This window comes from Mercenaria mercenaria, chromosome 2 (assembly GCF_021730395.1).
Source record: "Mercenaria mercenaria strain notata chromosome 2, MADL_Memer_1, whole genome shotgun sequence".
Lineage (NCBI taxonomy): Eukaryota > Metazoa > Mollusca > Bivalvia > Venerida > Veneridae > Mercenaria > Mercenaria mercenaria.
Genome location: NC_069362.1, coordinates 44981882 through 45043267, shown reverse-complemented (window position 1 = coordinate 45043267; position 61386 = coordinate 44981882). Strand labels below are relative to the sequence as shown.

The 61386-nt window shown below is 36.2% G+C and overlaps 2 protein-coding genes across 3 annotated transcripts; one reads left to right on the top strand and one right to left on the bottom strand.

Moving 5' to 3' along the window:
- The first annotated feature begins 12071 nt into the window (after positions 1-12071).
- On the top strand, positions 12072-34090 carry LOC128555081 (solute carrier family 22 member 21-like). 2 transcript variants are annotated; one of them, XM_053536475.1, is made up of 8 exons: positions 12072-12486; positions 27204-27625; positions 29087-29317; positions 30127-30261; positions 30889-30974; positions 32362-32479; positions 33246-33318; positions 33827-34090. In XM_053536475.1, exons 1-8 carry the CDS (start codon positions 12205-12207, stop codon positions 34031-34033), a joined length of 1554 nt encoding a protein of 517 aa, XP_053392450.1. In that variant the 5' UTR covers positions 12072-12204; the 3' UTR covers positions 34034-34090. The 2 variants fall into 2 exon arrangements, with proteins under 2 accessions (XP_053392450.1, XP_053392451.1); XM_053536476.1 differs by lacking the exon at positions 12072-12486 and adding an exon at positions 25189-25398.
- A 6753-nt stretch (positions 34091-40843) lies between these two features.
- Positions 40844-41500, bottom strand: LOC128549144 (uncharacterized). The gene has a single exon (XM_053525510.1). It carries the CDS (start codon positions 41498-41500, stop codon positions 40844-40846), a length of 657 nt encoding a protein of 218 aa, XP_053381485.1.
- Positions 41501-61386: the final 19886 nt, after the last annotated feature.

Here is a 61386-nt window from a genome sequence, read left to right as displayed (position 1 = left end):
GTGATTGAAACTGGTTAGTATATTTACCCGTTCACGACCATGGTTCTTATAGAATACCTAGGGGAAGGGTATAACACGTACGGAGGCATTTTCTTTCTGATCTAGTGCCAGTGCGACGCCATATATAAATTTGTTCACAGCTGAACACGCACACAGTGACCCTTAAGACGTTATTTAAAGATTAATTACTACAGATTACAGCTAGCCTAGAAGAGTTGCAATTTTTAGCTCACCTGTCAAAAAGTGACAAGGTGAGCTTTTGTGATCGCGCGGTGTCCGTCGTCCGTGCGTCCGTGCGTGCGTCCGTCCGTCCGTAAACTTTTGCTTGTGACCACTCTAGAGGTCACATTTTTCATTGGATCTTTATGAAAGTTGGTCTGAATGTTCATCTTGATGATATCTAGGTCAAGTTCGAAACTGGGTCACGTGCCTTCAAAAACTAGGTCAGTAGGTCTAAAAATAGAAAAACCTTGTGACCTCTCTAGAGGCCATATATTTCACAAGATCTTCATGAAAATTGGTCAGAATATTCACCTTGATGATATCTGGGTCAAATTCGAAACTGGGTCACTTGCCATCAAAAACTAGGTCAGTAGGTCTAAAAATAGAAAAACCTTGTGACCTCTCTAGAGGCCATATATTTCACAAGATCTTGATGAAAATTGGTCAGAACGTTTACCTTGATGATATCTAGGTCAAGTTCGAAACTGGGTCACGTGCCGACAAAAACTAGGTCAGTAGGTCAAATAATAGAAAAACCTTGTGACCTCTCTAAAGGCCATATTTTTCATGGGATCTGTATGAAAGATGGTCTGAATGTTCATCTTGATGTAATCTAGGTCAAGTTTGAAACTGGGTCACGTGCGGTCAAAAACTAGGTCAGTAGGTCTAAAAATAGAAAAACCTTGTGACCTCTCTAGAGGCCATATATTTCATGAGATCTTCATAAAAAATGGTCAGAATGTTCACCTTGATGATATCTAGGTCAAGTTCGGAAGTGGGTCACGTGCCTTCAAAAACTAGGTCAGTAGGTCAAATAATAGAAAAACCTTGTGACCTCTCTAGAGGCCATATTTTTCATGGGGTCTGTATGAAAGTTGGTCTGAATGTTCATCTTGATGATATCTAGGTCAAGTTCGAAAGTAGATCACGTGCCATCAAAAACTAGGTCAGTAGGTCAAATAATAGAAAAACCTTGTGACCTCTCTAAAGACCATATTTTTCATGGGATCTGTATGAAAATTGGTCTGAATGTTCATGTTGTTGATATCTAGGTCAAGTTCGAAATAGGGTCATGTGCGGACAAAAACTAGGTCAGCAGGTCTAAAAATGGAAAAACCTTGTGACCTCTCTAGAGGCCATACTTGTGAATGGATCTCCATAAAAATTGGTCAGAATGTTCACCTTGATGATATCTAGGTCAGATTTGAAACTGGGTTACGTGCGGTTAAAAACTAGGTCAGTAGGTCAAATAATAGAAAAACCTTGTGACCTCTCTAGAGGCCACATTTTTCGTGGGATCTGTATGAAAGTTGGTCTGAATGTTCATCTTGATGATATCTAGGTCAAGTTTGAAACTGGGTCAACTGCGGTCAAAAACTAGGTCAGTAGGTCTAAAATTGTTTAAATCTTTTGACCACTCTAGAGGCCATATTTTTCAGTGGATCTTCATGAAAATTGATCTGAATGTTCACCTTGATAATATCTAGGTCAGTTTCGAAACTGGGTCACGTGCGGTCAAAAACTAGGCCAGTAGGTATAAAAATAGAAAAACCTTGTGACCTCCCTAGAGGCCATATTTTTCATGAGATCTTCATGAAAATTAGTGAGAATGTTCACCTTGATGATATCTAGGTAAAGTTCAAAACAGGGTCACCTACCTTCGAAAACTAGGTCAATAGGTCAAATAATAGAAAAACCTTGTGACCTTTGTAGAGACCATATTTTTCAATGGATCTTCATGAAAATTGGTCAGAATTTTTATCTTGATAATATGTAGGTCAAGTTCAAAACTGGGTCACATGAGCTCAAAAACTAGGTCACTATGTCAAATAATGTCGTCATACTCAAAACTGGGTCATGTGGGAAGAGGTGAGCGATTCAGGACCATCATGGTCCTCTTGTTTTTGTAGCGATTTTGATGGTAACATCGATAAGATTTTATTGCACTGAAAAAAAAGCTGTCCGAGAAAGGAAGGGAAATCGTTGAATCAGATAAACTTAGGTAGGCCCAAAGAACTATAAAATACAGCTCATTGGGTAGGCCTAACGATTGTGGTGGTTTGTAACAATTTCTGGACGAATAGTCACCAATGCGTATGTATGAATGTATACATATGAATGCATGACTTAATGGATATATTCTGTCTTCTTTCCTAAGGGCCGAGCATCGGTAAAAAAATCGGTTATTAACTACAGAGATGGTGAAGTTTTTGTTGACCTTAATGCATTTCCGTGAGATCTCCCTATTTTTGTTAGATTCTGTTTAATCAGTGTTGTTTGTTACACTTTTAAAGTCAGAGTTAATTAAATATTTAGCAAACAGCTGTAGTTCGATTAGTCTTTAAAAAGTTACCTTCCTTTGTTTCTTTTACGTCCTTTGCATGTCAGAAATAAAACATTTTCCCGCTAACAAGAAGAGGTAAACATCTCATTCTAACCATTCAGATCATCAGGCAAATCATAACTTTATTGTACAACAGACATGCTGATTAAGTCTGTAATGCTCTAGTTTAATGAAAGTATTTTTCTTTTTATGCAAAATTCAGGCGTAATTTCGCCCCAGTCAGTTCGTCCTCAATTTTAATGTATTAATTATTGGTACTCGGTATACGATAAGTAACATGTACATATTATGTACTGTATTGCAAGTGTATAAAGTAATTGGTGGTAAATGTTATGATTAGTTGTTATGTCACTGGGTGAGAAAAATGTGCAGCCATACCGGGACTTGAACCTGGGGGCTTTGGAATACCGTTCTAATGCTTTACCGACCAAGCTACCCGGCTGCCTACACATATTCTCCCCGTTTTAATATTCAAGTCAAATACTGTGACATACTCCCCCGCTCTGAATTCATCCTCGAATTTCTAATGGGAAAGACAATAAGGTGAATAGATCTCGAGGTTTATTTGTTCATGGCCCCACGTTAGTCCAACTAATTTGACGCGATTCTAGGAAATATTGAGATATTTTTTCATATGGGCAATATCACGGGGGAGGAAGTGTTACACGAAGGATGGAGTTCTTCTGATAACCTGTCATGTTTTCTTCTGATAACTGTTACGGAGTTCCTGGAAAACGTTACAGAATTCTTCTGATGTCGTTATGACAAAACAAGGAATCGGTCGACGAAATGGTAATTATCAATCTTTAGAAAGAGAGAATGGGGTGTAAAACTAAAGTCTGATGATCAAAGTTGCCTAACGTTTTGTGCTATGCGTTAGAAAAAACTGTTAAGTCTAATAATCAGCGCCACTTCTTTGAAATCAAGACATTTTGAGTAAAATGTCGAAATCGTTTGCTTATTCATACATATTAATCTACTCGTTCACGTTCTCCATCCTCACCACACGCAATAGCCTAATTTTAGTGCAAAGCTGCAAACATAAACCACTATCTAACAATGTTGTGCCCGATTTTTCAAATGTTACGGAGTTCAGGTGATAACTCTGAAGATGTCACAGAGTTCTTATGATAACTTTTGTTACTGCCAGTGTGTTTCTTGAGCTATGTTATGATACCTTTTAGCTAATTTTATTATTTAGAAAGGCTGTTAATCATGTTCCTGTTCCAATGTAAAATATTTATCCACGTCACAGTATTGTGGTTATATAATGTATGATATGAGTCTTTTGTAAAGTTTAAAACTATGTGCAGTATAATGACATATATATAGTAAAATACGAATAGGTAACAAATGCAGTAAATTGTATTGTTTATTCTATCAATGGATGTGCCAATGTTCGTGAACAACGGTTTAGCGGATTCCGTTTGGATTGATCACCGAATTAAAATCAAATCCTAAATGCTGAATTTACAACATTGAGGCCGTGTGACAAAATTAAACCATGCGTGACCATATAATGACAGGAAGGAAATGATTCTAAATTAAAATTGTTATTGTGTGATATTTGTTGATTAGGGACCATAATTTGTCACGCGACAGTAGATTATACTCCATAATCAACAAAAATCGTACAATAACTAATTAATACGTAAACGGCGACAAGAAATTATACTAAAACACACCAAACTTATAGCTTCAAATGAACATGACAATAAACATATGATTTATCAAGGATAATTGTGTGTATGCGATTTTGTTAATTATCGCATGACCATTTTCATTAAGTTATAGACCCAAAATACTTGACCTTAATCCGAACGCTTTCGCATACTATGTATACAGTTGTATTCATATCAACAGATTTTCATAAAGAATGTAATAATGATGATAGTAATGCTATATATTATCAGTAACATAATTATAACTTTATATAGCATAATTTTAAAAGTTGACGCTGAAAGAATACAGTCACAATGCGACATTACACAGAGGGTGAATTTAAATGTGACGTAAATTCTGCGATAAAACTTAATTGATATTGTCATAGCATCTTACAGATTGCATATAATTTTTAAATGCGCTGAATACTGCGTACCAAAAAGGGGCTTTTCATCCTCATACATGCATATACTATTTGTATTAAAGAGTATCATACTGCATATTAATGTGAATTTTAAAGTGCTGTCTATATCAATCCTGCACCAGAAACGACCTTTGCGTTTGCAAAAATGCTACAAGATGAATAGAAGTGCATTTTGAGTTTAGTTGGAAATATTGTAAAATAAGAGGTCATCATTATGAGCGTACGCAGTCCCTTTAAAAGTAACATCTAGTTAGAATTAAAAATATAACACTAAAACGTTATCATTGGAACTCAAAAACACACATACCATACATCATATAACCAACATACTGTGTCTTGGATAAATATTTACATTAGAACATGATTAACACCCTTTCAAAATAATAAAATTAGTTAAAAAGTATCTTAACATAGCTCAAGAAACACACTGGCAGTAACAAAAGTTATCATAAGAACTCTGTGACATCTTCAGAGTTATCACCTGAACTCCGTAACATTTGAAAAATCGGGCACAAAATTGTTAAAAAGTGGTTTATGTTTGCAGCTTTGCACTAAAATTAGGCTATTGGGTGTGGTGAGGATGAAGAACGTGAATGAGTAGATAAATATGTATGAATAGCAAACGATTTCGATATTTTACTCAAAATGTCTTGATTTCAAAGAAGTGGCGCTGAGTATTAGACTTAACAGTTTTTTTCTGACGCATAGCACAAATCATTAGGCAACTTTGATCATCAAACTTTAGTTTTACACCCCATTCTCTCTTTTTAAAAAGATTGATAATTACCATTTTGCCGACCGATTCCTTGTTTTGTCATACAGATATCAGAAGAATTCTGTAACGTTTTCCAGGAACTCCGTAACAGTTAACTTATCAGAAGAAAACATGACAGGTTATCAGAAGAACTCCGTCCTTCGTGTAACACTTCCTCCCCCGTGAATATCCCCACTCGCGTCAAACACTCGAAAGACCAAAATAGTGGACTTCCGATGAAATTTTCATCGCTGCCGACGCTTACATGCTATAGGTTTAAATGCCGATTATTTCACGAATTGGCCATAAATTAAAATAAAACACATGTATCGAAAGGGGATTCAGTTCCTCATTAATATATGTAAAAATATCAAATTATATCCAAAATTACGAATTTTCTGGTGATTTAAACCTTTGTATGTACTGTACATGATCAACGTTTACCGTGTGTTTACACGCCATATAAAACCAATTAGAACTTTACATGACTGTGTACTGTGATTTAACTTCCATTATTTTGGTCCTTCAAAGTTTTGACGTTGAACGTCGAATTATTTTGACTAGGCCCCACGTTGGGCGCCAAATGTCACAGGGGTGAGAAAGATGTGCAGCCAGACGGGTACTCGAACCCGGAGCCTCTAAATACCGTTCCGATGCTCTGCCGACCAAGCTACCAGGCCGCCTTCACATTTTCTCCCCATTTAATTTTCAAGTCGTATACCATGACAGTTATTGCGATTTTTAGCTGGAGGGGGGGGGGGGGGGGGGGTTTGACCAAATGACCAAACTTTGTCAGAATGATGCATTGGTACCCTAGTTGTGTCCCCCTGAAAATCAGACTGGTTCAACAATTTTTGAGTGAGTTATAGCCCTTTGTTTATTTCTATAATTTACATAGATTTATATAAGGAAAAATTTTGAAAATCTTCCTGTCCAAAACCACAGAGCCTAGGGCTTTGATATTTGGTATGAAGCATCATCTAGTGGTCCTCTACCAAGATGATTCAAATCATTTCCCTGGGGTCAAATATGGCCCCGCCCCGGGGGTCACATGGTTTATAAAGACTTATATAGGGAAAAACTTTGAAAAACCTCTTGTCCAACACCACAGGGCCTAGGACTTTGTATATTTGTATATCGGATATTTTGTATGTGACATCATCTAGTGGTCTTCTACTCAGATTGTTCAAATTATCCCCGTAGGGTCAAATATGGCCCACAAAGCCTAGGGCTTTGATATTTGTAATGTAGCATCATCAAGTGGTTCTTTACAAAGTTTGTTAAAATTATCCCCCTAGGGTCAAATATGGCCCCGCCCCGGGGGTCACATGGTTCATATAGACTTATATAGGGAAAAAGCTTTTAAAATCTTCTTTTCAATAACCTACAACATTCAAATTTGGACCACATGTATAGTTTTGAGTGGCAAGATGAACCTTGACATGATTTGACCTTGATTTTGACCTAGTGACCTACTTTCACATTTCTGTAGCTACAACCTTCAAATTTGGACCACATGCATAGTTTTGTGCACCGGAAAAAACTTTTGACATTGACCTAGTGACCTACTTCCACATTTTTGAAGGTACAGGCTTCAAATTTGGACCACATGCATAGTTTCGTGTTCCAAAATGAAATTTGACCTTGATTTTTACCTAGTGACCTACTTTCACATTTCTCAAACTGCAGCCTTCAAATTTGGACCACATGCATAGTTTTGTATACCGAAAAAAACTTTGACCTTGACATTGACCTAGTGACCTACTTTCACATTTTTGAAGTTACAGGCTTTAAATTTAGACCACCTGCATAGTTTTGTGTTCCGAAATGAAATTTGACCTTGATTTTGACCTAGTGACCTACTTTCACATTTCTCAAGCTACAGCCTTCAAATTTGGACCACATGCATAGTTTTGTGTACCGAAATGAACTTTGATCTTGAGATTGACCTAGTGACCTACTTTCACATTTCTGAAGCTACAGGCTTCAAATTTGGACCACTTGCATATTTTTGTGTTCTGAATTGAAATTTGACATTGATTTTTACCTAGTACCTACTTTCACATTTCTCAAGCTGCAGCCTCCAAATTTGAAGCACATGCATAGTTTTGTATACCGAAATGAACTTTGACCTTGAAATTGATCTTGTGACCTACTTTCACATTTCTCAAGCTACAGCTTTCAAATTTGGACCACATGCATAGTGTTGTGTACCGAAATGAAATTTGACCTTGATTTTGACCTTGAGCTAGTCTTGAAATTTGGAACATTCAGAAATGGCTCAATGGTGGGCTCCAAGATCACTCTGTGATCTCTTGTTGTAAATGTTTTATTTATAATTCTAAATTTAGCTCTGACCTAGGTTCAAGGCATAGATATGAAACTTTAACAGCGATTTAGGGTAGTCATGGTTATATATTTACTCAGTCAAGTAGTAAAACAAATTCAACAAGCCATGAGCACAATCTATGCCTTATACTAAAGAAAACGTTAATTATTTTCATTCATCGGTGCCGAGACATATAAGATAAAGAAAAGCTTCCAATTATGGTGTACAAATTGCTATTTTATTATTTGTCGAATTTGCGATTGTATTTTCACCGGAGATTAAAGAATTACAAATACTTGTGTTTCCTGTCACTTACCATGTAAACGTACGAGAAAAATTGGTACGAGAGCAAACTTTTGAAATCATCTCCTGATTTTAAAGATAAAGTATGTCTCCTCTTTGTAAATTATACCATTCACATTATTCATATTATATTGTCCAGTTGTGTAGAGGTTCTATTCTTGGACCCCAAGTCACTGCAAATTTTAGTATTTTCGTACCGATGACAATTTAACTTAAAAGTTTTTATTTTTTTATATTTTTTTTCTTACTGTGATAATGTAAGAATATTGAATATGAAACATTATATATTTCTTTCAGATTTTAGAATAGTATTGGGTCCAGTAAACTTTAAATGAACATGTTGTGTAAATTACAGATTAGGCCTTTAAAAAAAATTCTTTGTTTCCGGTAACATGCTCAAAAAAATTAGGGTAGGTAGGTCGGAAAAACTTTTTTTTTTTTATTTTTTTTTATTAAGGGAGACTTTTCAGAAATTATTTTTGTGTCAAAAATGAATACAAACAAAGTGGTTATGCCTTTAGAGCATCAGTAAGTTGATTTCTAACATCACTAAACATGTTCAAAGCATAAAAAGTGCATTTTTGCAACTTTCTGTCAAAAAGTTGAAAAATATTTTCTCCAAGGCCATAAAAACATTTAGGGTCGGGCCAAAAATTTAGGGTAGGTCGGGATACCGGAAACGAACATTTTTTTTTTACGCCTTAAGCAAAAATATAAAAGACACACAATTAGCTTCTTTATCTCAAAAAGCTATAAAAATAAATAGATTGGCAACTTGAAAGGCATATAGAGCAAATCTCGCCAACAGTCTGTGACAACTGAATGAGATCTCACTGTAAGCGTCTGTTGATCACGATTGATCAAGTTGGCAAACGCTTTGAAGTAAGATTACTTTCGGATCGTTTGTTTATAATGATAATGGTGCTTTAATGTTATTTAAGAAATAAATTATAGCAAAAGAGTGCTTAAACACTATTTATGCACGCTGGGCGGTTATACGTTGGGCGTAATAATTGCACGAGGGCGCAGCCCGAGTGAAATTATTTGTGTGACGTACTACAGCCAAAGTGTATAAATAGTGTTAAAACACTCTTTTGCTATAAATTATTTCGATTCTAATATGCCCTTAATCTAAAACAGTAGATAAAATATAGAAGTGCTCTTTCTTGGTCGCAACAAACACTTTGACGTCACCGTACGTTAACGTGACGTCATTCTAGCGTAAGAGTGTTTTAACAGAGACAAGCATATTAGAATAGTATTTTCTACATGAGCAATGAATGAATTTATGATTGGAAGTCTAAGAAATCAACAGTTGTCGTTTGAAAAATGTACTCGATTCGGTTTATTACGCGGTATGCCAGTTTTATACTTCAGTAAGCGTCTGTTGATTTGATCACGATTGATCAAGTCAGCAAACGCTTTCAAATAAGATAACGCACTAACATTATAGGTTACATTCTACCATTTCAATTCCTTATTTATTTCATATTAATAACAAAACATTCAGACCTCATTTTCAGCACTTTAGAGAATTTCAATGATATGAAAACCATACATGGTCATTTAGTATAACATGTCTTCTTATCAAAAATAGAAAAATATTGACATGTTATGTTGTATATAAGAAAAATAATCTGTTCTGAGAAACATCACCCTCTAAAAATGCCCCCATGAAAACAGCCGTTTAGGTAGACATTTTTCGCAAAGAATAAAACTTATTCCAGGAAATTTACAATGAAAATGGTCTAGATCTATTCTCAATACAATAAGCAATAAACATAAGCCAAAAATTTAACTGTCATCTCCTCATGTCACTCATTATACCAGATTTCATCCATAGCATGGAACTACATTTTGGACTACTTCACATGTAACACTGAGTAGTCACTTCCGGTTTGGTGTAATCCGTCCAACATGAAATGATGCAGGATTATCCCCAGTTGCAATTCTGTGTATTTTATAGGTCTTTGTTTATCTTTACTGCTAGCAGTTGGGGCAGCAGATATAATTTAATTGTAGTGGGGATGGGATTTGTAGTCCTCTTTGTGAAATATTGTTTAATTTCCCTCTCTCTACATGCATAGAAAAATTGCACTTACTTTTGTCAAATATATAAATATGTAAGCTATGTTATTTTTAGGATGTATAAGAATCTTATTCTTCTCAGAGTTGTCAGGTTTTTGCCAGGGCAGGGGCCGCAAAATCTATGGTCTGACTTGTCGACTCAAACCAGAGCCCATACATTCAGATAGAAGTTCACCATATTTTACAATATAACCGTTATATGGAAAAGTTGAAAATAGATCTATGAAAAAAAAAAGAAAAAAGACCAATATATAGAAAATCAGATTTTTCCATCCCTGCAGGGCAGGAATTCCCAAAGGTATTTACTGAGTAATTTGTGTCCTCATAATACTCTTAGATTTGGAAAAAAGGAAAGTAATTAGAAATATCAATTTAAAAGATATGGCTGTTTAATATGACAAAACATCAAATAACTGAGTGATAATTAGTATTTGAAAAATGCACACATGTATGAGAAACTTTCTGTTCACTTACTTAGAACATATTACTGTAGTTCATTGTTGAGAAATAGACTTTATACATAGTCTATACATAATTCACCTACTCAGTTCAACCATCCTCTCAGTCATATCTAAAAGCATTCATGCAATACCTTTAAGTTGCATGTTCACAATCACAGGGGCGTACCTGGATGATTTTGAACAGTACGCCAGATATGAGCAGCATAGCTACGAACCAAGCAGAGATGCTGCGAGAGTGGGGTAGGTGACGGAGGGGGTCTCCATCTCCTGGTGGATTGGGTTTTTAGGGCCTCCCCTTGAAGATGTTGAGTCTTTTTCGGCAGGAGATGCGTTTTGTTGCTATATTCCAGAGTTAATGTATTTTGTTTGTCACATTTGTACTACATACTTCAAAGAATGAAAGATAATCCTTTAAATTCATAGTTTATCACACCGCTCATGCTTACTAGCAGTGTTCGTGACAGTTTCGAAAATTGCAACTGGAGCAGCCTCGGATATGTTGAGGAATATAACCATTTTTCGTGTATAGAGTCCTATGTAACTTTACCCTGGAAAGTGTGTTCTTCAGTAGCTCGAACACTCTGGCACGAACACTACATATGTCATTCTATTATGCACCTGCCAAGACCCGCGCAGGCATATTGTGTATCGCCAAAGAGACCTTACCTGCAGGGTAACTGCATCTGAACTCTTACCTAATCCCAACTGCTACACATGTGGACAAATCGCATATTTGAATCATGTGCAACTAGTTTTTTGTTGTTATCGTTTTTGAAATCTTCTTCAATGATTAATTTAACGCATGACTTCTGTCCGCATTTTGACAGGTTTTTGATAAATGTACCTACCCACACATAGCAAATATTTCAAGTTTCCACACACGAAACGAAACTTTGTAGTAAACGTAAACGACATCTAATATTGGCGAATGCAAATTCAAAATAGTTTTTTTGAGACATAAAAATGAACTTGTAAAATATTATAAATTTACTTTAAATGATCATCTTATACTTAACTTCCTAAGCGTGTCAGGGTTTACCTACATCTTTCCCACTGCATTAATACACTTGCTTCACTTACATGTTTTCGAATGTTTCTACTTAAGTTTGCCACTTGAGCATTTTTGGTTCTTGTGAGACATATCTATGTGAAGTTGTTCAGATAGATGTTATACAAAATTACGTACAAATACTTTCAATACTGCACATAATATGAACTTATTCCGTTAGAACCATTAAGTGGGGTGAATGTGATCAAAACAATGGTTTCAATAAAAAAAATGCAGTGCTACTCAATATTCAGATATATGACAAATGTTACAGAAAGCAATTACCGACAATTTAGGATTGAACAAGAAATTGATATATTTTGTGTACATACAAACAAATAAAATATTTTTTTGTTTGGTTTAACGTCGCACCGACACAATTGTTGGTCATATGCCGACTTCATAACAAAACACAATGTAGCAGCCATGTTATATGACGTATGAAAAGTGAAATATGTAATAAAATGTTTGCTTAAATGAGAACCTTTAAAACTTATAAAGCAATGATATAGTCGTTTCATGCTCTGTTCAGTGCTTCACCTACTCGCGTAAGTAACGTGCGTCAGAATATGATTCAGCTGGAAGATTTAATACAAGATATTGGCGAATGTGGTAGATATCAAGTTATTTTAGGGCTTATTGTCCACTCAATGAAATGTGTCGCCTGCTTTAGCACATTTTTAATGGTTTATGGTGCTGTTACACCGGATTGGTGGTGTGTTCACGATATTGGTGGATTAGCCAACTATACATCTGAAGAGATACCTTCGAAGGCTTGTAGCCTAGGAAACGGAACGGCGCCATGTACTCATTTCAAATTTGAGGACACTGCTCATACAGTTGTTACCAAGGTATTTATCCCTTTTTGCTTGTTGTATGTATTCTGTTTGATTCAATTTCTTTCTTTATTTCTCTTTGGATATAAAGCACTATACTATTCCAATCTGACTAAAGTACATCTCCTATTACGCTACGCATAGGATCTGAGAACGACCTATTCATAGCCTCGTTCTGACGACCCTTTCGCTAGCCAATCAGAGCTTAACTTACAAAATTTAGCAAATTACCTGTAGCCTTGTCTTTTGATATTTACAATTCTTATGTCGGAATATGTCAGATAGCCGGTTAGCTCAGTCGGTAGGCCACTTGCTTAGTAATCGAGGGGTCCCGAGTTCGAGCCCTGGAATAACTGCACATTTTTCTTACTCTTTGACATTCTAACAAGTCGTCTCATTGGTTAAAATAAAAATAGCAATGCTGGAAATCCAAAATATACAGAAGACGTATGTGAATGGGTCGTTCTCAGATCTTCGTTTAGAAGATCAAGTACTTCAGTCAGATTGTATACTATTCATAATACACAAAGCACAAGTGTGGCAATAAGATCTTTTTAATTTCCATACGCCCGTTTCGAAAAGAAAAACTGACGTATTATGTGATGACACGTGCGTCTGTCCGTCCTCCCGTCATATTCGTATCCGGAGCATAACTCCATCATCATTCAAGTATTGCGTTTAAACTGATATGCAAAGCAAATGAAACAGGTAGGTAGGTCAAAGGTCAATGTCACAAATGGAGCTCAAAGGTCAAATTTACTTGATAACTGTTCAAGGTATTGACTTTAAACTTAGCATACGGGTAGATGACGATGAGACAATGTGCAAAGGACATGAAGTAGGTCGGCTGGTCAAAGGTCAAGGTCGTAAACATAGCTCAAAGGGCATATTCTTTCATATTTCGTGTCCAGAGCATAACTGAATAACACTTTAAACTTGGCATGTAGGTAGGTGGCAATATGACGATGTGCATAGTACATAAACCAGGTCTGTAGGTCAAAGTTCAAGGTCAAAACAATGTCAAATCAGTCTGTCTTTTTTTTGTGCATAATATAACTTGATATCCATTGACTTCAAACTTGGCATATAGGTAGTTAGCGATGATATGAGTAGTCTAATGGGCTCATTTGGACCATGGACCCCTTCTATATTATATGTAAAGCCGCCATATTGGATAATCCGCAAATGAGTGAATTTTCAGAATCACTCCGGCGTGACTTTATCGATTAGATCTAGAGCTTTACATGTTTGTCATATTTAAACTTAATATATTTTGTTATCTCAATTGATGACACGCTTATTTTGTTATGGTCTCAGAATTATTGGTCCGTAACTTAAACGGTGATTTTGAACACCACGGAGGTGTTATAATGTAAACCTAGTGTCATATACGAGCTAATGAACGAGAATGTAAATACAGGAAGGTCAATGTATAGTACAAGGTTAGATTCATGAGATTTAATAATTATTTTGGTTTAATGTTTCATAAAGTACAGGTGGCACAATGCAGTAGAGAAAAAAGAACAAAGACAAGCATACTATATACATATATACTTTATTTGTATACAACATAAACGTAGTGGTATTTTAATCAGTATGATTTAGTATGTACATGAATAAAATGCAAGTGACTTACATTCCAATTCAATTACATGCCATAAGGATGGGTATCATAATTGCATTTAATAACTCGCTTATCAAACACAATTTTGTAGTCTTTGCATTCAGTTTTTGTGATAATATGGCCTACTTCTTTATTTCGACAAATTTTGTTTTCATCAACAACCCTGTATCACTTTTGTATTTGTTTTGCCAGTGACCATTTTCTGGATGGTATCAAAATTTATGGCAAGTTTATTTTTGTAATTCAGTGTTATTCCACGTACTTTACAAACAGAGGAGTCAGGAGATTCAAGTGTATATGCGTAATTTTTAGGTCCACCAGTGAAAACTTGGTAATACTATTCCCAGGATTTTCATCTGTTAAATCTCCAAGATAATCCCCAAGTGAGGGTTCCCATTCTCCCGGACTGCTTGTGAATATGATAGAATCTGTGTCGCAATATAGAGCACGATTGCCAAGTTTCTGTAAAAAACTGTGTAATTTGAGTCTGGCCTGGGCTGTAGTATATGCGGCTATGATAACATTTGTTCGGAGGATGTTGAAATCCTATATCTCATGAATTTCTTCGTTAAACTACATTGACACTGTATCATTTCATATTTCAAAATAGGTATCCAAAATGTGTTGAGTAGATTACTAATATTTTCTTAGTCTGAGTATGCCATCTTTACCTCATCAGTAACCAATGTGCCTATAAATGCACGTTCTGCATCAGAGTGATCGCAAACTGATTGCTGATAGTTTTCAGCACAAGTACGACATAAACTGAACAGCAGCTTTCCATTACATTTGATAGGTAAGACTGGTATATAGAGCCCTCTTGGTGCCACAATCTTACATTTTATTAACCCTTCGTACTGGTCTAACGGTTTAAAGTCATCAGTAACAATATGAGGGTGACCAATTGGAATTTTTCCAGTCTTGTTAATAAAAGGATATAGTGATGTGACGTCATAGTATTTGATTTGCTTCGTATTTGAAGCTTCTTCGTAAAGTTTGAAACTTTCAGTCCTACCGCCATATAAGGCATTTCTTGGTTCTAGAGGGGTAGTGAACTCTAGGTTTTCAATAAAATTTCTAAGGGTAGCATTTTGCTCGATATCTTTTCTAAATTCACATTCCCATTTGGAAACATATGTGAAGCCATGCATTTCCAGAACAACCTATTCACCCAATTTTGTTTCATAATAACCGTCAACTTTGTATGGACCAATTTGTTTCTCACCCAGATTTCTACCGTGTTGGATATAGATGTTTTTTTTTCATGTGCCAAATACGATAACCATTGATAAGCCATTATGGACTGCTTAGCCTCTGGCCTGTAACCATGTGGAGGAATAATTGCAATGTCTTCTGGTTGTAAAAATAGGGTTCTAAAAACTAAATTGCACGCGGATGCTATGGTAATACAACTTTGAAACGGATCAATGCCAATTCTTCCCTCTTTGGACGTTTACCCCATAAACAATGACCTGAACTTCAGACAACATCGTCGAAGGATGTCTACGCCGCTTCTACAGTAACTGATCAGTTGTGCTTGAAAATCAAGATTCATTTTGGTGCTCGGAATACCACGCCAAAAACTGCTGTCTTACTTGAGTTCATGCTACTGGGGTTATAGTATTTTAACTCAGGCAGGCACTGGAGAACTGAGAACTGGTTTTCCCTTCTATTATGTAAATGTGGAAAATATCCTTTAGCTATTTCAGTCTCTCCAAAAGCTTTAGGCATGTCCGCCAGTGACATAGGAATAAAATTTAATGAATCAATGAATCTTACGTTGCACACTCGAACATAAATAAACATGTATTTAGAACCTGTTGTTATGACTTCTGGGAGTACAGCGTTATCATGAAGGTAGCTCAGAATCGGATAACAGTCATACCCTTTAAAATTGTGACATATGACGGTACTCCCAGCATTTTCTTCAGAAAATAACCACTGGCAAAAGAGAGAAGCAAAAGAGGAGCCTTTTAAAATGCGTTCGTTTTGACCACATTGGCTACAATGTGATGTAGAAGAAATAGTGCCCTCTATACACATGTCACACACTTTATGAGCGATGCATAAGTTGGGTCTATGTTCAAATGAACCACACCAAGCCTTGCTGCAATTCACACATCTTTTGTTTACCCCAGGCATATATCAGTGTACACTCAAAATCGAAACAGATGTATTTTGTTTCATCTTGACTATCTGTGAGTCTGGGTCTACAGGTGTCATGTAACAGCAGTGGTCCTCTTCAAAGAAGTCCTTGCACGTTTTACAATACTTCTCTCCATTGATTGCCTGATCACACTTAATGCATTTAAAGTACAATTCACAGTCGGATTTTCCATTGTCTGTTTTGTGTAAGTGCCACTGGAAACATGTTCGATTTTTGAACGATCTATGGCAGTCACTGCAGAATATCCAATCCTCAGAGTCGTCTTCGTGTATATGATGACAGTAAGGGCAAGGATTATTACATCAGTGTGTTTCTTTCGTATTATACCCCTTTTTACACAATTGGCAAAAATAACTCCTGTTCAGGAATGCAGTTATTTTTGTTATAACATCAAAATGTCCGTCATGAAGATATAAATAAACTGGAATTCTTCTTTCTGGACCCTCATAGATAATACTGTTGAAATGTTCCTTTGATAACACAATGATCTGATACTTTGGTAGGACATTCTGAAATTTTTAACTTCTTCCAGTCCACATGATTGCTATGGAATAGTTGCCTTTTGATGTAAATCAACAACAAGCTGGTACTGTATGTGACGGCCTTGTCGTATATTATTCCAATGCGGATGTTTTTCTATTTGTGCAATTGCTGTTATCAATGCCCGAGCACAGCACAACTTATCTTTGTTCTGAATCTGTATGATGCATTTCTTGTCCTGAAGCATTTTGTCTAAATTGACGAAAGGCTGTCGTTTATGACCACTTCCTACTGGCATCTGCACATGCACCAACTCAATTCCAAGTGTATTGTCAAGGACAAATTCTTCATACGAATGTAACATACGTTCAATTTCCGACAGCAGATGCTCCACAGTTAATTGGGATCGCTTCATAAATGGCAATAAAATAGGGAAATCCAGTTCCGCATTATCCAGTGACACTCTAACTAAATCTGTTAAAGATATATCCCGCATCACATTGTCAAGAATGGACTGAAACATTATCTTCAGTGACTGAAGTATGTTTTGAAGCCCTGATACTTCCAAATCACGGAATGAAATTTTATAATATGTTGCCGTGGATTTGAACTTTTCTATCCTCTTCTCTGTTATTTTCTTTATATCGTAGAATAGATATAAATTATCTTTTGCAGTTAGTTTTGCTCTTTTAGCAGGAATGCCTTCCCTTTCATTGTCTTCTAAAGTGCGTTTTGATGCCGCACCACCTGACTGAGTATGGTGTTGATGAAAATGCTCATCAAGTGTTTCCCTTATGGTAAATACACGTAGGTAATCTGGGCAGTGATGGTTGTTTTCATCGTAATGCTTTTTCAGGTGACGCTCCAAGTTGTCTTTTCTAGTAAAAACTTTTTTACAGCTGGGACAGGTATACTTCTGCCAATGATTTTCTGTTCGCTGATGCTGTAAGAGCTGACTTAGCTTCTGAAATTTAGTTCCACACGTTTCACACTGATAGGCCATGTCTGTGTACTTTGTGAAATCTGAAGTGAAAATGAAGACTCAGCTTTAATATTACGTTTTATAGGCTTTCTTGAACTTATAAAGCACTCTGATTGGCTGTTTTAATTTCCTATCGAAAATGCATATATAAGTTGGTAGAGTTGCATTATTGTTATTTTCATAACAGACGTCGCAGTGTAAAGATGGATAGAATTAACTGTCTGGAGTGTGGTGAAACGTTTTGTAGTAGATACAACATGATGCGGCATAAAAGAAACAAACATCTAAAAGAAGACGAACGCTTTGGAAATTCAACTCATATGCCTGAATTGGCATCAGGAGCGCATTTTGGAGCGCCACAGGGAGCTCCGCAAAGAGCGCCGTGAGCTCCACAAGGAGCGCCTCAGGGAGCTCCGGAAGGAGCGACTCAGGGAGCGCCGCAGGAAGCTCCAGAAGGAGCGCCTCAGGGAGCGCCGCAGGGAGCTCCAGAAGGAGCGCCTCAGGGTGCGCCGCAGGAAGCTCCAGAACGAGCGCCTCAGGGAGCACCACGGGGAGCTCTGCAGGGAGCGTCACGGGAAATTGATCCAACTATTCTCCAGCATCCTTTTACCATGATCATTTCTGGTCCCACAGGTATATATTTTGTGTTCAGTGTTTGTTGACTTTTATAAACATTTATTTACGATCCTAGAAAGTTTACCAGTGAGAATATAACCTAACTATGTTTCCTTTTTTCATATATTTTTTGTAATACCAGTCTGTTTACTCGAAAATTTATAATGCTGAAACTTACTCCTTTTTAGCATGTGGGAAAACAACATTTGTAAAAGAACTGCTCCAAAATCATACCTACAGAATTAAGCCTAGTGTACAGAGAATAGTTTGGCTTTACAAGAGGTGGCAACCAATGTATGGAGAAATACAAAGCACAGTTTACCCCCAGGTGGAATTCTACCAAGGCATTCCATCCGACATAAACGAGGACGAATATTTTGACACAAAGCTTAATAACTTGCTATTTCTAGACGATATGATGTCAGAGGCTGGAAAGGACAAAAGAATCACGGATTTGTTCACCGAAGGGTCTCATCATATATCTTTGTCGGTGATTTCCATCAATCAAAACCTATACGCTAGTAAGGATCCGACACAGAGAAGATATTGTCATTACCTGGTAATGTTCAATAACCCGGTGGACAAACAATCTATGATCACATTAGCGAGACAGATGTACCCTGGTAAAACTGAACACTTTTTAAAGAAGTTTGAGAAAGCAACTAAACAGCCCTATGATTGTCTATTGGTGGATCTTAAGCCATTTACACCGGAACATGCAAGACTGAAATATGATTTAATGTGGATAGACAGAAAATCTACGAACAACGAAAGCCTTACAGAACTGACCAATCAAATGACAGAATCAGATCGAAATTGTATAAAAGGCGAGCAACAGTCAGATTTAAATCATTTGTCAGTCGGAAGTCAAACTGTGGACATCGCAGGATATAATTGTGAAATTATGGCTGAAAATACAAATGCTTGCGACGATTGTGGACTTTTGTTCGACTCTTTGCACGATGTACAGAGACATGTAAAACGAGGGTGTTGTGCAGAAAATAACGACACTACGCAACCAAAGAAAAGAAAAATAGAATACAGCAGTGATGGCGAAATGGAAGATAACGTTGAAGAAAATCAGGCTTATCTATCCCTCTGGAAAAAAAAGCTATAAACTGTAACGACGATAAATACGACAAATTGTATAATCAGTTTATACAGGACGGAGAAGACGAGGAGTCTGCACAGGAAATAACTGGAGATCGTATTCAGCCGTATAACGAACGCACATTCTTCACAAAATACGACTATTTGTTGGATTCGTATATTCTGCAACTTCAAAACAGTACATTGCATCAAAAGATTTTACAAGATATACATTCATTGACACAGAAGAATGTAAGCACTCAATCGGCAATTAAGCGTGTACTGCGAAAGTACAAGCCTGAATTTAAGGAACTGTTTGAGACAGAATTGTCGGACGAGGAAAGCGATGAAGACAGCGAGGAAGACGAGTCTGATACTGAATAAAATACTTAATGTATAAACAATTATTTCATTTACGTTGTGGATTTTGGAGAGTGCAGACATGGCTCAATGGGAAAACTGTTTAAAAAGGATTTATTTTGATCCTTCGCATCCTACGAGTTTCAGCGGACCACAAAAATTGTACAAAGCAGTAAAAGAGGAAGGCAAATATTTCATTGGGATGCACAGAATCCGGAAAGTTCTACACAATCAAGAAGCATACAGTCTGCATAAACCTGTGAGAAAATGGTTTCAAAGAAATCATGTGGTCAGTAGCGGAAAAGACGACCTTTGGATGGCAGACTTAATCGATACGGTAAAGTTTGAAAAATGGAACAAAGGATACAAATACATACTGTTAGTTATCGATAATCAGCAAGTGTTGTAATCAACAGAAACGAAGATTGACAGGCATTAAAGAATTTACAATTCGGCTGCCAAAAATGAAACTGACAAGTGTCTACATCTAAAAATTCTACATAAAATTATTACAATCAGGAAGTAAATCAGCTGGATTTTTCAAGTACAATTCTCAAATGACATATCAATGTACTTTCAGTCAGATTCGACCAAACAACAGATCTGATGAAAAATAAGTATACTCGACAGAATGAGACAAAGGCGAGCACGAGTGAACGTGCAGTATTAAGCTTAAAATCAAGAATAATGCGCTACTTAGCATACAAGGATAACTACACATATCTACCTAGCTTATCAGCAATTTCAAAGTCATGCAATACCACATACCATAGAACAATTGGAACAACACCAGCCAGTGTAAAAGACGCTAACCAGGAAGAAGTGAGATTAGCCACATATTTTGCACAAAATTCGAGGAAAGGCAAAATCAGCGCAAAACTAAAACCGTTCAAATTTAAAATTGGTGACTATGTAAGGATTACATATTTGAGAAATGCGTTTACTCGTGCGTATGATCAAACGTACATGGAGAAGTGTTCCGAGTGTCAAAACGTTGTCACAGAGGAACTTTGCCTGTATACAGGCTGAATGATTTGCAAGATGAAGAAATTAAAGGAATATTTTATGAGAGTGAAATGCAGAAAGTGACTACGATCCAGATCAGAGCCTTAAAATTAACAGAATTATGAAGACAAGAGGTAAAGGACAAAATAAGCAATATTTTGTACAATGGAAATATTATCCGAAGAAGTTCAATAGCTCGGTGAAAGCTAATGACCTGCAGTGATTTTTACATATATACAGATTTTAATTTCTAAACAGAAGCTCTTTTGTGTAACTTGTGTATTGTATTGTATGTCTTGTGAATATCATGTAAATAAATTTACATAAACTACATCCAATCTTGTTTTGTTTGTTTTTTTTTTTTTGTTTTTTTATTTTGATGTTTAAACCATGAAAGGACACTGGCGAGTGCCACCTGTCAAATATGAAAGATAGAATAACACTTTCAAACCTCTTAACCCCGTTTACAAAATATCCTACAAACTACACGCCTATTTAGTTTATCGTATTGCTGAGTGAATAAGGTCAATTACCCGTAGCAAAACATTAAACCTGGCTCGATCATAAGGAATGTTTAACCATAAAAAATTTTATATGAAAAGAAAGATTATTGTCCGTGTAATATTTTACCTTTATGTCCCTGCGGTTTATCTGAACCTTTCTCTTCGCCGTCTCTTTGAAATATGACATACCATTTATACGTAAAAAGTATTATATGTCTTTAGCAAAACAAAATTTGACTGGTTAATCTTAATCAAAACATTTCTTGATTGGTTACCTACATATGCTGTTTTCTGCTTCAACTTGATTGAATTTACTTTGTAATTGTGTCAGATAAATAAATGACAAATACACCAATTTAGAAATAGGTAAATGCAAAATGCAACATATATCTTGTTAAAATGGGATCTCATAGATATGTTAAAGAAAGTTTAATTTGTCAAATCTCTTTTATTTACATTTTATCAAGAGTTTATTATGTATATATCAACTTGGCAAATGCGTACAAACGTTTGTTACCGATATGATGAATAATGAACCGTGGACTGTTACTATATTTTAACTACGGAAAGTCCAATATTTTTTACTATTATTAACTTAAAGTTATAGATTAAAAAAAAAACTAGTAAAAGCTTGTATGCCGTATAAAGTGAAATTGCGTGTTATAGATTATAATAGTAAGAAAAAAATGAATATTGATTTGAACATTAAAAACGTTTAAACGGTTATAAACTGGGAATCCAAGTTATGTAAAATAATGGATATATTCACGGATGATCGATTCTGAAAATTTACTCATTTGCGGATTTTCAATATGGCGGTTTTACATATAATATAGAAGGGGTCACCGGGTGCGTTGTGGTCCAAATGAGCCCATTAGACTACTGATATGATTTGCATAGCATATGAACTTGGTCTGTATGTCAAAGGTCAAGATCACAAATTGAGTTCAATTCATTCTGTCCTTTGTATATTGTGTCCTCCCCGCCACACACACATACACCAACCCCCTCCCCAGGCCCCCAAATTCACTTTCAGTTTCTTGTGCCTGTATTCAATCACCGCTGTCGCAAAACTACTCCCATCCCCCTCCCACTCCCAACAGTTGCCACATTACCTTCCTCCCCTCACACACTCAAGACAAAAATATTTGAACCTCCACTGGGCTAGTGCCTCGGGCGTATGTTGCCCCGCGCTGCGGAACTTTTGTTCAAAATGTTTGGATTAGATTGAAATAACATTATCGTAAGTCAATTTTGATGGAATCCTTTCCTTTATAATAAAAAATGAAAATTGCAATTTTGAATGTAACTATCACAAAACTTTAAAGAAATCTCTGTCGGCATAGGCAAGACTATAATTTTGAAAAAAAAATCGCAAGTACCCCAGTTGTTCAGCAATTCTGTAGCTGTCTTCCTTCAATTTTTCCATGTTCTCTGACCATCAATCTCAAAAGGCCGCCGCTTTCGGCTTTTCCTCACCTCCGCATTATTAACTCTACACAGTTAACTACGGAAGAGCATAAGTGCCAGGTGTATTTAATTTATTAACTCAAAATTTCGAGTTACTAAGTCGAAATTTCGAGTTACTAAGTTGAAAGCACTAAGTTGAAATTTCGAGTTATGTATCTCGAAATTTCGAATTACTAAGTTGAAAATTCGAGCTATGTATCTCGAAATTTCGAGTTACTAAGTCGAAATTTCGAGTTAATATCTCGAAATTTCAGAAATTTCGAGTTGCGTATCTCGTAATTACGAGTTATTAAGTCGAAATTTCGAGTTACTAACTAACTTAAATTAAGATGACCGGGCAACGTTAGCTCATAGAAAATATCACTATTTAAACCATGTTTATTTATTTATTTTGTTGGGTTTAACGTCGCACCGACACAATTATAGGTCATATGGCGTCTTCCCAGCTTTTATGTTGGAGGAACACCTCATGTGCTTAAACCATGTTTAAGTCTGGAAGGTTTTCGACCTAGTTTGAGCCCATATGGCAATGAAATATAGACATACGCTAAATGAACGTGTAGTTAGGTGTCTGACCAAGATCTGGTACCTGGACAGATCTAGATTTTGAGGAGAGGTCATAGAAGGTGACCGGGAAGTATTCAAACTTAGAATATTTCACTATTTTTACCATATCTGGAAGGTTTTCGACTTAGTTCGAGCCCTACCACCTGAACATACTATACATGTAAATAAAGGTCTGGATACAGTTTGAAATCTGGAGTAGCTCTAGAGGCTATGGTAGGTCATACATTGATGTATGGTAGTATATGTTCAAGCCCCTATATGTTCGATACAATATATGCATGCATGGATAGATCATTCCACTGCGAAGAGTCAAAAGTCGTCCATTACATTTTTGGCCTTTGACAGACGGACATACTTTCAAATTTTGCGGATAAAAGGGCAACATAGTAATTTGAAATTTCGTGTTGTTAAAAGAATGCACCTGGCTCTAATGCTCTTCCGTAGTTAACTCATTCAAATTGTTTTATTATTATTTGATAAAGATTTTATATTCTCAATAGTCTCAGTAGGTAAGCTTTATCCAACATAAGTAAACGAGAAACGGGAGACGTTTGGTGTATTAGTTATGACGTAAATGCTAGGTAGCATGAGCTAGAAATTGTTACCTGCAGTATGGACAGGGAATGACATTTGATAGTATTAGTTTGATTCCGGCCTGTCTTGACGGATTAGTATTGCAACGAAAAAGGCCGAAGTTTTCGAATCCCTTGAAAGTTTTTAACCTTGCTTTCTCTGCGAGCAATTCAAATGCAAATGGCAAGTTGAGAACCAGCTATTACAATACAGGAACCCAAAAAATATTTTTTTTTTTGCTAAATAAAAGTTGTTTTCTTTATGGGATAGTAGTATATGTACTTCATAGAACTTTCAGTATCAGTGACATTCATCTCCGTGGCGATTCGTCCTCCAGTCTGGTTTAAATGGGGAAGCAATCTGACTAAAGTACTTGATCTTCTAAACGAAGATCTGAGAACGACCTATTCACATTCGTCTGTATATTTTGGATTTCCAATATTGCTATTTTTATTTGAACCAATCAGACAACTTGTTCGAATGTCGAAGAGTAAGAAAAATTTGCACTCAATCCAGGGCTTGAACCCAGGACCTTTCGCTTACAGAGCAAGTGCCCTACCGACTGAGCTAACCGGCTAACTGATATCTTTCGACATAAAAATTGTTGATATCAAAAACCAAGGCTTTTTAAAGCTTGCAGAATGTTGTAAGTTAGCTTTTGATTGGCTAGCGGAAGGGTCGTCAGAACGAGGCTATCAATAGCTCGTTGTCAGATCCTATGCGTAGCGTAATAGGATATGTACTTTAGTCAGATTGAATGGGGAAGTTGGCAGTTACTTGCGGAGAACAGGAGTGTACTGGTACAGAATCCAGGGACACTGGTTAGGTTAACTAACTGAAAAACTAACTTGGAAAACGGCTTTAAACCCAAAACAAACAAAACAGTTATATTTAACATTACCATACAATAAACAGGCCGCTATCTTTTAGAAAAAAGCTAAGTCGGGTACTCGAATATCATTCACTTTGAAATAGGACTCGTATGTGTGGTTTAAATATGAACTACAAAAAAAATAGAAAATCGTATGCCAACTTGGAAAACAATTATTTTATGCATAATATATCTTTTCATATTATATTATTTATTTTTTGTATATGTATTTGCCTAATTAAAGATGTATATTATAACTCTGTTTAATAAATATCGTTTAACATTTACGATGTGAATCAATATGTTCAACATGTGTAACAAGTAGATGATTCAAAATAAAACGTTATATGTAATCGCCATCAACTCTAATACTCTAATTGTTCACAAATATATATGGAACGTCAGCTATTTGTGAAAAAAAAAATAACTGAAGTGACTATAATAAAGTATTAATTTAACATGTGCACCATTTGTGTAGTGACGTTATCATTTTGTTTTTCAACTGTTGGCTTCGGAGAGGTGTTAGATTAGCGAGCCACTAATGCCCACTGCCGGACATTTCACAAAGAAGGCCGGGTCAGCATATTGCACGTACGATCATTTTAACAGCAACACTATAAGGTGACCTCTTGGACAACTGAGCACAACTGCATTCAAAAATATATTTTACTTTTGCTTCTTTAGTTTCGACACGTTTATGCATGATCTTAACAATATTCTGCCTATCAGTAACTAGTGTAAATTCGGCAAAGGCCAGTTTTTAAAAAAGCTAGGGTTCTTTGTATGAGATGAAATACAGATACAGATAAGGGGTCACGTTCAGACGAACTTTTCCCCAGCTAATTAGAACCTTACTTTCAAGGTTTTGAAAGTAAAAGTAGAAGTCTATACTTAACGCTTAAAACGTTTTGTTTTAGTTTTATATTAAACATATACTTGTAGAATGTCTAGCCTTCGTTATTCCTACACCCGCGCATCTCCACCTGCACATAAGGATGCTAAGTCCCGACTTGCTTGCTTATCTGTACCTAAAGCCGATGTGTCCAGTTTTGCTTGCCACGCCACTGCGCCCTCTTCGCTTGCATATCTGCAGGTATACAGACACTTAATGGCACGGATATAAAATGGTTGTCGCATAATGGCAGATTCAAACAGAGCTCAGTTTGTTTGCTCTGTAGAGCTATTTTCCTTATTTTCTTTGCATTTTTTTTCTGACATCACATGACAGATATATTCCTGACATGTAGGTAGCATTTTCATAATGAAATAATGACATGATAGAATTTGTCATGGATACTTATATCATACACCACCACTACAATTTGAGGTCTCATTTTCAGCTGATTTTGCAGTTTGTGTGTTTGACTGAAATGTTTTTCTTGCATCAAGTATGACCCCACTTTTCTTTTGATTTTTATTTAGCACTGACAATATAATTCAAGAAAATATAAGTTACAGACATTTAAAATGGTCCCTGCTGTGTGCTGCGGCCATTGGAAATATGCAAATTTTATATAGAATAAAAAAGAACCGCTATTTAGTGTGTTGTAACCTGTACATAAGGCCGTTGCGTCCGGAACTGCTTGTCCATCTGCACGTATGGCCGTTGAGTCCGACTTTGCTTGCCGATCTGCACATAAGGCCGTTGCGCCCGTGTTAGCTTGCCTATCTGTACACAAGGCCGCTGCGTCCGTATTTGCTTGCCTTTCTGCACATAAGGCAACTGCATCCAGCTTTGCTTGCCTATCTGCACGTATGGCCGTTTTATCCGAATTTGCTTTCCTATCTGCACATAAGGCCGTTGCGCCTGTTTAAGCTTGTATATCTGTACATAAGGCCGCTTTGTCCGTCTTAGCTTGCATATCTTCACGTAAGGCAGTTGTGTCCGGCTTTGCTTGTCTATGTGCATGTAAGGTCACTGCATCCGGCTTTGCTTGCTTTTCTGCTACAAAGGCTGCTGTATCCAGCTTTGCTTGTCTATCTGCACTTAAGGCCGCTACGTCCGACTGTGTTTGCCTGTCTGCACGTAAGGCCGTTGCGTCCGGCTTTGCTTGCCTATCTGCACATAATGCCGCTACGTCTGACTTTGCTTGCGTTTTTACCATAATTAAATATATTTCTATTAGTTTACCGCAATAAATGACAAATTGATACATTTGTACTAAGTGTACTTTGAGAAAATTAAAATATATAGTTTATTCGTAATATTGTCATTAATAAGAGTAAAGATTATGTAATTTAGCTCGATATAACATATTTGTATTTATATAGTTGTTTTAATCTTTTCCGTCTTTTTCTCCCCATAATACTGAGATTGATTTATTATATCACAACCTTTTTATGTTTATTTTAACATAATAAATTTGCGTTTATAGGAATATTAACAATACAGAAAAATACATTTGTGATTAAATTTTATTCTTCAGTGGAATCTTGTGTGTGACAATGACTGGGTTCCTTCTACTATTACCTCTTTGCAAATGGCAGGAGTATTTGTGGGCAATGTAGCATGCGGGCACGTAGCTGATCTTGTAGGAAGAAAACCACCATTTTTCCTAGCGTTACTGACACTTATCATATCAAACGTAATTGCTGCCTTCTCGACGTCATGGATAATGTTTGCCGTTTTACGTTTCTTCATTGGACTTGGGATAGGATTTCAATTTACTGTACAGTATAATATTGTGTCTGAATTTACTCTTGCGAGATGGCGTACATGGATTGTTGCGATGCCGTCCTGGGCTATAGAGGTTACCATATTTGCTTTGGTATCTTGGCTAGTCAATGACTGGCAACGTCTTCATTTCGTGACTGCGGCGATAGGTGTGCCTTTTCTTGCGGCTTATTGGTAGGTGCTCTTTTTGTACATCATTGTATTTTCCTCCACAATGGAACTTGCAATCAAATGGCCTTATGCTTTCCACAACTGAGCTTTTGGGCCTCAATAAGGTTAATATTTGCTTATATGTAGGAGGAAAATTTAAAAAATCGTGATTCTACCATTGTCTTGGATCTTCCTGCACCATTTAAAGAATTAAGTCTATGCTATAGGACTTTCCATCGAACAATTAAAAGACTTGAAATGGGTTAAATCTGGACAAGGGGTACGTGTAACTTCTGACGAAATCTACCAAAATTAAATGTAAATTATGTAAACAAGTAAGGAAAAACACGTTGACAGGATATCAAAGTGCTTTCTTATCAGAGACGCAAGTAAGCCACGTAGAGCCTTTAGATGTGCCGAAAATAATCCAGTTGGAGTCTTTAGACTGAAGGCAGAAGAAATTATCGAAAAATAGTTAAGAACATTTGAGAATGTTCGGCACTTTCCGTCTAGATTTAAGACATCAGTATCTATTACATTTAATATTTATTTATAGTTATATGAAAATGCAAGATGTAGTAGGAGAGGTATATCGTTTTTACTGCTAAAATTAGACAAAATAGCCATGCGTACTCTAGATAATTCAGTGGTACATTTTTAAATCATTAAAAAGCTCAGCATGACAAAATTTTAATCATTCACCGACATATGAAGATGCAGTTGAACATACTATTAAATAATGTTGCCTTTTCTTGTAGTTTCAATACGTGAATGAAATCTCTTAATTTAGATTGTTTAGTGTTGTTTTTTTATGTTTATCACTAACTTGCTTATTCTTTAAATTCTATTCTAATATGACTAACAATGCTTTAATCATTACAACGATGTTATGTTGACGTCACATCAACGTAATATTTAGCGCCATATACGCATCAAGAAATAGCGCTTTCAAATTTCATGAAATATTTTACTTAATAACATATTTTAAACGAAACATCACATTGCACAAATGTTTTGATTAATTTATACACATACTCATGATGCTGAATTAGTTATTCGCTGTGCTGAATAATTCGCAATAATTTTGCTCGAACTGAATTCTACCGCAAGACATATTACCTTTTCCGGTTGTGGCGTGTTTTAACAAATACCTACTATTGGCGCCATGCTTGCGCGAAGAAACAGTTCCATCATATTTGATATACATTATACAATAAAGAACATATTAGAATCGAATTTTTTTATAGCAAAACAGTGCTTTATCACTATTTTTACACTCGGGCGGTTATAAGTCGTCCGAAATAATATCACTCGGGCTGCGCCCTCGTGAAATTATTACGCCCGACGTATAACCGCCCATCGTGTATAAATAGTGATAAAGCACTGTTTTGCTATAAACTATTTCTTAAATAGTGATTTAAGAGAGATTCTCTTTAGGTTTTAGACGGATGCCGTTAAAATGTTACTGTATATATATATATGTAGGTTCGTCCCAGAAAGTTTCAGATGGTATGTTAGCCACAATCGCATTAAAGATGCCGAAAATGTTATCAAAAGGGTGGCAAGAGTGAACGGAAAACAACCTCCCGACATGTCTATAATTAGCCAAATGGACATGTCAGTTACGTCACAACTGAAAGACAGGAAGTATTCTTTGTTTGATGTCCTGAAAAACAAGAACTCGCGAAAATATACTCTTCTGCTAGCGTTTGTTTGGTAAGTTCACTGTTAGTGTTTGGTAGACTTGGTACTATGACACTATTTAAAAAAAAACAAGAACACATGCACGAATACCCCACACCCCATTACGATCGTAACGTCTTGCTCATTATAAATTATGTCGTAACGAAAATACAAATGTATTGTGAAACAACGTTACGTCGACATCAATCAAGGTAGTTCTGCACGTTTGCAACAAATATTGATCTAGAATAAAGAATTATATATTTTATTAACCTTTTTTTTTTCAAAGAAAAATGTATGCGAAGGAAATTCAGCCAATAAAATAAGGTTGTTCTCCATATATTTTGTTAGACCGAATGGAAAATATTGATCATCTGGTTAATTTTCACAATGCGTTTGATGATCTTTTAGCATAAAAAACAAGTTCCACAAAGTAAATTCAAATGAAGCTTTTCATAGTTGTAGATTTACCTATTCGCAATATAAACAAGCCAAACAAATGTTTGGTGGAAGCCGATTTTAATGTTAAACGCAACATAATGTGTGCAATTTATTCTTCTGAAAAGCAGACGTTTCTCAAAATTGAATTGTATTATTGAAGCTCTTTAAATGAACAATATCAACTTCATTCAGCTATTTCGGTGTAGGGGAGGGACCGAAATTATACAGGAGAGGCTCCTATGTATGTTTCTTAACTAAATGCAGTACGAAAATCTAGGATCAAATTTTTAAGTACACAGACTGGGCGTTTTCAAAGTTCTTAAGTTTGCATCGGTTGCTTCATTTTATATCTTAATTATGATGTCTTTTTTCTGACTTCGACTACGAATATTTTACTGCAGGATGACACTGGGTTTGGCCGAGTATGGTATGCAGTTTGGTCTGTCGGCCCTCTCTGGAAATATTTATATCAATATGTTTGTCATTGGCTTGATTGGTAGTCCTGCTCAGCTTATACAGATTCCACTCCAAAACAGGTACATGTAATTAAGTCGGTCTGTGTAATGTTCTCTGACAATAGAAAGAATCCAGATTTCAAAGCTAAAATATCTTGAAAAGAGGAAAATATTGTGTTTCCATTTTTGTAATAAACGGTTAAAGGTAATTAATAGTCTCATGGCCGGAACCCAGATTTCAAAAGTATCTTTGTAAGATAAAACTATTAGATTGCCATTTGGTTAATAAAAGGTTAAATAAATATACTATTTCAATCAAAATGTGCTTTTGTTGTAAAGATACATTATATTAGAAAATATGTGAATGGTAAAAAAGAATTTGTTACTGTTGTCGTTGCTTTGACTTGATTCTAATGTATTTCACTGAAATGATATTTTAAAAATTCATTTTGCTAGTTGACCCAGCGGAAGTAAGTACAATGTAAAGCTATGATCGAATATAAAATTTTCTACTGATCCTTCGAAGAGATTCTACCGTAACTTAATCGTTTTTATTTAAAGTCCGGATCCTATGGTCATAAAAACATTTTAAATGTCACAGTATCTCTTTCTAAAGAGTTTCGTTTGCTAACAACAGTCCTACTGAAAACTTCTTTACGCGGTTTACATGTATATTTGAGATAGCAAACAAACTGTTTTTTTTTTCAGATTTGGCCGAAAGAAAACAGCGACACTTTTCTTCGTGATATGCGCTGTATTTGCTTTTGTCGTAGCTATTACACATTATTTCCCAGGTAATTCTTTCATATTGAACGTATTAATAAGAATGTTTACTATCACATTACCTATGAGCAGACTATATTCTGATTTATTTAATACACTTTATATAAAATCTGAAGACATACACAGAAAGGGACTGTTGTAAGAAAACTGGATGGTAAACGAGTTTTAGTTTCGTGTTTCTAAGGTTGATTTATTTGGTTTAAAGTCTCACCGTCACAATGTTCAAGTTTTCAACGGCATAATTTCAATTATATATCGATGTTTCAGTATTAATGATGGAAGAACTAGGTGTCCCTCGTGACATCCATTTATGCATTTTAACAAAGTCAATCTGACATTTTATTAGACACCAAAATGGCTACATATCATGAAAGAAATCGACGAAACCTAGTGATGTTAAACAAGCAGAGATGAGTGATAATTGGTTTGAAGTCAGCGACCTTAAATATTCAACAACAGAGGAGCAAAATGTTTATTAAACCAAATAGTTATTTTCATTCATATTTCATATTCACAAATGAATAACAATGGAGACTCTTTGACACCTATGTCAAATATAGTTTGCAAAATTCAGAGTTTCACCGGCTTCCGCCTTGCAATTAGATGACGCACTTAATTTCAAGGAGCATATAAAAAGGAAATGTAAAACTGCAATGTTGAATTATTTCAAGATCAAAAGTATCCGTAAATACCTAACCAAAGAAGCCACTGAAATATTGGTTTTGTCATTAGTAATTTCACACTTGGATTACTGTAATGTTATTCTTTATGGTGTTGCTAATTGTGAAGTAGGTAAATTACAACGTATTCAGAATATGTGCGCCAAACTTGTTCTCAACCGTAAGATGCGTGATAGTTCAAAACAGGCATTATATGACTGTGAAGGCAAGAATCAATTTCAAGATCCTTACTTATATGTACAACTGCTTTGTTGGTAATGCTCCTCAATATCTAATAGAACTTTTGTCTAGTAAAATTACAAAACGTACACTACGTTCGTCAGAATCATCAGTAGGATGCTACGTTATCCCTTATAACAAGAAAAAAACATTCAGTGATAGAAGCTTCAGTACGGTTGGACCAAAACTTTGGAACGAACTGCCATTAAATCTCAGACAAAGTGAATCAGTTAAAATCTTCAAAAAGCAGTTGAAAACTCACTTCTTCAAAGACTACTATTCATTGTTCTAAAATTCATACTACAGCAATTACATTGAAGCAAATCAAGACTTTGTGTTAATACTGTTGAATTGTTTTTACTGTTTTTAATGCATGAGTGTACAACGCCATTGAAAATGCTTTGTGTGTTGAAATAGGCGTTTAAGAAAGTTTTCAAGTTTCAAGTTTCAAGTTTTTCAATTAGTTACGTAAAGTGTTTTACAATGCCGTATGTTTCAGAGACAAAAGTCCGCAACCAACTTTCCAATGTTGCCGCTATAGTGTCTCTCACGGCTATAAATGCTTGCTGGTCACCGATACAGACATTGACTATTGAACTATACCCGACAGTTGTAAGGTAAACATGTATAGTTTCTACCGGTACCACAAAGCAGATACGTACCGTGTTTATTTAAAAGGTAAAATTGTGGTATAAGACCGATGCTTGTAATTTGAATCGGAATGTCGTGTAATTTTGGAAACAAACAGTAAAAGTACACGTTTTATATTCAGAAGTATACTAGGCCGAGAATTCTATCTCTGTACATAATTCAAATCGTACTTTGAAACGTCAACAAGTAAAAGACAATAAAGCGTTGTTTTGATGCTCTGGATTCCGGAGACATTTTTCCCTTAGTCAAGACCTTTTCTATGACAATTGTATTACTGGTTGGTGCACATCTGTAACTGTAGATCATTTGGTATTTTGGTTGTCCCATTTATCTAAGTATACCCCAAAGTTACGTTTATGCTTTCTTTCACAAAGTCACAAACACAAACCTCAAATTTTCCGTAAACAATGGTTCTTTCAGACTCTTATGATTATTTTTGGTATTAAAAATATGCATTGTGGTAAACATTGGCGCATACTTTGTCATCATTTTGGTAGCGGCTAAAATCCTCTGTACATCTTTACCGGACTTATTTTGTGGATAAATTACGGATAACGCCTCAAGCTCCTTAAAATCAACTGATTTGATTGATATTTTTTGTACTTATTTAGATCGGTTTCAATACTTTTACTGAAATACTTTTTCGAGAATTTCATGGGCTTCATTATTTGACACAGTGAAATGGATATTACATATAAAACGATCCATTTGTTTAATTTGTATTTTTTTCAGAAATATTGGATACGGATTCCTAAATACTATGGCGAGACTTGGTGCCATCATTGGACCTCAGCTTGTTTTCCTAGTATGATATAAAAACTACCTTCTCTTCAATGAAATCAAACAATGCTTGGTGAAACAAATAGTCTCAGTCTCGCATTTTCATACAAAGGCAGTAACAATAGGGTTTTTTTTTTGTTGAAACATTTCTTCAAGCTCGGCACAATCACACATAATCATAGTCATGGAATATTCAGCTTCAGTTATATCACGATAGCAGTCTTAAAGTAAATATTCGCTCATTTCTCTTGGTCATGTTCTATACTTAAACATGACCTTTTTGATTTGATTAAATACTAAATAATACAAATTCAGTCGTCTATATAAAGGTTGTGAGCTGTGAATCATCCATATTATTTTCTTTTTTTCAACAAGTCAGACACAACGTTCCTTTTGATATTTACTAAATTGACTGCTTTGAAACAGTTTAGAGTTAACTGAAATAAGGATACAAATATTTGTTTTAGATGAGTATGAAATTTAATCTTTATGGTGCTTTATTTTCCTGTAAATGATCCGTATTTTAAAAACAGGACACGAAGGTGGCAGGAATGATGTACTGGATCTGTGGCGTTACTGCTGTGGTCTCAATCTTTGTCCTATTGCCAATACCAGAAACACGAGGGGTTGATCTAACGGACAAACTAAACAAGACTGACCGAGTGAAAGCTGCGATGGGCAAAACTGTCGAAATGGAAGTACTTCATAAAGAATCATTTTCCAGTTCTACAGAACTCTGAAATGTGTAGTTTCATCACGCATATGTACTGTTTTAATGAGTAAACATGAGAACTGTTTGATTACTATATTTTATAATTCATGTACACCAAAACTGGCTAGTATATCGCTATATAATATTAGTAGTCGCCTATTTTAATTTGCCATGAACAATATTTAGCAAAAACGTCTAGTACTTGTAAAAAAGGTTCAAACTTAAATAAGGATTCAAATGAAAGAAATTTGCAACCGTTTATCAACCAAACGTTACATTTTTTTTTATTTAAAGACCCACCACAACCTAGTGATCTACGTTTTCCTCCCATATGAACTTCGTGAAAAGTATTCTGATAATGACAATCGCTTAAATACAAGATGACAAGTGGACAATTTATAATATGTTTTCACAACTTTATCGGTAAACTTCTTCCATTAACCTCTTTTCAGTATGGTTTTTTAAAAGCATAGACAAATAACTTACACATATGAAACAAAGTATAGTCTAAACTCAACTTAGTACATCAAATGCTGTGCATACTGATACGTTCATTCAATGAAATATTGATACATTTAACACATTGTCTTGGTCTAATATATGTCACTATCATGCAGATCATGTATAATAACCATCACAGAAATACAAAAGAATAGTTATTTTTGTGGTGCGTCTTTAAGCTAGTACCGCCCAGTCAGTAAACACAAGTATTGTAAATCAACTATTTTTAGTGTACAAGCGACCAAACGAGCGTATGTTTGGTTAGTGAACCTACGTTGTTAGGAAAGTTAACCACGAAAGTCCTATAAAAAGATTAACCAGTGACCTTTCATTAAACTATGACGGAGGTCTCGAGAATGTCCTGCATCTGTATTTGCTTGCCTTTCTGCACATAAGGTAGCTACATCCAGCTTTGCTTGCCTGTCTGCACGTATGACCCATCTGCACAAGTTCGTTCCGCGTATCTGTACATAAGGCTATTTTTGCTGCTTGCTTTTCTGCTACACAGGTTAATGTATCCAGCTTTGCTTGCTTATCTGCACGTAAGGCCGCTACGTCCGGTTGTGTTTGTCTGCACGCAAGGTCGTTGCGTCCGGCTTTGCCGGCCTATATGCACATATGCCGCTACGACTGGCTCTGCTTGCGTTTTTACATCAAATTTCGCTGCGTCCGGCTTTGCTTGCTTATCTGTATATAATATCCATGCGTCTGGCTTTACTTGTCTATCTGTACTTAAGCCCGCTGCGTCCAGCTTGACTTGCCCATCTGTACGTAAAGTCGCTGCGTTCAGCACGATTTGCATGTCTGCAACACTGCGTCCGACTTTGCTTTGCTATCTGCAAGTAAGGCTGCTTGTTGGCCTCTGCGTCATGCTTTTCGTCTGCCTTCTTACTGACAGCAGTGATGTATTCATGCTATTTCATTTTATCAACTTCCGAGAAAAGATGTAGGACACAAACGATATGCACAACTAGATTTGAAACCATTATTCGTAAAAAATGTAATGGAGACAGACAAACAGACAGACGGATGGACGGACAGACGCCGGCTTTTAAATAATGAAAAATATATATGCCCCTCAAGACTATGATTGTGATATTGGTGGTGATCATAATGACAAAACATGATGTTTCAAAATCTGTAAAATTTGTAAAATGAGATTCTCTTGTTCACCATTTAGGGGCAAACACCTCTGTCACATAAACGTGATTAATAGAGTCTTATTTCACACGTATGTGAAAATGTTTTAAATAAAATTCTATATTCGTATCGATACATACGTCAGTCTATAATTACAATAAAGCATCTGAGGAATTTGATGGCGTAAGTGTAGGTCTAATAGGCGATTCAAATAAATCTAGTTTTCGCTCTGTACAGCATTTTCTTTAATTTATTGTATTACCTTGCTGAATAACCTGACGAGTCTTGCTTGGCATATTAGTAGCATTTGCATCACGAAATATTTACGTTTACACGTTATTTGTCATGGAAACATAGAAAATACCTCATAGTCCATTTAAATCTGAGCACTCATTTTCCGGCTTGTTCGACTGAAAATAATTCCCTGGCATTAATAATAAAATTAAACTTGACCCATCAACATTTTGAAAAAGGTCTTGATGTGTTTTTAATTTTGTATAAGAGAATGAACGCCTTTATAGTTTATATAGTCTGCCTATGCCTACAGATAAATACCGAAAGAGGCAATGCCCCCCTTTTCTCCGGCCATTCCAGTAAGTTTGGTAACACTGTTACTGTCTTGAAATTCTAACTTAGGGTCAGTTTCAGCAGAAAGCGCTGATGGATAATGGATATTTTACAGTCCTTTTATTTGATTTTTATAGTTAGGCGTACAATTTGTACTGAAAGTGACTAATAAAATCTGTAAAAAGATCCCTTTGAAGCATAGAATGCTGAATGTTGAATGGGCTTCATGATCCCCAAGGACCAGAAAAGATAACAACACTGAATCCAGCCTATATAAGCCTAATTCGTTGGTAAACTCCATTTAAGCTGGTCTTCAGTACTGATGTTCAAAGACTTCCACGTCTGTGCACCCGTTTTCAACTGTCCTGTTGTCCGTATCATTGTATGTATATTGAATGTTGTCTTGAGTGTGTGTTTGGGTTTTATCCCCCTTCCTTTCCCTACCCATTTGGTCCGCTTCACTCAGTTTTAAAATGTTTCATTACATATAGAATGTCACACCGTGTGTTGTATCTTTCCACTACAGTTTTATGTTAGCCGGCTTTGTGGTGTGTGGCTCTGGTTGCGATTGCTGTAATCATTGCTTCCAAGGAAGTAACTCTTTATGATTGTTCCATCTTCATAGACAGGCAATTAAAATGTTGGATAAAACATATATGTCTGCAGCATGAACTGCCGAAGTGTGTTGTCTAGAACTGTACCATCTTTTTTTTGAAGAAACATCAAGTACGAGAGGAAAATAAACAGAAAAGTGTCTTGAAAAAGTTATGGTAATTGCATTATCCTCTCATTACTATCCATCATTATATAAGATGTCAATACGAAATCCGGTTTGTGCCGCGCTGAATGTCAACTTTCGCACTTTGAGGGCGACACACGACAATCAACGCAACACACGACAATTTACAATGACACACGACATTTTGACATTTGATGTTATCATTGTCGCTCTAGGTTTTGGCAAAAGATATTGCAGTAAAATTGAGTGTCGTTATTCATTATCGAGTGTCGTGTCCGGTGTCGCGTTTAATGTCGTATGTCTTGACGTGCATCGAGTTGATTGTCGTGTGTCGCCCTTAGAACGCGACATACGACAATGTACAACGACACTCGGCATTATATCGCGAAAATATCATGGAATTGTTGACTTGTCTTTTTCTTTAACCGTGGCACACGACATTACACGCGACACACGGCTACGAGCAACGACGAACGACAGTCTTTCGCGCAAATGTCGCGAAATTGTCGTGTCCCTACCAGTGTGCTAGAGAATTAACAAACTAACAAAATGAATGTTAAAACTGTAAATTGTTATTGCCACAGTATCACCTCCAAACAGACACTGTAAGACCATCAAAAATTAAATGTCTTCATTCGCCTAATTGCCTGCGGACATTTAGATTTTTCTTGCCTGCTAACAGCTTTCTTAATTAGAGCTTTTCCATGTGTAAAGTGCTAGAATGTTTATTTAGGTAATGATAAGTGTCTGATATTAAAACCTTTCTCGGCCATAATGTCATCTCCTGGTTTTACTTAGCAAAGAACTGAGAAGTCTTGACGATACTAACATCAGACACAGATCCGCTATACAGATTTGAAATAAAAGTGATAGTTCCAGTTGGTGAAATAGCAATCAACTGCAATATGGCAATATGTGTTTGCATGTTTATGATTTGACCATGTGAGCTTCTGTGCCACAGGTCTTATAGGCTTCTTCACAAAGTACTCAGTGCAATCCATGACAGCTCTGGTATATGGGTATTTGGAGAAATCACTTGGCAAGTTTGACTTTGCTAAATCCTTTGTTGGCCAGATACGCAAGCCTTTAAAACAGTGGTCCAATAAATTTGCCACATATAGAAAAATATCTACCGACATGACTTGCAGAAACATTAAAACAGGTATGAGTCATATCCATTGCAAAATTTCACGAGTCAAATTATTAGTACCTCAAAATGTATTTTCCTCTTTCTGCCTATCTTCATACCAGATACATGTCCCCTGTGGCCATCCCACAATTTTGAGTTCCGAGAAGCGGGTTGAATCTGTTCAAACAGCAATTTTACAAGCTCAACAGTTAGCACATCAGTGTAATGAAAAAAAAGTTTATCACTACTCAGAATATTTTCTACAAATGGATTACATTTTTGTGTTTTACATGCCATGCCTTTTTGTTTCAATTACATGTGTTAGAGATTCACCTGGAGGGGATTACTTTTATTTACACTGTCCCGCGTCTTTGGAACATGGTGGGGATAAGAGTGAGGTTGGGTGCGCACCATAAACCGGTTTAAGATCCCCAGTGGTGCTTTTGCCACTGACATTTCCAAGGCGGTGCCCCACTGTGTTCCTTTGTTTGTTCGTTTTGTTCTCTTGTGTAGGCTTTGTGTGTGTGCGCGTGTATGTGTATGTGTTCCTTTGTTTGTTCGTTTTGTCCTCGTGTGTTGTCTTTGTGTGTGTGTGTGTGTGTGTGTGTGTGTGTGTGTGTGTGGTGTGCACATCTGCGTGCTGTAGGTTTCGTTTTGGGGAGGCTGCGATTTTGGTACGTGGCATTCCCTGTTTGATATTTGTCTTTGTTTTTGTAAGCATCAGTTTGCACTGACTTATGAAAATTGTAATTACAATCCTGAGGTTCATTTTAAAGACGTTCACACTTTTCAAATCTATTTTTCTTATAATTTTCACAATTGTCAAGGAGACTGTCAAAATTTGGTAGGGTTATGTTTTTAACATCTGAACAGACCATGGAGCTTTAGACTTTTTCAGAAGTGTCTTCTTAGTTAACGGCGTTTAGATTCACAGTTGATTATCTCTGCTGCACACTTTCTATTTGGTGTTGGTTTTTCAAAAGGGGTGGCTGGAACAGGATCTAGTTGACCAGTTACAAAATGCTGAAGATATAAAGTAAAAATAAAAACAAAAGTATCTGCATAAGTTACAGAAAAAGGGGAGGAGCATAAATATTAAATTCAGTATGCAAGTCTTGAAGATCGAGATAATAAAGACATTACATTACTCATCTTCACATACAGGGGTGCATGATCAATTGATATCTCAACATGCCGGAATGGGTACACTGTGAGAAAATTTTGATAATGGAAATCTTAGCATTCTAAGAAGATTCAAGCAATTATTCAGTAATATAAGAGACAGACGAATATAAATTATTTATAAGCTTGAGAGTATATCTTTAATCTAAAATATTCAGGAATATGTAGATATATGCTGTTTTCTCATATTCTCAGGTGCCTTATGGATTGTTTTCTTTCCAAGAACAGAAAAACCATTTCATAAACAGCAGCTTGGTGTAATTTTGTAGAAAATACACGTGTCTTTCAGAATGAATCATTAGATGTTACAGTAATTATCCCGATTAAATATTTTGAAACAGTACTTGATACCACCATGATACGGCCATTTTCAAATAAAAATTAGGACGTTTGATTTGTAGTACCTTTTCTTCCGTTTTCATTGATAAGTTGGTACTTATGTACTCTATATGTTCTAAAATTGTTCAGATTTCAGTAGAAAATAGTGTTTTCTTGAATTAAATTAATGTAACCATGGACACGAATCCTGTAACCTATATATCTAATGATTTTTTTTGTTGGGTTTAACGTCGCACCGACACATGATAGGTCATATGGCGACTTTCCAGCTTTAATGGTGGAGGAAGACCCCAGGTGCCCCTCCGTGCATTATTTCATCACGAGCGGGCAATATCTAATGATAGAGGACATTAAGGAAAATTGCAGATATCATTAAAAGTTTTCGTGAAAACGTTTGTCTGGTTTCGCGAAATTTTGTTATAATAACTTTTGTGAAGTTGTCTCAGTTCAGAACAAATTTTGCTTTCATGAACTTTGATCTAGTTGGCTATTTTTTAACGTTCTTTAAGTGGTGTCAGTTCAGAGCACTAACTAGCATAATTTCGTGTAAACATATTTAACTAGTCTTCATGATACGTTTCTGTTTTCATGAAATACTCCATTATCAACGAGAAAACTTTCTTCACTTTCGCGAAAGTTTTCATGACAACCAAAAGCTAAGTAGTGACTACCCAGGATTGGAAAGTAGCAAAACTCTATTCTACCGCACCAGTCGATAAAATGCCAGCAAAGGGCTCTTTTCTTTTGAAAGTATTACTTTGATTTTAATAAACTAAACACTTTCATTGTTTAAGCTGAAAAAATCAGTATGATATAACTAAATAGACAAACAATCTTAAACATAATCAGTTTGTCAATTTCATCTGCAAAGTTAAAATGAAATGTTGGTTAGTTAAATATGGACAACTGAAACATAGAAACCAAGCCAACAATTAAAATGTATTTCACGTAATAATGGCCGAGTTCTTCTGTGAAAACAAAATTGCCAGCTAAATCATCTAAAGATTGTTCCTATTTAAAATGAGTTAATTAAGCGTACGTAGACAAAAGCCAAAGAAAACAGGATAAAACATAGATCCTCTCAAAAATGCGACAATCATACACACATTAAGAAGAGCATTTATACCCATTTACATTTCGTAAAGATGAAATATGATTGTAAGTTCAGTACTATGTAAACAAGAATCTTGCCGAAGTGGCTACTGACCGTGCTGTGGCGGCTACTGCACCGCCGCCGTTAATTATAGCTGGTCCGAGAGTTCCGGAAGATGCATACCAGCAGCCATATAACCAATATAACCAGCAGAACTAACTCCCAAAGCACTGGGTGAAATAATTATTCCCCCAAAAAGCATAACTCTCCACACTTCAGAAGCAAGAACTTTGCCAAGGGCGTGTGCTAAAACTGACAGCTGATGTCGTAAATACCCAATGCCATTGTATTTGTCTATGTATGCTTGCAACACACGTTTGTGTTCTTTTATCCATGGGTAGTGATATGTTTTGTTTCCTTTGTCAGACATGGCTTCTATCAAATCAATAAAAACGTTTATAGGATTAATCTGATCATTGTTCTCTATCCTTACTATTCGTCCTCCGCAACTTTTTACAAGCTTAACTATCATTCCTGACTGCTTCCAAAACTTTTCGAATTCCTGGTCTGAATCAAACTTATTTCCATGTGTAAATACAACAATGCAGTGATCAAACACTTTCTCGCCAAATGCAACACGAAGTAAATCTATAGTGTATTCTTCATCTTTTGTAATACCGGTTTCGGAGCTAAATACCAACAGAAATGCATGTGGTTCTGGACAGATCTCTACTGACTGTTGTATTTCCAACAATTGTGTCCCTAGTGATACATCAGTGCCCAGTAACCCTGGAGTTTCTAACATGGTGTAAGTGTTTTTATAGGAACTCGGACTGTTACAAGTTTGGGACACTGTGATCAGACTACTGTCTGCTTTGAAAGCTTCCTTACCAAGGCAAGTGTTACCTGTTGAACTTTTGCCATTGCCTTTTTTTACCAATCAGTACAATTCGTCTTCCCATTGCTGCGTTGGCCACAGTCAACGCTAAAACATACAGCATATTATAAGATGTAATCAAGTAAGATATGTTGTTTAAAATTAAAGTCAAAACTAAAATTTTATTTATGCTAAAATAAAGATCTTAAATCGACAAGCTGCCATTTTTTATTTGCCTTCTCCTCTTTTCCGTCGCCTTGTGTGCTCTGTATTCATATTTAATTTACCACCTATTCTAAAGCATTTACATAATAATGTAATACTGATGAAATAGTACTTACTCGAGCTCTCATTGCAGTCATAATAAGAAGAGTAAAAGTTAAAAAGTAGTAAATGAATCAGTTACACATCGCTGATGATAATTCAGTTTGGCTACGCCCTTGTATTATGTTGATGTATTGAAACATTGCTCAACTATCTCTTATTTCTTAAGTAAAGTAAAGTTGTATTAGTCTATATAATAGAATATAAGGCATTTATTTATACTATTTACGCCAAAATAAGTTATTTTCTTCTCCTTTTTTTGTTTATAAGTCAAACATCTTACGTCTAGGTTGAAAAGTTTAAATGTATCATTTATTACTTCAACAGAATTTTCAAGAAAAGTATGAATAATCTGAGGACCCTGAATGAAAACTTCAGGCCCAACTCGTAATGAAATTTCCAACGCTCTTATAAATTTGTCTTTTAACTGTTGTCTTGTGTAAAATGGCTATTTGCACTTTGCATTTAATAGAACCTTTGGAAGCTTCTGGATTTGGAATGCATTTTCTCCTTATACTAAAACTGTAGGAGTCACCCATAGTAGAAACCATTGGCGACTATAAATAAAGTTAGGCTCACAAATAGCAAAGATGTCATTCTCATATTTTGCCTTCTCTTTAAACGACAGAAGACTATAGGAATGCCCTCTGTCCGTCCGTTCATCTGTTCGTCTGCAAATCTGGCTCCTGCTATTACTCAAAAAGCTTTCAAGGTAGGTTCATGTAACTTAGTAAGTAAATAAAGGGCAATATGTAGATTGTATACATATATAACTTATGGTTGTAGTCATAGGTCAAGGTCACTACTGAAGGTCAAGTGAAATTGTTTCCACTCCATAACTTTTATATGCATTGATGGATTATCTTAGCTCTATACACAAACGTTCCCCATGATGAGACAATCTGTCTAACACATGATCTATCCTTGTATGTGAAAGATTAAGGTCACTATTAAAAGTCAAGTAAAATGTTGCAGTCTGATCAAGATCTGTACTATTCGCCATTCATTCAGTATCCTTTTGTTAAATACCCCTTTAACAATTAATTATACTGTCCAAATAGAAAGCTGAAATATGATTTTAGTAATTTTAAGATGCAAACATTGTCTTTGTATTTCTGTCAGTCATTTTCCCCCATTTCCCCAACACTCCCATCCTTTCCTCCAGCCCGTCTCCTCTGTGTAGTATGTTGCAAAAAATCTAAAACTCCGTCTGTTATATATTCCACTATAATTACACTTTATTTGTGACAGGCCTACTTTGCGATGTATGGCCCTGACTATAAAATCTACCATTGCCTATTAATTTCTGATCGTATTATATCATTCCATTTAAGAACGAACGCATATTTCTTGTTGCAAAGCGGATTATTATTCTATTCCATTCGTATCTACGCATGTTAATATCATATACATATAATGTATTTGTACAATTACTTCAAAAAACTTGACTATACTGACGAAAATAAAAAATAACGTAACGACAGGAAATAGCGTCACGCACCCGATATGGAATTAAGATGTCGACCGGAGAAAGCTATTGACGTTTTCGGTAACGGAGAGTAAAACGAGTATTTATGTAATACCTCTTCATTCTGCAGCCGAAGGTTTTGAAATATAAATGAAGTTGCAATTATTATTTGATATAGATAAAGTTGCAAAACGTTGCAATTATATATATATATATATGATAATGGTATATAAGTAGCGCACATCATAAATACCTTCACTACAATCTCCAGTAGTATATTCTCCGGAACATGCCCTAGTCTCATCTACAACCAGATTTTGTGTATGCATTTCGTTGACGTCCGTCGACCTCTTCCATTCGTACAAGACCATAACTGACAGAATGATGCCGGCAATGTCTACGACAATAAAAATAAAACTTAAATCAGTCCTGCGGGAATTCTTGTGAAACAGTTTCTTTTTTTTCAAAACATGCATGCATTTGGGAAAATAACTGTAGATAATTTATATGCATGGTAACTTACTTTCTTGAAAGATAGGTCCCTTCATGTTTAAATTGTTACTGTTTATACACGTCTGTCCTACATGAAATAGTATAAATACTTAGAAGTCGTCCTTGTTCTGGTAGTCTATTGCCGATGCCAGTGACTGATCGAAAGTGCTAAATTCGATAGCGATATGATTCTTAGTAAACATTCCCCAGTTAATGAAATAACAACAAATGTTTATAACTGCAAAAACTGGAATGTGAAATGTTTACTTCCTGGTGTGAAAGGGTATGATAAGGTTGCTATGATAGCAGCTTGATCTGGGAAGCTGCATTTGATTCCATTGAATTTTGCCAGGTCGGATTACACGAGGAGGGCAAGCGCTTTTTTAAACGGACATAATATTTCAGAAGAGTTACCGGTATGTTTTCTTTCATTACAGACATTCAACAAATAAAGTCAATATACAAACATATCAGCATCGGGTAGCCGTTTAGAACCTCTGCTCTGTAATTTTGATGCAGTAGTAAACCAATCAACAACACAAAAATGGTCAATCCGGAGAGAACAAATTCTGGAAATTACATGAAACGATAAGCAATTTTAAAGACTTTTGATAATAAGGTGAAAGGTTACGTAATAAGTTGAATATCACAATAAAATGACAAAGGATTTATTTGCTACGCATTTTCTGTGTTTCTAGTGTTCTCTTTGAAATAAATCAGTATCTATATGAGCTAGTGACGCATCTGTTTATTATACACCACTTGGGCAGAATCATTTAAAGGTCAGGAGACATGCTATTTTAGGATAAAAAGTTAAGTGATCGATGGTCTTGTTGTTGCTATATATTTTAAAACAGTTCTTCTTTGCGAAACATACAGTAAAACCTAATTAGAATCATATGTTATATTTCTGTGATCATTTCATAATAATAATAGTAATAATAACTTTATTTAAAGAAGGTAACACATAACGATATATTAGATATCTTAAGTTTCAATGTGGCCTCCTGTTCTTTTCAAATTAATTTACATCTAGTTGCGCAGGATATGAACTAACATGTTGAATTTATCACATGTTTGACGTCGCAGGAGTGTAATAAGGCCATTAAATAAAAACGATAATACACTAGTGTAATAAAGCTTTGACGTCGACGTCGTTTATAGTATTGGAAACGTTGGTCAAATGGACTTGTTTATATAGTAAAAGAAAGTAGAATTTTTGATGTTTCGACAGGAAAGACTAACATGTGATAAAAAGAATATTACATTTGTGACTTTCCATATTGATTTTATTAAACTCGTTGAATAAAATTGATAAAATGCTCGGCAGAGCCTCGCATTTTATCATTTTATTCAACTCGTTTAATAAATTCAATATGAAAAGACACTCATGTAATATCCTCTATTTATCTGTACGAGAGGTGCCAACATATAACAGAACACTACAGAATTTAATTTTCGAAGAGGCGTGCATGAAACTTTTGAAATTCAGAAAATACATGTATAATCCTGACTTCGTGGTACCTAAATTGTCACTCTAGCCCAGCAATAAAACATTAACATATCCCGTGTACTATACTATTTTATTCGCAATCTTGTTGTTTGTATCAAAAATCTTTTATGAACAAAGTCACATATGCAAAACTTTTAAACATAAAAATTCAAATTACAAGCAAATATTTCACATTTTTGCCCATGAATAGTACCTAGAACCAGGTGTGTAGGATAAAAATTAAATCCGAATAAAATATATATATTGACTTACTTACCCAAAGCATTCGGTCCTGGATTAATTTCAATACCAGCTATGATCAGCAATATGCCAATAAACAAGACAGAGCCAACCGTCTTCAACCCTCTGAAGTTTATACCACACTCAAATGCCACAACATCAGTTCCATTGCTACCCGCAAACGTGCCAATTCTTGCCGTCTACGTCTATACCCATGATGTCTGCAAGATAAATTGATTATGTTAATTAAGCTGTAGATACTATATTTCAAAACAAAATACTACTACCCGATACCAGTCCTACTTTTTCATAATTTACGGAAAACGGGTAACTGATCTACTCCAAAAGATATAATACTATGGATTTAAAAAAGTGCTTTTATATTTGTATTATTTTGAAGCCTTCGATTACGGATGTTTTGGATGCTGACGAGTTTGACATAGTATCAGACGGAGTGAAAATTTACATTTACGTTGATTTCGCTAACTGTAAATCTTCTTATGGTCAGTCTACTGCTATATTCTAATTACTAGTACTCGTGAAGTTGACCCTATTTCAGGCATTCCTTTTAACCGAAAATCTCCAATTTGAAATGTTGTCACCACATGTCTGTATGCACAATACAGAATGTTAATTTAGTAATAGACATTTCTAACGTAAACGTAAATCGGAAACGGATTACTGAATCCGTAAATGTTATTTGCAAATAATGGTCTAAGGGAGATACTATTGCATTACTATTGGATGAAATTGTCTCCCCTAGACCACAAATTAGCCTAAAATTTTACGGATTCAGTATTCCGTTTCGTAATTACGTCTACGTTAGAAAGGTCTAATAGAAACATGACCACTTCTTACATAAATGAACCTCTCGTGGCATCAATTTGCACATTAAGGTAGCGATGTCTTGCTGTTCAAAGTGAATTTACCTCTGAATCAGGAGAGGTAGAGTTAAGCATCTTTAAAAATACCGAGTTACATGCAGTAAAAGTTCTCTATTTTGCCTTCATTCCTTAGATTTCATCTTGTGGAAGAAATGCAGGTAGGTTTTACTTCTGCCTCAAGGTTATTTTGGAATGAAGTGAGCAAAATTCAAAAAAGACCCACAGGATTCGACCTTATGGACTTTACTTTTAATTCGACAGATAAAAACACGGTTGATAACATATTACTTACATGTATTTCATATTTGAATTTAAATAAATGACTTATCAGGTTATCGTAGGTTTGGGCTTGTTTTTCAACGATTGAGTTATCTAACTATGGTAACTGGTTGACATTCCATGTTACAAAGTTAAACATATTCTAATAATTTTTAAGGTATTAGGCCCCTAACAGTAATGTTTAAAAATGGCATTTGCTTGGTATATTCTTACAGATGACCGTGCTTCGCACTTTGTTGCAAATTTTTAAAAACGTTTACCGTGCTGTATTTTTTTTTTTTTTTGTTTTATAAATTTTGAGTAATTTATAGTATTTCCTCAAGCTCAAGTCGAGACAAATTTCAAAGTGGCGGCATTTATGCAAAACATTTGCAGAAATTCATTTTACCATTATTTTTTTATGAAAGAAACATCAAATTATTGGTAAACAATTATAAAACTTCAAATAAAATTATCAATATCATTTTTTCTAGGGTGTCTCAAGTAAACGGATTTAATGAGACGGAATTCTAACTCCAACATTAAAAAACTAAGGTTAAATCCTGCGGGTCTGTTTTGAATTTTGCTCACTTTATTCAAAAATAACCTTGAGGCAGAAGTAAAATCTACCTTCATTTCTTCCACAATATATAATCTAAAGAATGAAGGCAAAATAGAGAACTTTTACCCCATGTAACTCAGTATTTTTAAAGATGTCTAACTCTACCTCTCCTGTTTCAGAGGTAAATTCATATTGAACAACAAGAAAACGCTTATCAAATGATTTTTGTCCACTTTTGTACAATAAATCAATAACAAGTCTTGACAGAAGTAAAAACTTACTAGAAAAAAAGGAAAATTAATGTAATGAAGATCAATATTATGTTCATATTTCTCACATCCAGTTAACTATCTGCATTTATACCATGTGGGCGTTAAGTAAATTGCCATATTTAAGGTTTCAGATCCGAAGTCTGCATATTTCATATATATTCTTAGTTTATCTAGAGAGGTGATTGCAGTTTGTTAGTCTTGGATAAAGGAAACATAATATATCATTTGTGTATTGCATGGTTCAAATTTTGCTTGACGTAACTATTCGATAAAAGGTATTGATCGATCAAGTATCAACATGGTTGTCACATTAAAACTCAACGCTTAACGCACTTTTCTGTCTGTAAATGTTTTCATTATCAGTCGTTTCGGCGTTTGCAGTGTCTTTGTTATTTTATCAATAGACTGTTTGTAACTAGGCACTACAGAAGCTATACACAAGACGCAAAGTTATTATCCATTGTTGAGGATACCATATAAAGGCTGCGACTTTATTGTCAAATGACAAGGTGAAATGATATTTATACACAGAATAAAAGAATAAAAACAAAAACAACAACAACAAAAACAAAAACAAAAGGAAACATTCAAACAAAAACAAAAAATAAAAACTATGCAACCTGTTTCCAAACAACCTGTTTATTAACAGCCACATATTTTATATATGTAATTTTATTGAGCTTCAATTCTCTTCCCATGTTTATTGTTTGGTTCACATTTCTGTTATTCATCTTGACTTTAGAGAAGTACTAAAAACTATCCTACTTAATGTCATTAGCGATCAAATACATTTTTGATAATCGACTTAACTTTTGTACCGGTTATAACAGGTACACATGGAAAATGTTTTTATTTTATACCTTTTCAAATTCTGTCAAAAATACGACTTGTATTTTATAAGTTAATAAGAACAGACAGAAAAAGCCGTATTGAACCTTTTGTATTGCATGTTGCCGGACTACTTTCATTTGATATGCATGTTTTGACAAAGTTCTATGAATAGCGCACATATAAACGACACTCAGTTCTATTTCAATATCGATAAACTGTTAAAACATTGATTATTTTGTTTGATAACAACATGACAAACTAAAAGGCTTATTATAAAAGTAGCTAGATCTGGGATTCGTGGATTTTGCCAGGTAACCCGGCATAATTCACTTGAGCCGACTGCAGTATCCCAGATCATGATACTATTATAAGAACACTATTATTAACAGCGGTATCTTCATAGTGATAGGCGCTTCCCTTCAATATCGTAAAAAGAATCTGCGTTGTCAGCTCATCTTAAATGAAATTATGCAAACCTGTCCAGTCATCTATCGCGTATCATCTGACAACGTTCACAAGAGAGAGCATAATGCACGTGACCAAAAAAGTAACAGGTTCACCAATTAACATATGTGAAGCAGTTAATACAGATTAAGTATATGCATATACATAAACAAAGTAAAACGTATAGACAATGAAGACTTAAGCCCTGGAACATGGAAATTATTATGTCAAGTTATCGAGAACAAGTGATTACTGTCTTCGATACCTTTCTTTCAATTTCTGAATTTCAAAGCTGACTGACTTTCAATGGATCATTTTTAATGGAACTAGTTTAAAAGTAAGTGACATATAATCTACGTCATTACAACTGTATATTTTAACTTATGTATTTCTATTTGTTTGATTTGTTTAATCATTCGATTTAATTCTTATGGATCATTTACAGACATTCATTTTAATTCAACACTTTTGAGGAACTTTTTGTGTGATAAACATAGTTTAGAACAAGCCTTATGAAAAATATAAATATTTAAGATAAGAAATAGGTAACAATATTATAAAGAACAATATTTTCTGTAAAGATATGTGTCATTTTTCAAATTATTTTGTAAGCAATTCAGTGATTTTAATTGAAAAGTAGCACATCACATGCATGTCTTATTTTGTTAATCTGAAGATTCAATCGCATATGAAAACTCTTGCTAAATAGCGTACATTTCTAATATAAGCTGTTCAAGCAGTACGCATCATTATAAGCGCCATGGGTTGCAGTCTTATGCACACACTTTCTATACATTGTGATCACAGCATTTCAACAATGAGTTCCCAATGATAAATTGCATTCATAAAACATAATGATATTATTTTGCTCGCTTCAGTCGATTAATGATACAGTACATATTCTGCCCATGGTAAGCGTGTTTTCATCTTACATTGAACTTTCCTCAATCGCAACGTCAGCTAGAGGTGCAAACAGTCAGTATCAATGTTTTATTAACAAACACATAGACTTTACCGGATGAATTAATAAAGTCAATTTATTAACTACATGTAATTGTACAAACCTTACTTTGAATAAGAATGAAGGTATATCTATCGAGAGAAAGAAACAGTCAGCGCTTGGCGACGTTAGGGGAGTTGCGCATTCCATAATTTTTTGTACTGAATAAAAATTAATCTGCTAATTTTGCGTGGTTTCACTCTGTGGTTCAAAATATCTTAGAGATTTCATTTTGCATGTTTTTAAGAATAATGGTGCGTTTTGTCTATGTTTTATTTTCTCGATTTTGTCGTCTTCTAACTAAGACAAGGGGATATCAGTACAGATTAGGCATAAAACTTTATATTAAATTAACGGAATTTGCTAAATGGACTGAAACAATCATGCCCGTAGCATGTTTACTAAATTTTATCACTCAACATCTATCGACTACATTTTTCTTCTGACAGAATCTTCTAAATTACTACGCCAATTTCGCCAAAACTTCACCAGGTGTGAAACAAAATATATTCCATGCATAGCTCTACAACGATAGAATGGAATAACTTCAGAGAATGTGGTCACTGGCAGGAACCATAGACAAAATCTTGTTATAATTTCTATATTTCATAGAAATTATCCTTGAGCTAACCTCTCTTCAAATCATTTCATCTTGTTAAAAGGCATGGCAATTAAGCGGCGTCTTAATTTTCCCTATAGGTATTTAGTCGATGAAATATTTTCTTGTCAAAAGCTGCTGGCCAGATTTATAGCTAATTTCAAACAAGTATTTCTTCGTGACTCTTTTATTTTAACAAAAACAGAAGTCGACAATTATTTCAATTAAAAAACGCTAAATTTCATAAAAGTCACAAGTGCAATGTCACATTTCAAAATACATATTGCCGTTGGAAAGTCATTGGATTAATCATAAAGCCGAAATGTGCAGCATGTGCATACAGAAATATACGAAAATTGATGAAATTACATCGAAGGAAATTTCAACTAAAAGTGGGAGTGCCGTGAGATGGGGCTATTCATTTATATTGAAAAGTAATTGAGTGTGCCCTTGGTCATCTGGGACCATCTTAACGTTATTTGCAAGCTAAAATTCCAGGTCCTGAATTGGGTCAAACGCGATTTTTCATACGTAAACATGCATATAATACAGTATAAGAGATATCTGATTTTTTGTATTACTGCTGACTAGTTCAATGTCGAATTTCAAAATACTTAATGTTGTTGGAAAGTGCATGCCCCAAAGTACAATATGATACCTTTTATAGGTAGTTCTACTAATCAAAAGGCCCTAGAGAGCCGCGTGTGGGTATGGAAATATACAAACATGGAGAAATTTCCACTGAAGAAAACTGACAAATTTATAAGGGAGGGCCATGGCTTGACGCTAGTTTGTTCTATTGTAAAGTAAGTAATAGTCTGCTCATCCGAGGTCATTCTAGAGTTAATTCCAAGCAAGCATTACCAGTGCCGAAAAAGGGCCAAAATCGCTATTTTCTAGGAATATATGTATACGCTTATATAAATGAAATGTCCATCTTTTGGCACTATGTTCATCGTAATGCTAGTCAACACTTAAAGGTCACAGTTCAAAATTCTTATTGTCTTTGGAAAGTGTTTTTGAAAAGAAAATTGACAACTGAAAATTTGTGAGCCTTTGGGTACGGCTATTCTAATCTATAGTTAAGTGACTATCCTAGCTAAACTGGTAGCCAATGTTTCGGGTAAAAAATCCTGATCAAAACCGTTATTTTCTAAGGAAATGTGTATATAGTTTTACATAAGAAATGTACTCTTTGCGCTATGTTGTGTAATATTGCCCACTAGTTTAACCGACGCCAAAGTGACTTATTCGAATCTGTAAAAAATCCATTTTAAGCATAGAATGCAACCAGAAAAAAATGAATAATACAAGACTCGGTTTGATTGAGTCTGTTCATTAGAAGTAATGAAATGTGCAATACCTATCACGCCCTCTATTACACATCTATTGAATAGACTCCATGATCCCAAAGGACCAGAAAATATAACAACACTGAATCCAGCCTATAAGCCTTTTTCGTTGGTAAACTCCCTTTAAGCTGGTCATAAGTACCGATGCTCGAAGACTTCCAAGTCTGTGCCCCTTTCACAACTTTCCTTTGGTCCGATATGCATATCGTTGTATGTATATCAAATGTTGTCTTGAGAGTGTGTTTGGTGTTAATCCCTCTCTGTTTCTCCAACCATTTGGTCCACTTCACTCAATTTTAATACGTTTAATTTACAAATAAAACGTTACATTGTGTGCTGCATATTTTCACTAAAGTTTGAAGGTGGTCGGGTTTGTGGTGTATGGCTCCGGTTGTGATTGCTGTACTTAAGATTTACAGAGTCAATGTTACTATACGCTGCATTTCATATAGAAATAGCATTACAAGCATGTTTTAATATCCGGCTGCTATGGCTTTACTGTTTGACCTCTCTTACATTGAAGATACGTCTTTAAAGTGTATGCCCTGATCTACATTTTGAGGGGTCGCACTGCCGATTCGGTTCACTGGTCAGGCCAGGGTGACGGTATCAATCTGGAGAAAATTTAAGATTTACAGAGCTAATGTTACTATACGCTGCATTTCATATAGAAATCGCATTACAAGCATGTTTTAATATCCGGCTGCTGTGGCTTTACTGTTTGCCCCTCTCTAACACTTAAGATACGTCTTTGAAGTGTATTCCCTGATCTACATTTTGAGGGGTCACACTGGTCAGGCCAGGGTGACGGTATCAATCTGGAGAAAATTTAAGATTTACAGAGCTAATGTTACTATACGCTGCATTTCATATAGAAAATAAGAAAAATATCAAACAGGGAATGCCACGCACCAAAAACGCAGCCTCCTCAAAACGAAACCCCCAGCACGCAGACGCGTGTACCACACCCACAACAAGCAGACGCGTGCACCACACACACACACACACACACACACACTCCAAGCCAACACACAAGGACAAAACGAACAACACACACACACACACGCGCACACAAAGCCAACACACAAGGACAAAACGAACAAACAAAGGAACACAGTGGGGCACCGCCTTGGAACGGTCAGTGGCAAATACACCACTGGGGAGCTTAAACCGGTTTATGGTGCGCACCCAACCTCACTCTTACCCCACCATGTTCCAAAGACATGGGACAGTGTAAATAAAAGTAATCCCCTCCAGGTGAATCCCTTACACACGTAATGGAAACAAAAAGGCATGGCATGTTAAACACGAAAATGCTCGTGTATAAATATATAAAAAGCAAACCTTAAGTACCAAAAACGTATGTACTCGATGCCTTTTCAGAAGACAGAGCAACAAGAGAAATACCCTTAAGGGCCCGACGAAACAGACCAGAAGACAAATATCAAAACAGTTCAGTCCTGGTAGGATTTAAAAACTGCTTATCATAGAGTCCTCCCCCTCTTCCGTCAGACGCAATCAAAGAGGGAAGTGTAGTGTCCAACTGTAAACGGGTTGAACACTAAACATGCGGTATGTCTCAAAACAGTTGGGTCGTAACCTCTTTTAATAAAACATTTGATAATCTTTCCAAATCGTTTGGAAAATTACCATGACCCAAGATCTTACGAAGTTTGTAAACCACATCCCCATAAAAAACGGGTTTAGAAATACCTTCTCGCGGAAGTGTCTTTAGATTTATATCGAATTTTAAAACTAAATCAGAATTACGATAATAAAATTTAGCAAAATATTTACGCAATTTGTAATAACGGTAGCCTTGCTGAAGAAGTTTTCTTGTAATATATTGATTACGTTCATTGAAATGCTTGACATGACTACACGCTCTGGCAAACCGAATTAATTGAGAAATATATAACCCATAAGATGTAGTCTGAGGTACATCCCCATCCAAATGGGAAAAATTTACAATACTAAAATTAAAATCATCACTCTTGTCATCAATTTTGGTATGTATAAAATTGTCATGAATAGAGAGATGTAAATTTGAAGCACCAGTATCCGAATTGTTACTTTTAATTAACTGAAGCTCCCTAGGATAAATAGAAATCGCATTACAAGCATGTTTTGATATCCGGCTGCTGTGGCTTTACTGTTTGCCCCTATCTAACATTGAAGATACGTCTTCGAAGTGTATGCCCTGATCTACATTTTGAGGGGTCACACTGCCAATTCGATTCACTGGTCAGGCCAGGCTGAAGGTATCAATCTGGAGAAAATTTAAGATTTACAGAGCTAATGTAACTATACGCTGCATTTCATATAGAAATCGCATTACAAGCATGTTTTAATATCCGGCTGCTGTGGCTTTACTGTTTGCTCCTCTCTAATACTGAAGATACGTCTTTGAAGTGTATGCCACCTGATCTACATTTTGAGGGGTCACACTGCCGATTCGGTTCTCTGGTCAGGCCAGGGTGACGGTATCAATCTGGAGAAAATTTAAGATTTACATAGCTAAAGTTACTATACGCTGCATTTCATATAGAAATCGGATTACAAACATGTTTTAATATCCGGCTGCTGTGGCTTCACTGTTTGCCCCTCTCTAACATTGAAGATACGTCTTTGAAGTGTATGCCCTGATCTACATTTTGTGGGGTCACACTACCGATCCGGTTCACTGGTCAGGCCAGGGTGACGGTATCAATCTGGAGAAAATTTAAGATTTACAGAGCTAATGTTACTATACCCTGCATTTCATATAGAAATCGCATTACAAGCATGTTTTAATATCCCTCTTTAACACTGAAGATACGTCTTTGACGTGTATGCCCTGATCTACATTTTGAGGGGTCTCACTGCCGAAATCGCATTACAAGCATGTATTAATATCCGACTGCTGTGGCTTTACTGTTTGCCCCTCTCTAACACTGAAGGTAGGTCTTTGAAGCGTATGCCCTGATCTACATTTTGAGGGGTCACACTGCCGATTCGGTTCACTGGTCAGACCAGTGTGGCAGAATTAATCTGGAGAAAATTTAAGATTTACAGAGCTAATGTTACTATACGCATTTCATATAGAAATCGCATTAAAAGCATGATTTAATATCCGGCTGCTGTGGCTTTACTGTTTGCCCCTCTCTAATATTGAAGATACGACTTTGAAGTGTAAACACTGATCTACATATTGAGGGGCCACACTGCCGATCCGGTTCACTAGTCAGGCCAGGGTGACGGTATCAATCTGGAGAAAATTAAAGATTTACAGAGCTAATGTTACTATACGTTGCATTTCATATAGAAATCGCATTACAAGCATGTTTTAACATCCGCCTGCCGTTGCTTTACTGTTTTCCCCTCTCTAACATTGAAGATACCTCTTTAAATTGTATGCTCTGATCTACATTTTGAGGGGTCACACTGCCGATTCGGTTTGGTCAGGCTTAGGTGACGGTATCAATCTGCAGAAAATTTAAGATTTACAGAGCTAATGTTACTATACGTTGCATTTCATATAGAAGTCGCATTACAAGCATGTTTTAACATCCGGCTGCCGATGCTTTACTGTTTGCCCCTCTCTAACACTGAAGATACGTCTTTGAAGTGTATGCTCTGGTCTACATTTTGAGGGGTCACACTGCCGATTCGGTTCACTGGTCAGGACAGAGTGACGATATCAATCTGTAGAAAATTTAAGATTTACATAGCTAATGATTTTATACGCTGCATTTCATATAGAAATCGCATTACAAGCATGTTTTAATATCCGGTTGCTTTGGCTTTACTGTTTGCCCCTCTCTAACATTGAAGATAGGTCTTTAAAGTGTATGCCCTGATCTAAATTTTGAGGGGTCACACTGCAGATCCGGTTCACTGGTCACGCCCGGGTGAGGGTATCAATCTGGAGAAAAATTAAGATTTACAGAGCTAATGTTACTATACGCGAAATTTAATGTAGAAATCGCATTACAAGCTTGTTTTAATATCCGGCTGCTGTGGCTTTACTGTTTGCTCCTCTCTAACATTGAAGATACGTCTTTGAAGTGTATGCCCCCTGATCTACATTTTGAGGGGTCACACTGCCGATTCGGTTCTGTGGTCAGGCCAGGGTGACGGTGTCAATCTGGAGAAAATTTAAGATTTACAGAGCTAATGTAACGATACGCTGCATTTCATATAGAGATCGCATTACAAGCATGTTTTAATATCCGGCTGCTGTGGCTTTACTGTTTGCCCCTCTCTAATACTGAAGATACGTCCTTGAAGTATATGCCACCTGATCTACATTTTGAGGGGTCACACTGCCGATTCGGTTCTCTGGTCAGGTCAGGGTGACGGTATCAATCTGGAGAAAATTTAAGATTTACACAGCTAAAGTTACTATACGCTGCATTTCATATAGAAATCTGATTACAAACATGTTTTAATATCCGGCTGCTGTGGCTTCACTGTTTGCCCCTCTCTAACATTGAAGATACGTCTTTGAAGTGTATGTACTGATCTACATTTTTTGGGGGTCACACTGCCGATCCGGTTCACTGGTCAGGCCAGGGTGACGGTATCAATCTGGAGAAAATTTAAGATTTACAGAGCTAATATTACTATACCCTGCATTTCATACAGAAACCGCATTACAAGGATGTTTTAATATCCCTCTTTAACACTGAAGATACGTCTTTGAAGTGTAAGCCCTGATCTACATTTTGAGGGTTCTCACTGCTGAAATCGCATTACAAGCATGTTTTAATATCCGGCTGCTGTGGCTTTACTGTTTGCCCCTCTCTAACACTGAAGGTAGGTCTTTGAAGCGTATGCCCTGATCTACACTTTGAGGGGTCACACTGCCGATTCGGTTCACTGGTCAGACCAGTGTGGCAGAATTAATCTGGAGAAAATTTAAGATTTACAGAGCTAATGTTACTATACGCATTTCATATAGAAATCGCATTAAAAGCATATTAATATCCGGCTGCTGTGGCTTTACTGTTTGCTCCTCTCTAAATTGAAGATAGCTTTGAAGTGTATGCCCTGATCTACATTTTGAGGGGCACACTGCCGATTCGGTTCCTGGTCAGGCCAGGGTGACGGTTCAATCTGGAGAAAATTAAGATTTACAGAGCTAATGTACATACGTGCATTTCATATAGAATCGCATTACAAGCATGTTTTAAATCCGCTGTGTGCTTTACTGTTTTCCCCTCTCTAACTGAAGATACCCTTAAGTTATGCCCTGATCTACATTTGAGGGGTCACACTGCCGATTCGGTTTGGTCAGGTAGGTGACGGTATCAATCTGAGAAAATTTAAGATTTACAAGCTAAAGTTACTATACGTGCATTTCATATAGAATCGATTACAACATGTTTTTAATATCCGGGCTGTGGCTTACTGTTGCCCCTCTCTAACATGAAGATACGTCTTTGAAGTGTATGTCTGTCTACATTTTGGGGGTCACACTGCCGATCCGTTCACTGGTCAGGCCAGGGTGACGGTATCAATCTGTAGGAAAATTTAAGATTTAACAAAAGCTAAAGATTTTATATCCTGCATATTCTATAGAAATTCGGCCATTACCCAAGCATGTTTTAATATCCGGTGCTTTGCTTACTGTTTGCCCCTCTCTAACATGAAGGAGGTCTTTAAGCGTATGCCCTGATCTAATTTGAGGGGTCACACTGCCGATTCGGTTCACTGGTCAGCCAGTGTGAGATTAATCTGGAGAAAATTAAGATTTACAGAGCTAATGTTACTATACGCATTTATTAGAAATCGCATTAAAGCTGTTTATATCCGGCTGCTGTGGCTTTACTGTTTGCCCCTCTCTAATATTGAAGATACGCTTTGAAGTGTACCCTGATCTACATTTTGAGGGGCCACACTGCCGATCCGGTTCCTGTCAGGCCGGTGACGGTTCAATCTGGAGAAAATTAAAGATTTACAGAGCTAATGTTACATACGTGCATTTCATATAGAATCGATTACAAGCATGTTTTAAATCCGCCTGCGTTGCTTTACTGTTTCCCCTCTCTAAATTGAAGATATCTTTAAATTTATGCCTGATTACATTTTGAGGGGTCACACTGCCGATTCGGTTCCTGGTCAGGCAGGTGACGGTATCAATCTGGAGAAAATTTAAGATTAACAGAGCTAAGTTACTATACGCTGCATTTCATAAGAAATCGCATTACAAAGCATGTTTTAAATCCGCTGCTGATGCTTACTGTTTGCCCCTCTCTAAAATTGAAGATACGTCTTAAAGTGTATGTCTGATCTACATTTTTTGGGGTCACACTCCGATTCGGTTCACTGGTCAGGCCAGGGTGACGATATCAATCAATTTGTTAAAAATTTAAGATTTACATTAGCTAAAATGATTTTAATAGCTGCATTTTCTATAGAGAATCGCATTACAAGCATGTTTTAATATCCGGTGCTTGGCTTTACTGTTTGCCCCTCTCTAACATTGAAGATACGGTCTTTAAGTGTATGCCCTGATCTACATTTAGGGGTCACACTGCAGATTCGGTTCACTGGTCACGCCGGTGAGGCGGATAATCTGGAGAAAATTTAAGATTTACAGAGCTAATGTTACTATTCGCATTTCATATAGAAATCGCATTACAAGCTTGATTTAATATCCGGCTGGCTTACGTTTACTTTGCTCTCTCTAACATTAAGTTTTGTCTTTGAAGTGTATGCCCCCTGATCTACATTTTGAGGGGTCACACTGCCGATTCGGTTCTCTGGTCAGGCCAGGGTGACGGTGTCAATCTGGAGAAAATTTAAGATTTACAGAGCTAATGTAACGATACGCCGCATTTCATATAGAGATCGCATTACAAGCATGTTTTAATATCCGGCTGCTGTGGCTTTACTGTTTGCCCCTCTCTAATACTGAAGATACGTCCTTGAGTTTTATGCCACCTGATCACATTTTGAGGGGTCACACTGCCGATTCGGTTCTCTGGTCAGTCAGGGTGCGGTATCAATCTGGAGAAAATTTAAAGATTTACACAGCAAAAGTTACTATACGCTGCATTTCATATAGAAATCTGATTACAAACATGTTTTAATATCCGGCTGCTGTGGCTTCACTGTTTGCCCCTCTCTAACATTGAAGATACGTCTTTGAAGTGTATGTACTGATCTACATTTTTTGGGGGTCACACTGCCGATCCGGTTCACTGGTCAGGCGGGGTGACGGTATCAATTGGAAAAAATTTTAAAGATTTACAAGCTAATATTACTATACCCTGCATTTCATACAGAAACCGCATTACAAGGATGTTTTAATATCCCTCTTTAACACTGAAGATACGTCTTTGAAGTGTAAGCCCTGATCTACATTTTCAGGGTTCTCACTGCTGAAATCGCATTACAAGCATGTTTTAATATCCGGCTGCTGTGGCTTTACTGTTTGCCCCTCTCTAACACTGAAGGTAGGTCTTTGAAGCGTATGCCCTGATCTACACTTTGAGGGGTCACACTGCCGATTCGGTTCACTGGTCAGACCAGTGTGGCAGAATTAATCTGGAGAAAAATTTAAGTTTTTACAGAGCTAATGTTACATACGCATTTCATATAGAAATCGCATTAAAAGCTGATTTAATACCCGGCTGCTGTGGCTTTACTGTTTGCCCCTGTCTAATATTGAAGATACGACTTTGAAGTGTAAACACTGATCTACATATTGAGGGGCCACACTGCCGATCCGGTTCACTAGTCAGGCCAGGGTGACGGTATCAATCTGGAGAAAATTAAAGATTTACAGAGCTAATGTTACTATACGTTGCATTTCATATAGAAATCGCATTACAAGCATGTTTTAACATCCGCCTGCCGTTGCTTTACTGTTTTCCCCTCTCTAACATTGAAGATACCTCTTTAAATTGTATGCTCTGATCTACATTTTGAGGGGTCACACTGCCGATTCGGTTCACTGGTCAGGCTAGGATGACGGTATCAATCTGGAGAAAATTTAAGATTAACAGAGCTAATGTTACTATACGCTGCATTTCATACAGAAATCGCATTACAAGCATGTTTTAACATCCGGCTGCCGATCCTTTACTGTTTGCCCCTCTCTAAAAATGAAGATACGTCATTAAAGTGTATGCTCTGATCTACATTTTAAGGGGTCACACTACCGATTCGGTTCACTGGTCAGGCCAGGGTGACGATATCAATCTGTAGAAAATTTAAGATTTACATAGCTAATGATTTTATACGCTGCATTTATAAGAAATCGCATTACAAGCATGTTTTAATATCCGGTTGCTTTGGCTTTACTGTTTGCCCCTCTCTACATTGAAGAGTCTTTAAGTGTATGCCTGATCTACATTTTCAGGGGTCACACTGCAGATTGGGTTTCACTGGTCACGACCAGTGTGAGAATCAATCGGAGGAAATTTAAGATTTACAAGCTAATGTTACTATACGCGCATTTAATATAGAAATCGCATTAAAAGCTTGTTTTAATATCCGACTGTGTTCGCTTTACTGCTTGCCCCTCTCTAAAATTTAAGATACGCCTTTTAAGTGTATGCCCAGATCTACATTTTGAGGGGTCACACTGCAGATTCGGTTCACTGGTCAGGCCAGGGTGAGGGTATCAATCTGGAGAAAAGTTAAGATTTACAGAGCTAACGTTACTATACGCGACATTTAATACAGAAATCGCATTACAAGCATGTTTTAATATCCGGTTGCTTTCGCTTTACTGTTTGCCCCTCTCTAATATTGAAGGTAGGTCTTTGAAGTGTATGACCTGATCTACATTTTGAGGGGTCACACTGCAGATTCGTTTCACTGGTCAGACCAGTGTGACAGAATCAATCTGGAGAAATTTAAGATTTACAGAGCTAAATGTTACTATACGCATTTCAATAGAAATCGATTAAAATGTTTTAATATCCGGCTGCTGTGGCTTTACTGTTTGCCCCTTCTAACATTGAAGATACGTTTTGAAGTGTATGTACTGATCTACATTTGGGGGTCACACTGCCGTTTCGGTTGCACTGGTCAGGCCAGGGTGAGGTATCAATCTGGAGAAAATTTAAGATTTACAGAGCTAACTGTTTCTGGTTACGGTTGCTTTTGATATCGAAGAAATTACGCATTTACAAGCATGTTTTAATACCGGCTGCCGTGGCTTTACTGTTTGCCCCTCTCTAACACTGAAGATAGGTCTTTGAAGCGTATGCCTGATCTACATTTGAGGGGTCACACTGCCGATTCGGTTCACTGGTCAGCCAGGGTGACGGATTCAATCTGGAGAAATTTAAGATTTACAGAGCTAATGTTACTATACGCCATTTCATATAGAAATCGCATTACAAGCATGTTTTAATATCCGGTGCTTTGGCTTTACTGTTTGCCCCTCTCTAACATTGAAGATACGTCTTGAAAGTGTATTCCTGATCTACATTTGAGGGGCACACTGCGATTCCGGTTCACTAGTCAGGCCAGGGTGACGGTATCAATCTGGAGAAATTTAAGATTTACAGAGCTAATGTTACTATATGCATTCATATAGAAATCGCATTACAAGCATTTTTAACATCCGTTGCCGTTGCTTTACTGTTTTCCCTCTCT

What these genes read in the sequence shown, in the direction of transcription:
- LOC128549144 (XM_053525510.1), bottom strand. Translation starts at nt 41,500, where the DNA reads ATGTTAGAAACTCCAGGGTTACTGGGCACTGATGTATCACTAGGGACA.
- LOC128555081 (XM_053536475.1), top strand. Translation starts at nt 12,205, where the DNA reads ATGATTCAGCTGGAAGATTTAATACAAGATATTGGCGAATGTGGTAGA. An exon ending in CCTTTTCTTGCGGCTTATTG is followed by an intron (nt 27,626 to 29,086) that starts GTAGGTGCTCTT and finishes ATATATATGTAG; the next exon opens with GTTCGTCCCAGAAAGTTTCA. An exon ending in GACCTCAGCTTGTTTTCCTA is followed by an intron (nt 33,319 to 33,826) that starts GTATGATATAAA and finishes TTTTAAAAACAG; the next exon opens with GACACGAAGGTGGCAGGAAT.